Source organism: Oppia nitens, unplaced genomic scaffold (genome assembly GCF_028296485.1).
Source record: "Oppia nitens isolate AA-2021 unplaced genomic scaffold, nextdenovo-longstitch-racon4-pilon3 scaffold4_pilon_pilon_pilon, whole genome shotgun sequence".
Classification (NCBI taxonomy): Eukaryota; Metazoa; Arthropoda; class Arachnida; order Sarcoptiformes; family Oppiidae; genus Oppia; species Oppia nitens.
Genome location: NW_026533232.1, coordinates 176,317 through 248,405, shown reverse-complemented (window position 1 = coordinate 248,405; position 72,089 = coordinate 176,317). Strand labels below are relative to the sequence as shown.

The 72,089-nt window shown below is 21.2% G+C and overlaps 10 protein-coding genes and 1 non-coding gene across 11 annotated transcripts in view; 9 read left to right on the top strand and 2 right to left on the bottom strand.

The window, feature by feature from the left end:
* The first annotated feature begins 22,719 nt into the window (after positions 1 to 22,719).
* On the top strand, positions 22,720 to 25,169 carry LOC128959677 (lymphocyte antigen 75-like). Its single transcript, XM_054305678.1, has 4 exons — positions 22,720 to 22,744; positions 22,840 to 23,606; positions 23,976 to 24,334; positions 24,422 to 25,169. Exons 1-4 carry the CDS (start codon positions 22,720 to 22,722, stop codon positions 25,167 to 25,169), a joined length of 1,899 nt encoding a protein of 632 aa, XP_054161653.1.
* A 601-nt stretch (positions 25,170 to 25,770) lies between these two features.
* Positions 25,771 to 30,426, bottom strand: LOC128959674 (uncharacterized). Its single transcript, XM_054305677.1, has 4 exons — positions 30,081 to 30,426; positions 29,458 to 29,994; positions 26,444 to 26,770; positions 25,771 to 26,380 (listed from the first exon to the last, which is right to left on the bottom strand). Exons 1-4 carry the CDS (start codon positions 30,423 to 30,425, stop codon positions 25,808 to 25,810), a joined length of 1,782 nt encoding a protein of 593 aa, XP_054161652.1. The 5' UTR covers position 30,426; the 3' UTR covers positions 25,771 to 25,807.
* A 2,587-nt stretch (positions 30,427 to 33,013) lies between these two features.
* Positions 33,014 to 33,981, bottom strand: LOC128959527 (CUB and peptidase domain-containing protein 2-like; the record flags this gene model as incomplete). The annotated part of the gene is made up of 2 exons (XM_054305502.1): positions 33,014 to 33,577; positions 33,682 to 33,981. Coding segments are annotated over 2 exons (825 nt in total), but the record flags the coding sequence as incomplete, so codon positions are not given.
* Positions 33,982 to 41,445: 7,464 nt separating this feature from the next.
* Positions 41,446 to 41,841, top strand: LOC128959673 (uncharacterized). Its single transcript, XM_054305676.1, has one exon. It carries the CDS (start codon positions 41,446 to 41,448, stop codon positions 41,839 to 41,841), a length of 396 nt encoding a protein of 131 aa, XP_054161651.1.
* Positions 41,842 to 44,895: 3,054 nt separating this feature from the next.
* LOC128959672 (cationic amino acid transporter 2-like) lies at positions 44,896 to 48,736 on the top strand. Its single transcript, XM_054305675.1, has 11 exons — positions 44,896 to 45,017; positions 45,186 to 45,281; positions 45,470 to 45,493; positions 45,568 to 45,696; positions 45,757 to 45,912; positions 46,488 to 46,721; positions 47,249 to 47,759; positions 47,844 to 48,049; positions 48,147 to 48,313; positions 48,437 to 48,545; positions 48,633 to 48,736. The coding sequence occupies exons 1-11, from the start codon at positions 44,903 to 44,905 to the stop codon at positions 48,734 to 48,736; spliced, it is 1,851 nt and encodes a 616-aa protein (XP_054161650.1). The 5' UTR covers positions 44,896 to 44,902.
* A 765-nt stretch (positions 48,737 to 49,501) lies between these two features.
* LOC128959671 (cationic amino acid transporter 2-like) lies at positions 49,502 to 54,335 on the top strand. Its single transcript, XM_054305674.1, has 13 exons — positions 49,502 to 49,616; positions 49,741 to 49,836; positions 50,083 to 50,106; positions 50,364 to 50,492; positions 50,678 to 50,833; positions 51,279 to 51,512; positions 51,734 to 52,195; positions 52,283 to 52,331; positions 52,399 to 52,622; positions 53,181 to 53,347; positions 53,429 to 53,537; positions 53,684 to 53,739; positions 54,327 to 54,335. Exons 1-13 carry the CDS (start codon positions 49,502 to 49,504, stop codon positions 54,333 to 54,335), a joined length of 1,830 nt encoding a protein of 609 aa, XP_054161649.1.
* Positions 54,336 to 57,777: 3,442 nt separating this feature from the next.
* Positions 57,778 to 61,739, top strand: LOC128960661 (cationic amino acid transporter 2-like). The gene is made up of 7 exons (XM_054306802.1): positions 57,778 to 57,892; positions 58,488 to 58,583; positions 58,800 to 58,823; positions 59,151 to 59,279; positions 59,361 to 59,762; positions 60,992 to 61,453; positions 61,687 to 61,739. Exons 1-7 carry the CDS (start codon positions 57,778 to 57,780, stop codon positions 61,737 to 61,739), a joined length of 1,281 nt encoding a protein of 426 aa, XP_054162777.1.
* Positions 61,740 to 61,971: 232 nt separating this feature from the next.
* On the top strand, positions 61,972 to 62,799 carry LOC128959670 (cationic amino acid transporter 2-like). Its single transcript, XM_054305673.1, has 4 exons — positions 61,972 to 62,114; positions 62,182 to 62,348; positions 62,428 to 62,536; positions 62,633 to 62,799. The coding sequence occupies exons 1-4, from the start codon at positions 61,979 to 61,981 to the stop codon at positions 62,797 to 62,799; spliced, it is 579 nt and encodes a 192-aa protein (XP_054161648.1). The 5' UTR covers positions 61,972 to 61,978.
* Positions 62,800 to 67,487: 4,688 nt separating this feature from the next.
* Positions 67,488 to 67,560, top strand: Trnav-cac (transfer RNA valine (anticodon CAC)). The gene has a single exon. It is a non-coding gene; the product is annotated as a tRNA-Val (tRNA).
* Positions 67,561 to 70,114: 2,554 nt separating this feature from the next.
* LOC128959669 (deoxynucleoside kinase-like) lies at positions 70,115 to 70,771 on the top strand. The gene has a single exon (XM_054305672.1). The coding sequence runs from the start codon at positions 70,115 to 70,117 to the stop codon at positions 70,769 to 70,771; it is 657 nt and encodes a 218-aa protein (XP_054161647.1).
* A 277-nt stretch (positions 70,772 to 71,048) lies between these two features.
* The window catches only part of LOC128959668 (zinc finger protein Xfin-like), a 1,884-nt gene continuing 843 nt past the window's right edge, over positions 71,049 to 72,089 (top strand). The window contains exon 1 of the mRNA XM_054305671.1: positions 71,049 to 72,089. This exon is cut by the window's right edge and continues 843 nt beyond it. Within this exon, the coding sequence (XP_054161646.1) occupies positions 71,049 to 72,089 (1,041 nt within the window).

The window sequence follows — 72,089 nt, the reverse complement described above, 5'->3', positions numbered from 1 at the left end:
TTTACATATTAATAATTATACTAATTAAGTAAATAGTAATTAAAATATTATTAAATTTATATATAAAAATTTACTTTATATTAGCAATTTTACAGCTAAATTAATTCATTAACCTATTTTTTAAAATTTAACTAATGGTCATATTTTGTTTTTTTTAAATGTAATTGACTTTTTTAAACTTATTTTTTTTAACAATATACGAATCCAATTTAGCAAATAAATTTTTATGTATATAAGAAAGACATATATATATATATTATATGATAATTAATATCTTATATAAATTTTTAACTATTAAATTAAATTCCAGTAAAATAATTGGTTAAATAATTTTTTTAATTAATTAGAAATAATTAAATGCATTTAGTTTTTATTTCAAAAAATTTATTTATTAAAATTAAATTTAAATATTTCACTTTTTAAAAATTCATTTATATTAAATTATAAAATTTATTATTTTAATAATTAAAGTTGAGTAATGTTTTTTATTGTTTTACTAATAATATTACAGTAAAATAATTATATATAAAATTAAATCAATAATACTTTATAAAAAAATGAGCTATTGTTAGACGCAATATATTAGTATTTTATATATATATATATATATTTATAATAATAATTAATGATAATAATATTAAACAGCTGTTTTATTTACTAATAAGCATTAATATAAAATTGTTGACAAAAATGAATATAATTTTTAAATAAATATATATTTTCGTGTATTTTATTTCTAATGATTAATTATAGTCTAATATATTGATATTATTTTTATTATAAATATCTTTTCTTATATTAATAATGTTGTAATATTGATAATTTATTTTTAGTTATATAACTCTATTAAGATTTTATAATAGTTTAAAAAAAATTTGTAATTATAAAAACAAATAAATTTTAAATATAATAATATTTACACAATTTTAGAAATATTTTATTATATTATAATCAAAATACGACAAAAAATATTCTTTTAATTAAATTATTTAATTTGATTTTATATGATTTTTTTAAAAACATAATTTTTCATTAAACAAATAATATGAATTAATTTTATAATAAATAACTAAAAATTACTTATTTATTATAAAATAAAATTTAAAAAATATAACTTTAACTAGAAAAATATATATTATAATAAATAAGTTATTTTTATAATAAATTATTAATTAAATCAATAATATCTATTGTTTTTTTCTATTTTTATTATTCACGTTTATATTTAGTTAATTAAAACTTAGATTTTTTTCTCTATATTTTTATTTTATTTTATAATAAACTATATTTAAAATATAACTTAATTTAATTATAATTTAGCGTTTTAAGCACATATATTTATAATTTATAATATACAGTAATTTTTATAATTAAAAGCTAAAATTAATATCTTAATACTTATATATAATAGTATTGATTATTGTATTTATAACTGCACTAAAAATTATATTTTATTATTAAATTATTATCACTAATAATTATATAAAATATTTATATAATATTATTAATCATTTAAGCTGTAAATATGGTTATAATAAAAATTATTTAATTAGACTACAAAAATAATTTTTTTAAACATTTAAAAACAGTTTTAATATATTTATAATATATATAATCTTATCATCATAAATTTATTATGATTAATTAATTTTGACAACAATAATGATCAAGCTAAAATTATTGATTAAATCAATGATACAGTTAGACGTTAGCTATTACCAAACTAGACCTACCATTGAACGGGTAGAGAATATTATCGGCTTATATATGATAACCATATATGACAGCACCGATAGTTATGTAACGGGAAAGTTGGTTACAAAAAGATTAGTAACGATAATCATAATTAATTGCATAGTATTTGTAATATTTATCAAATTTACGATAACATCAATTTTCAATGAGGTATCAAATATTTATTTTTGATAATTATAATTTATTTATATATTAATGTTATTTTTATTTTATTTTATTTTTTAAATATAAAGCTATGGATCCGGGATCTATTAGGCGATCCCTATTATACTATAGTCAATTCGACAATGGCCTCCCTGAGCGCTAGTATACTAACATTTGCTACATTTTATCAATCAATTGTCCTGCACTATCAGGAACTGACAAATCAATTTAAATTTTTTGATATCGCCTACAAAATCAAATACAATCAATTCAAATACCAATTAAACTATTTAACTAAACGATCGTTTATCTATAGAAGTAATTTATTAATAATATTGTTGAGACCAATGATACCCATGGTATCGATGATAACATTCATGACACAATTGTATGCCTACTATTTGGCACTAGTAGACGATTTTGATACATCAAATAACAATTATTGGTACATGGTCAAATTTCTATTGTACAATACACTAGTAGCCATTGCTATAGTTAAGATGATTAGTTTAGCTTATTTAGGTTATATTGTATGGTTTGCTTGTACTAGTTATGCCCGTTTGAAATACACTGAATTATCCGATAAAATATGCGTATCGTTTGCGTATAATCGAAATAAATGGCGCACGTGCTATCCGATTGGTTTGGCACGTGCTATCAACGATCATAATGGTTTTACTAAATGTATCCGGGATTTAAATCGATATTTTTGTCACCTAAATCTGGTTATCTATTATATATTGACGCCCAGTATGCTAATGGCATTGTATGGTACCTATCATCACGACTCAAAACTGATTGCCAAAATTATAATGGGATTTATACTAGTATTTTGTGTATCATTGGGACTATTGGATTGCCTGATGAATACATGGATAACCAAATCGGCACATTTGCCATTGAAATACCTGTACCGGCATTTGGTCCGATATCCGACACTATCGCTACCGATGCGCTTGAAATTGCTTCTGTATGTCGAACGACTATCCGGACCGACCATTGGTTTCTATTGTTTGGATTTGTTTCCGATGAATAGTTTTGAAGTTTTCCAGTATTTCTATATATGCGGTCAAATGATGTTTTTATTGATGAGTTTTTTTTAATTAAAAAAATTATTATTTATAATTTAATTATAATATTGATGTTCTTTAATATAAGTACTATAATAAATAACTATTTTTTGTGGTTAATTTATAAATATTAATAAAACTATTAATTGAATAATAATAATTTTTTAAATTTCTACTAGATGTAAATATATATATATATAAATAATAAATTTTTATCTTATAATTAAAAATAAAATTAGTGAAAAAATATTTTTGATAAATCATAATTTGCTATACAATAACTATTGTATAAATTTAGTAGAAACTTAAAGTATATTTTGTACACATTTTTAAATGTTAAATATTTTTAAATAAATTATAATAACAAAGTTTTAAATTATAAGTATAACTAAATTTAATTATATTTATATATATATATAAATATTAAAATTAAAATTAATATATACCAGACAAATATATTAATTTTTATTATTAAATTTATTTACATTTATTTTGTTGTATAATCTTTAATTAAAAAAATTATCAAAATTTTAAATTATTTCTAATTAAAAGCATTTCTAATTAAATTTATTTTAAAATTTATATTAAAGTTTATTTTTATACAAAAAATTTTAGTTGTAATCATAATAATAAAATATTTAGGAAATTGAATTTTTTTAAATTTAATTAATAGTTCGAGAGTTATTAAATAAATATAGTGTTTATAACATTTAAAACTTTATTAAAATTCTGCGAGTTTTTAAATAAAATTTATAAACATTTATTTTATTTTGAGACAAAATCTTTAGAAAATAAGTTTCATTAAAAAATCTGAATCAATAATATATATATAAATATCATAAACATATAATTTATAATACAATAAACTATAGTTCAACAATTTTTATATTTTATTTTTTTTGACTTAATATGAATTATATATCTTAATAATAAATCATGAATTATAATAATAATGATAATGTAATAGTAAAACAATATAAATATTTTAGTATTATTTAAAATAAACTAATTTATTATTAGTATATTAATAGTTTTTGAATAAACATTATTTATTTTGCTTATAACATTAGGAAATATATTATTATTATTATTTATTATCAAAATTTATAAATTGAAAATGTTGACCAAGCTAAAATCATTGTTGTTTAGATTATTAATACCAATAATTAATGAAACCCATTATAAGCCTCAACCGACTATTGAACGTCTAGAAAATTTGTTAAACAATTACTATATAACACTATACGACAGCACCGATAGCTATATGAGCCGTCAATTGTATTACCGGAGAGTAGTTATGGTATTACTAATTAATTTCATACTATTTATATCTTTCGTAAAATTTACAATAACTTCTATTATCGATGAGGTAATTATATAACTTTTTTTTATTATAAAAAATAATATATATTTAATTTGATTTAAATATATATTTAAAAATAATATCATGCAATTAATATTGACAAAAGAAAAACAGTGAAATTTATTGAAATAATAGAGAAATTTCTAGAAAGTTTCTAAAAAATAATTTATTTATGGGATCACCATGGTTAATTTTGTTCTCTAGATATTTGTTATCTTTAACATTGTTTTATACAAGTAACCAATAAATATTATTATCAGTATTTTAATTATTAATTAAATTAAGAAAAATTAATTAATTTAATTAAACAATGATATAATAAAATAACGATTAAACTTTTAAAAAACTTATTATTAATAAATAATTTATAATTATTTATATAGTTATCCCATTTTATACAGTAATCTACATTATATACAGTATAATATGTATTGTATTATATTATGTCTTATTAATATTTTTATAGTATTACAATAGCTATATATATTTGGTAATCCTATAGTATAACAATAAATAGTTAAATTTATATACAAATTTATTACTGAGAAATTTTCAAAGAAACTTTCTATTTAATCATTTATTATTATCATATTATTAATCTAGTATTTTTTTATTTATTAATTATTTTTTTTAATTAGTAAATCTAAATAAATATCTAAATAAGTAATACTAGAGTGTATAGTTTTGAAATAACTAAAAAACAATAATATTGTGTATAAAATTTATTTAAATTTCATTAATATGTTATTATAATAGATATGGATCCGTGACTTATTAGGCGATCCATTATATACTGTCGCCAATTCAACATTGGGTTCATTATGTGCTAGTTTAGCAATGTTTACGATATTTTATCTATCATTGGTTATCAACTATCAGGAACTGAAACAAACTGTTTATTTGTTAGATTTTGCCCATAAAATCAAATACAATTTATTTGAATATAAACTAAACCGGGAAACAATGAGACGATTGATATTTCGTACAAATATAATAATTAAATTATTGCGACCAATGATTCAGTCATTTATTTGGCTAACGATTTTATTTACCATATATGCCTATACATTGGCCATGATTTACGATGATATTCATACCTAGACTGACCACCCATACAGGTGCCGCCTGTATTATACAGGAATCAAGGGTCTAATACAGGTGACAGGAAAGGGCTAACCTGTATAATAAAATATACAGTTTTAAAATATGTAAAACTAATTGATTAATAAAAGTATAAAATAACTATGAATTAAGTTTTGTTAGTAAAAAATTGCTTGTATTTTTAATATACAGTTTAAATATTTCAAATATTTTTTTAAATATAAAAAATTTATAAATATTTGTAAAATTGTTCATGTTCAATATAAAATAATTTCAACTTTTTATATAATTATAGTATCTAAATTAAATTTATTTTATATTATTATAAATATATACGAATATATAGTTATTTAAGTACAGGTTAACATACAGGAATATAATATTTAATATACAGGAAAATACAGGTGAAAATAATAATTTTATACTATTATACAGGTTTACTAATAAATTGGGTGGTCAGTCTATTCATACCAGTGCTAGTAATTGGTGGCTACTAATAGCTAAACTGATTATCATAAAACTAATACATTTGATAACTATAATCAAAATGGTTTCAAATGGTTTTATTAGTTTTGTTGCCTGGTTTGGTATAGCTAGTTATTTGAAATTGAAATTTAGGGAAATTACACGTAAATTTCAATTATCAATCAAATTGATAGCGAAAACCTGTAGCAAAAATCATTATCGATGGCAGTATCAGTATTATAGGATTAATTGGCTATTAATGAGTGCCATCACTGAACATAATGGTCTGACCAGATTTGTTGGTCAATTGAATATATTATATTCACAGATGATATTTGTTATGTATTACATTTTGACACCGTGTATACTAATGGCTTTATACGGTACGTTTCATCATGATTCGACCCAGGTAGTTAAAATATATCTAACATATTTGCTGGTATTTGGATTATCATTGGTAATGTTTATCTACGTGATGAGCACCTGGATTAGTCAGACAGCTCATCAGCCCCTAAATCATTTGTTAGTATTGTTAGCCCGACATCAATACCAACAACACCGACGACAACAACATGAGCCGATACTATCCCTACCGATGCGCCTAAAATTGCTTGAATATGTCGAACGACTGTCCGGACCGACAATTGGTTTCTATTGTTTGGATTTGTTTCCAATAAATAGTTTAGAATTTTTCCAATATATCTATATTTGCGGTCAATTAATGTTTTCATTAATGGATTTAATTTAAATTTATTGTATTTTATTGTCGAATTTTTTTAAATATAAATATTTTTTTTGAGATTTATTATTAATTTTTTAATTTATAAACTCTATATATATATATACAAAAAATGGTAAATAAAATTTCTATATAAAATACTATAATAGTTGTATTTATATTTGTAAAAATCAAGAATATTTATAATCAATTTATTTCTTATATTTACAGTATTATAATTAATTGAATACTAATTTTTTTAAAAACTTCTATAGAGGTATATAAATTTATAAATTTTTATATTATAATTAAATTATGTTTTAGCAAAAATAAAATTAGTGGAAAAATATTTTGATTAAAAATAACTATTTTATAAAATTTTGTTATTATAGCTTATACTAACTATATATAAATTCTTATTTTTAATATGAATTAATTTTTAAAAAAAATTGTATTATGATTTTATACAATATGTTTGTTTGTCTAATAATAATGAGAAAAAATAATACAGTAATATAACAGTTTATTATACAAGTAATATTTAAAAAATATTTTAGAATCTATTAAGTATTATAATAACTAATAGTCTATTAAATAAAAATTTTTAATGTGTATTTTTTAAATACATTATTACAATAGTAATAAATATGTGGGATCTCAAAGTTAATATAATAATTATTTCTATATATAAAAAATTTAATGTAAATTTTCTATTTGATCTATTTTTACATAAATATAAATCAATAAGTAATTATATCATTATATCATTAACTATATTCAATAGTTTTTTTTATTTGTATTATAATTGTTGTATTATTACTTAAAGTTTAAGATTTATAATTTGTTTATTTAAGGAAAAAATTATTATTTTTTCTCACGATATTAACCTAAATGTTATTAAACTATTATTAATGTTCAGTAAAATATTATACAAATAAAAAAAACTATTGAATATAGTTAATGATATAATGATATAATAAACTAAAGGACTTGTCCTCTAATAAAACAAATAATAATGAGTAATATATGATTATATTTAGGTGAAACTAAAATAATAATTTAAAAAAATATAAATTATTTTTTTTTTAAATAACTATAATTACCTCAAGTATTTTTGAGTTATTTATTCACAAAAAAAAATCTGTGAATACATTTAATTTAAAGTTTATATTAATTTTTCATTTATAGTTGTAATAATAAGATTTTTAGTAAATTTAATAAAATTAATTGTTCAATAGCTATATAAAAAAACTAAAAAATCAAAATAAGTTTTTTTAAGCACTTTAAAATCTATTTAATACTATTATATTGTAGATATTATTATAATTTTTTTATTTATAAACATTTGTTTCATTTTGTGACAATAACTTTTGAATAAAAAATTTTATTATAAAATCTGAATCATATAATTAGCATAAACTTTATTAATTATGTTAAAAATATAATTTATAATACAATTAACTATTGCTTAACAATTTTATTTTTTTAACTTATAATATAATAAACAGTGTATATCTCAATAATAATCTAATAGTAATACTGTATATAATAATTGTAATAATTATATTACTATCTAAAGTAGTATTACTGCTAATAAATCTATTTTTATTATTAGTATATTATTAGTATTGTTGTTAAAAAAACAAAATAAATAAGTTATATATAAATAATTGTATTAATAGTTTAAATAGAAATTTATTTATTTTTGTTTTTAATATTTCAAAAGTTATTATTATTATTATTATTTATTAATTATCAAAATTGATAAATTGACAATGTTGAGCAAGCTAAAATCATTGTTGTTTAAATTATTAATACCAATAATTAATGAAACCCATTATAAGCCGCGACCAACTATTGAACGTCTAGAAAATCTGTTAATCAATTACTATATAACACTATACGACAGCACCGATAGCTATATGAGCCGTCAATTGAATTACCGGAGAGTAGTTATGGTATTACTAATTAATTTCATACTATTTATATCTTTCGTAAAATTTGCAATAACTTCTATTGTCGATGAGGTAATTATATTAATTTTTTTTTAAAAATAAAATAAATAATATTTATCAACAAAAATAGTAGTTTTTTTTAATTTTTTTAATAGAGTATTTTAAGTTATTTATTATATATATTAGTATTACTAAATAATTAAATAAATTTTTAATTAGCAATAAAAAATAGTATCTAAATAATTATACTAGATGAAGTTTTGAAATAATTATTTTTAATAAACAATTATAAATATACTGTATATTTTTTAATATATTATTATTTATTTATTTATTTTTAATAATTAGTAAATAAATATCTAAATAAGTAATACTAGAGTGTATAGTTTTGAAATAACTAAAAAACAAAACAATAATACTGTGTATAAAATTTATTTAATTATTAATTTATTATTTAATAGATATGGATCCGTGACTTATTAGGCGATCCATTATATACTGTAACCAATTCAACATTGGGTTCACTATGTGCTAGTTTGGCAATGTTTACCACATTTTATTTATCATTGGTTATCAACTATCAGGAACTGAAACAAACTGTTTATTTGTTAGATTTTGCCCATAAAATCAAATACAATGTATTTGAATATAAACTAAACCGGGAAACAATGAAACGATTGGTTTTTCATACAAATATAATGATTAAACTATTGCGACCAATGATCTATACATTTATTTGGCTAACATTTATATTTTCCATATATGCCTATTCATTGGCAGTGATTTCCAATGATTTTCATATCAATGCTAATAATTGGTGGCTAATTGTTATCATTAATCTAATACATTTAGTATCGATAACCAAAATAATTAGCAATGGTTTTATTAGTTTTGTTGCCTGGTTTGGTTTAACTAGTTATTTGAAATTAAAATTCCGGGAAATTACTCGGGAAATACAATTATCAAACATATCCGTAGGTAATACCGATAGTAACCATCGATATTATAGGTTAAGTAGTGGCCAATTAATGGCTGCAATCAATGAACACAATGGTCTGACCAGATTTGTTAGCCGATTGAATATATTTTATTCCCAAATGACATTTGCCATGTATTATATAATGACACCGGGTATACTGTTGACCCTATACGGTACGTTTCATCATGATTCGACCCAGGTAGTTAAAATATATCTAATATTTTTGCTGGTATTCGGGTTTTCATTCTCAATGTTTATCTACGTGATGAGCACCTGGATTAGTCAGACAGCTCATCAGCCCCTAAATCAGTTGTTTGTACTGTTAGCCCGACATCAATACCAACAACACCGACACCAACAACACCGACACCATCAACACCGACACCAACAACAACGACTACATCAGCCGACACTATCCCTACCGATGCGCCTAAAATTGCTTGAATATGTCGAACGACTGTCCGGACCGACCATTGGTTTCTATTGTTTGGATTTGTTTCCAATAAATAGTTTAGAATTTTTCCAATATATCTATATTTGCGGTCAATTAATGTTTTCGTTGATGACATTAATATAATAATAATAATATTAATATTATTTTTGTTTTAAATAAATGAAAATTTATTTATAATTTTTTTTGTGTATAAATAATTTTCTTTAATTACGTGTACATTATCTTATAATTATGTCTAAATGAGTTTAATTTAATTTAATGTTTGATTTTTTTGTGATATATAAACTAATTATTGTATAAATTGAAACTTATTTTATTACAAAATTAAAACACATTTATAGTTCATCCATCGTTATAATTATAATAAATAAATTAAATTGATTATTGATTTAATTTCACAATTAGTTATAACTAAAATTATTTTATTAACAAACAAATATATTAGTAATCTATTAGATTCACTATTCAATTATTAATTATATTTTATTTAACTAAACAAATTATTTATTTATTTTTGTGTTTTCAAAATGTTTCAATAAATAAATACAAAAAAATTAATAAATTCTATAAACTAAAATAATATTTAAATTTTTGTAACTTATATATATACTAATTATTTAGCAATCAGTTTATATTAATTAAATTTATAATGTTTGAAATTATTACAACTATTTGATAAATTAAGTTTGATAATTATTTTTTTAATTATGTTTATATACAATAGACTTAAAAAATATAAATTTTTTATAATTCTTGTGCTTAATAATAATATTTTAAATATTTAGTCTATTAATTAATTAATTGATCTAATAATTTAAAAGTTATAAACAAAAATTATTAATAAAAACATTTAAGATATTATATATTGAAAAATAAATATGACAATAAATTTATGATAATAATAATAATATTATTATTAAAATTTATTAAAAAATATAAATCAATATTTAATGTAAGTTATTTTAGACTACATAACAATAATAATAAATAATTAGTTTTTTTATTATATAAATATTATAATTTAATTAGAAATTATCGTTTTAAATTTAAAGTTTAAAATATTATTTTATATTCAAAATAGTCTATTGTTATTAATGTATTTGATATATATATATATATATATATATATATATATATATATATATATATATTATTTTTATATATTATTTATTATTCAACAACAATTTATTTGTCTAATGTAAGTATAAATTTAATAATCATAAAATTACATTTATTAAACTTTAGATTTAATTAATTATATCATTAAAGTATTGTAGTTTAACTAATATTTATATAATTATAGCTTAATTATTAATAATAATATTGTAGTTAAATGAATCACTAATTATTACTTATTAATTAATTGTTTTCTAGTTTAACTAATATATATATATATATATATCTGATTAATACAGTATAACTACTTATAAATATTATTAATTGTTTGTATTTAAGATTTTAATATTATAAAAAATATTAGCTTAATTAGTACTAAAACAAATAATTTAATTAATTTCAATAAAAATTTAACTAAATTAATAAATAATAATAATAATAATATTTATATATTTACTATTAGTATATATTGATACTATTATAATAGTAAAAATCAATAAATTATATATTATTTATTGTATTATTCAACTTATATCTAATGTTAGTTTCCTAAATAATAATAATAATATAGAAAATATTATTTAATTTTTCTAAATATTATAAATTAATTTGATTTTAGCGTTATATTTATGTTGTTATATATATAACGTTTAAGATATTATTTTTATATTAAAAATTGTTTTTCTAATAATATTAATGTGTTATATATATATTCATCGATTTTTATTATTGCATTAAAAATCCTAATATTAATAAAATTGCGAAAATAGTAGACAAAAACTCAATAATAATAATAATAAATCAACAACAAAAATATTAAACTTAAAATATAATTATTATAAAATTTAACTATTAATATATATATATATAATTTTATTTTTAATAATAATAAATTAATTTAGTTTAAATAATATAATATATCATATAAATATATATATATTATTTATGTATGTATGTATTTATTTAACTAACTAATATATTATTTTTTAATTAAATAATATTATTTATTTTTTAAAATTAATTACTATTACAGATATTAATTTATTTATGTATTTATTTAACTAATTAATATATTATTTTTTTAATAAATAATATTATTTATTTTATAAAATTAATTACTATTATAGATATTAATTAATTTTTATTTATTAACTACTAAATTATTATTATTTATTTTTTGATTAGTTAATAAAATGATAATGATGACAATAACTAGCAAGCTGAAATCATTAATTGGCCGTAAAATAACTATTGATAAAAGTTATTACGAGCCCCGGCCTACTATTGAACGTTTAGAGGATATAACTACCAATTTCTATATAACACTATACGGCAGCTCCGATAGCTATATGAACCGACAATTGAATTACCGGAGAGTAGTTATGGTATTACTAATTAATTTCATACTATTTGTATGTTTCGTCAAATTTATGATAACTTCTATAGTCGATGAGGTAATTATATTAATTTTTTTTTAATAAAAATATTTATAATCTAATTTAAATTAATTAATTACTAAATTTTTAAAAATTCTATTCATACAATAGTTTTATTTTATTAATTAATTAATTAAAAAAATTTAATAAGAATTTATTATATATATTATATATTAGTAAATAATTAAATAAATTTTTAATTAACAAAAAAAATTTGTATCTAAATAATTATATTAGATTGAAGTTTTGAAACAATAATATATCAATATATATATACTGTATATATCAATATATATATACTGTATATATCAATATATATATACTGTATATATCAATATATATATACTGTATATATCAATATATATATACTGTATATATCAATATATATATATATATACTGTATATATATCAATATTATATTATATAATAGATATGGATTCATGACTTATTAGGCGATCCATTATATACTGTAACCAACTCGACAATGGGCTCCCTGTGCGCAACTATAGCATCGTTTACAACATTTTATCTATCATTGGTAACCAACTATCAGGAACTGAAACAAACTGTTTATTTGCTAGACTTTGCCAACAAAATCAAATATAAAATATTTCAATTCAAACTTAAACCGAAAACAATGGATCAGCTGATGTTTCGCAGCAATATATTGATTAAATTGTTGCGACCATCCATTCATACATGTGTTTGGCTATCGTTTATGCTATTCATATATGCCTATTATTTGGCATTTACTGAATCAATTGATTTTGGTACGACTACCAGTGCCAGGGCTAACAACAATAGTAGTAGCAAATGGTTGTATGGGTATGGATGGTATGGCTGGTATGGGTGGTGGCTGTTTAGACTGGTTATCATAAATACCATACATTTCGTAACCATAATGAAAATCATAAGCAATGCTTTCCTAAGTTTTGTCATATGGTTCGGTATCAGTAGTTTTATGAAACTAAAATACAGGGAACTTACCGATAAAATGTCGGCAAATTTAACGATAGATAATATGGATAATATGGATAATACCCGTACATTGAATGTCCGATGGTGGCACCGGTACTATCGGGTTAGTAGACTAGCGGATGCCATACGCGAACACAATGGTCTAACCGATTATGTTTGGCAATTGAATGTATTTTATTCCCAAATGACATTTGCAATGTACTATATTATGACACCGGGCCTATTGTTGGCCATATACGGTACGTTTCATCACGATTCTACCTTGGTAATCAAATTATATTTGCTATCGGTTATGTCATTTTGTTTTTCGCTGGCACTGTTTACACACATAATGAGCACATGGATATCGAAAACGGCTCATCAGCCCCTGAGCTGTTTGTACCAGCATTTGGTCCGTTATAGGCATCAGCCGTTACTATCACTACCGATGCGCTTAAAATTGCTTCTGTATGTCGAACGACTGTCCGGACCGACCATTGGTTTCTATTGTTTGGATTTGTTTCCAATGAATAGTTTAGAATTTTTCCAATATATCTATATTTGCGGTCAATTATTGTTTTCATTAATGGATTTAATTTAAATTTATTGTATTTTATTGGCTAATTTTTTTTTTAAATATTTTTTTTAAGATTTATTATTAATTTTTAATTTAAATTCTCTATATAAATAAAATTTCTATATAAAATACTTTAATAGTTGTATTTATATTTGTAAAAATTATAATAACATTTATTATCAATTTATTTTTTATATTTTATTATTTAAGTCCATATATATATTATATGTAGTGTTAATTATATTATAATTTCATTAAAACAATGATAATAAAATTACTAATTTAAAAAATACTATATACATGTATATTCTAGAATAATTATTATTAAAAATATTTTTATTACTTTTCAATTAAATTATTATTATTTTATATAATTGTTTTATTAATTAGCTTTTATTATATAATAATATTTGTATAATTGTTTATTAAGCATTATTGGCATCCGTTAGATGGCCAATAAATACTAATAAATTATTTTTAAAGTAAAACTAATTTTTTAAAAAGATAATATATGAATAATATTTTTTTTAATTGTCTTATATTTTTAATAATAATAATTACTGATCGTTGTAACGAAATATGCTGTTATTGTGTATTTATTTTTTTAGTAATTCATTTTCAATTCAATTTTTGTTTATTTAAAATGTTTATAACTTTTGAAACTTTGAAATATATATATATATATTTAAATTAGAAAATTTAAAGATTGTATTTATTTATTATTTTTTGTGCATTAATCTGTTATCAATTGTGTTAAAATTCAATCATAAATTTTCTCATTTAAAAATATATTTTAGTTTTAAAAAAAATTATAAAAATACAAATTAAAAATCTTTTGAATTACTTAACATAAAATAAACAAATAACTGTAAATTCTCATCAAATATGATATTAATATATATATCTGAGCTTTGAATTTTTGAAATTTATATATAATTTTTTTTATTATAAACTAAACACAAAAAATAAAATTACTATTTAAAAAATTATACAAAAAAATACAAAATTATGAATTTAATTATAAATACAATTACAAATAAAAAAAATTACAAATAAAAAAATTACAAATAAAAAAATTACAAATAAATACAAATTATAAAAAATTATTAAAATTTACAAACAAGTACATTCCAATGTTATTTTCTTTAAAACTTCGTCTTTTACATGAAAAAATGTCGTTATATTTAGAAAATGAACGTTCAACACTAGCACTTGTAAGTCGAGCATAATTAAATATCGAATCTGGCATATCCATAAAATACTTTATATCAGGATTTTTTCCTAATGATTTATCCAATTTATTTAAAATTTGACCTTTGAGAGTAGTTAATAGCTTTTTAATAATATTTGTTTGGTCAGATACTGTTAAAGAATCTGATTGAATTTTAACAATATTTTCGTTAATAAACTTATACTGTTTTAATTCAAAAAGTTGTGACTTGAAGTCTCGATTTTCAACGCTATTTTTCAAATCCATAATTAAATTGTTTGATAATTTTGAATTTTTTACAAATTCTTTAACTTTGACATAATGTTGAATATACTATTCTGAAGAATCTAACCAACTGCCCCATCGAGTAACAATTGTATGTTTTGGTAATGGTATTCCTGGACATATATTGTTAAATTCAGCTCTGCGTTTTGGTGATCGCGCCAAAAGTTGTTTCATATTTGATAAAAAGTTGTCTACAGTTTTATAATCAGATCTTATTTTTTCACACACACGATGAAAACAATGAGCTAAACATGTAACATGTCTTTTGCTATCTTTTGCTAATTTCATAGCAGCAATATTTGCTTGTTCTTGATTTGTGATAACAAGCCTGACTTTACTATATTGTATGCCATTTGGCCACAACTTATTCAATGCATTTTCCATTGATTTGTAAATAGTGATAGCATTTGTAGATTTAATAAATTCTGTTGATAATAACATTGGTTCATGATATTGACCATCTAATAAACCAATAATTACGTTGAATACAATATTTGATTTTAAGTCAGTGGTATCATCAAACATTACATAAATGCAGTTGTTTGCAACAATTGATCTTATTTTTTCTAGTAAACTGTTATAAGCAAGTGGCAATACGATTTGCTCATTGATGACTGATCAAGTATTTTATATCCAGTGTATTTTGTTAAAAAATCTCTAAACTTACTTGATGTTAATTTATAAAATGGAATATTCTATGCAATCATTGTTATACACAAATTAAGGTTAAAATCTTTGTCTGATTTCGAAACAATAGCCAAATTTTCTGTAGATTTCCTTTTGTTTGAATTTGTTGTTATCCGTTTTTGATGATCTCCTTTGATGTGTTTATCATAATCCAATTTTAAACTCATGTTATCATTGATTTTGATGAATTCATCACATATTAGGCATTTAAGTTTGTCATTAATTATGCCAAAATTGGAATAATTAATTGTCAATTCATACATTTTGTAAACCAATTGTGGACTGTATTGTTTATTGGCAAAACTAGTGAAAGCTTTTGTAAACTCTGTATTCATATTGATGTACACTTGTTGATCAAACACGTGTTGTTATCACTATTACAGTCATAATAATTGTTATAATCAATGATTTGTTTAAAAAAGTTAATATAAATAGTTATTTAATATATATTATTATAAAAAATTACTTAAACTTAAAGATTATAATAAATTACACATCATTACTAATACACAGCTTTATTGGTAATACTGTTATATCATAACACTTACACTTACACTACAAGTTGACTATAATTACTAACAATTATTAAATAATTATTTTTTTATTTCAAAATTATTTTACCGAAACTCTAGTTATAATTTTGTTTTTTAATTTTTCAATAAGTATTTATGTCATTCAAATCAATTATTTTTTTAGTAATAGTCTATCAATTATAAGTTATAAAAATTTATGATAAATTTTTTACTAAATTGTTATCAATTTTGTCACAACTTGTTTGCAGTACTTATTTATAAGTGAAAATAAGAAAAAACACGTGTGAACTATAAACACAAATTATATTTAATTTGAATTTTTTTATAATTAAAAAAAGTATTTAAATAATAATCCTATAATTTATGTAAAAATTTTGTTCAATTATTTCAATAGGATATCAATGTAGTAGTTATACAAATAAAAATCAAATAATCATATATTACTAAACAATATTACTGTATATTATATATATTTAAAAACAAAACTAATATAACTTTAAAATAATATAATAATAACAACTTTAATATGTTGTTTATAATAGCACACTAATAGTCATATGATATTTGCATTTAATTTGTACATTAGTTTATCAGTAGTATGCAAGTCATATGAATTTTTTTGTGTGTTATTTTATTTTTAATATTTTAACCAAATATTTTTAACATATAGGTGTGAATTCAAAGCTCAGATATATATATTAAATGTATATTTTTTATTTAAGTATTTTATTTGTAGTCTAATAATAATACTACAAATTCATTGTTTTGTGTTTTTTTTGGCTATATTATAATATAGTAATCTATAATACTGTAGTATAATTTAATTTTTTTTAATAATATATGATATTATTATTATAATATTTTTATTTATTTATTGTCAAAATTTTGTATAATTATCAAAATAATTAATAATACTATATATAATAGTCTAGTTTATGATATTGATTATAAATATATATATTGTATATATATATTATTTAAAATAAACTAACAGTAGTTGTTTTATCACACCAACGCAAATATGACTTATAGATAGTATTACCATTTGTACAGATAGTGCCATCAATTTGTGATTTCCATTGTTCATCAATTAACCACTTGTTTTCACAATTATTACAATCAATTTTGGCCACAATTTTGTTTTGCTTGGATTGTTTCAAAAGTATAGTAAAAATCTTATCATCCAATATAGGATGAGTATATGTTATAACATTTATATGATTTTCATATAATATAGTAACCGATCGTTGAATATTGTCAAAACATTTCACATCAATATTTGGTTGATTGAAATTTTTATTAAAACTAAATTCAATAGTAGTTTCATGATTGGCTGGACCCAGGGCAAATGCACGGGCATATACTTTATTAAAACTACAGGTGCGCATCGATAAAAATTGTAAAGCATCTAACCGTTTGAATGCATTTTCATTGATTGTTTGAATGTCACAATTTTCAAAGTAAACATTTGTAAGTTTTGGTAAATTTCCGAAAACATTTTCCGATAAATTCAATTGTTTGGCGTCATATATGTACAGTGTTTCCAATGATTGCAAATTATTAATAATCGATGATTTAATTTCATCGACTGTTATATCATTCAAAACTAATTTTAATTGTTTTACTGAATCTTGTTGTCCATCAAATACATTTGGATCAATACGATTAGTACTATTATCTGTAAAATTGATTCCAACTAAATTAACTTGCTCAAATTTTAGACCACTAAACAATTTTTCAGGTAATCTTAGTAGTTTAACATTGATTAGTGAAAAACTTGTGAAAAAATGTTTATCACCATCACCAATTTTGCTGTCAATATTAGAAAACATTATTTTCAAATCAGGTATTTCCTCATAATTAAATTTACATGTAATATTTTTACTTAGATTATCACATGAGCATGGTTCAATATCGTAAATATCGGGACAATTTGCAAACATCAAACCGTATTGAAATAATAATGTAATAAAAATTATTATGAATAACATAATGAATTTCTATAAAAACAAAAACAAAAAAAAAATAGAAACAATTCTAATATTATTAAAAATATATTTACGAATAATTTAAAAATAACAATAAATAATACTTACATTACAATTACTGTATTAAGTTTTTTGTATAATATAAAAACAATAAGTTAGTCAAATTAGTAAATTTAGTAAAAATTTAATAAATATCACAATAACGTTATTTTTTAAATTGCTGACTAAATTATATTTGAAAATATTTGTACATTAGTTTATATATAAAATTTATATCAATATATATAATATATATAAATATATATAATTTTGTTAACATTATATATGATTGATAAGTCAGTTAATAAATATATTACATACTGTAGATTATGATTCATTTATTGAATCAACAAAAAAAATACTTTATTTATAATTTTGTTATTAATAATACTTGAGTTAATGATTTATTTTAATTAAATGACATTTTTATATTTAAGGGGTGGTTCACATATTATGTTCGCACTTTTTAAGAAATCTAGACCCCCTCCCTCCCCTATGTTCGCAATTGTTAGCATGTAGTCATTTAATAAAATTACGTTAGCATGTGCCTAACCGCTACCCCCCCCACAATAAATAAAATATCTAAATGCAAACGTTCTTAAAGTCTCTACCCCTCCTCTCCCTCTCGTTCGCAAAAGTTCGCTTTGGCTAAACCCCTCCTCCCCTCAAGAGCTAACGTAATATGTGAACCACACCTAATTTGAAATTGAACATTTAATCTTTTTTAATTTCCTTTAATTTCCTTTTAGAGAGATTAAAAGTATTTCATAAAATATTTATTACAAAAAAAATTTCCTAATTAAGTGTTTTTCTTTTAAATAGATAATTTATTAGTAAAGATATTTATTGAAATTATATTAATGATAAATTTTTATTACTTTATACTTATAATTGATTAATATTTGTCTTTAATATTTAGTGATTAAAATAGTAGAAATTAAATTACATATATATATACAGGTATTAATACAAATATATATTCTATTAAGTTATATATATATATATATATATAGAAATATAATAATATTACTTAATATCTATAAACACTTAATAAATTTTATCAATAAAATATTATTAAATGTATTTCATTAGAATAATTAAATATAGTATTAGATTCTTGAATAAATTCTAATTTTTCTATTCAATTATTTATTTATTTTTGAATTAAATTTTAACAATTAAATAAAAATTATAGATTTATTATTAATTTTTAATGTAAAAATATGGTAAATAAAATTTCTATATAAAATACTATAATAGTTGTATTTATATTTGTAAAAACTATAATAACATTTATTATCAATTTATTTTTTATATTTTATTATTTAAGTCCATATCTGTCAAAATGTCAAAACATTTATCATCAATATTTGGTTGATTGAAATTTATTTATTACATTTTTAAGTTTTTTGTTGTTGGTAAATTTCCGAAAACATTTTCTGATTCAATACATTTGTTTGGCATCATATATATATATATATATATATATATACCGAGTTTCCTGCATTTGATTGCAAATTATATTGATTGTTAATTTAATTTCATCAACTGTTATATAAATTTTTCAAAAATAATATATAACAGTTGATGAAATTAAATCAACAATTAATTTAATTGTTGTCCATCAAATATTTTTTCGGATCAATATTATCAATGAATGTGATTCCAACCCCTAAATTAACTTGCTCAAATTTTTTCACTACAACTAAACTAAATTTCTTCTAGATAATTTAAACATTGATTAGTAAAAAAACTATTAAAAAAACAAAATGTTTATCACCATCCAACAATTTTCAATTGTCAATATTAGCAAACATGGTTTCCAAATCTGGTATTTCATCATTGTTAAGTTTGCATGTAATAATTTTACTATTATTATCAAAATGAGCATTGTTGAATATAGTCAATATTGGGGATAATTTTCGATTAAACATTAAAACCGTATTGAAATAATAATGAAATAAAAAATTATAATCAATAACATCATAACATTTTTATAAAAACAAAAAATTAGACATAATTATAATATTAGTAAAATATTTACGCATAATTTTTTTATTAATAATAATAAATAATACTTACATTACAATTATTGTATTAAGTTTTTTTTATAATAAGTTAGTCAAAAGTCAAATTAGTAAATTTAATAAATATCGTTTAAAAAAAATTTATTGACTAAATTATATTTGTACATTAGTTTATATATAAAATTTATATCAATATATATATATATAATTTTGTTAACATTATATATGATTGATAAATCAGTTATTAAAAATATATTACACACACATTATGATTTATTTATTGGATCATCAAAAAATAAATAAATAATACTTTATCTATAATTTTGTTATTAATGGTTTATTTTAATTAAATGACAATCTTTTCTATTTATTTTAATTTCCATTTCGAGAGATTAAAATGTATTTCATAAAATATTTATTACAAAAATTTTTTTTAACTTAAGTGCTTTTCTTTTAAATAAATAATTTATATAATATAAAATTTATTAGTAAAGATATTTAATTGAAATTATATTAACGATAACTTTTTATAACTTATACTTATAATTGATTAATATTAGATTAAAATAGTAGAAATTACATATATATATATATATATATTAATACAAATATATATTATTAAAAATTAAATTAATAATTAGTTTTAAAATTTGATTATTATGCAGTATTTTTGATATTTAAATTATAAAATAAACATTTTTTTTGTTAAAAAATATAGATATTTTAATGTTAATGTTTGAAAGTCTTGTATTTGTATAAAGTCTAGAATAACTTAAAGTAAAAAAATAAATATTATTTAGTTTAGTAAAACATTAAATAATAAAATTTATAAATGTCTAATTTAATTAGTTAATTGTTAAAATTTTATTAATAAATAAATAAATAATTGAATAGAAAAATTAGAATTTATCAAGAATCTAATACTATATATATTATTATTATTCTAATGAAATACATTTGATAATATTTTATTGATATAATAATATATTAAGTGTTTTTTAGATATTAAGTAATATTATTATATTTCTATATATATATATAACTTAGTAGACTATATATTTGTATTAATACGTATATATACAGTATAAGTAATTTCTACTATTTTAATAACTAATTATTAAAGACAAATATTAATCAATTATATGTATAATTTATAAAAGTTATCAACTAATATAATTTCAATGAATATCTATACTAATAAATTTATATAAAAAAAACACTTTAAATAAATTTTTTTGTAATAAATATTTTATGAAATACTTTTAATCTCTCTAAATGGAAATTAAAATAAATAGAAATGATAGAAATGTTGTGTATTTTATTTTAAGTAATTTAAAAAGTTTAATTTAATTTTAATGTTTATAAAATTTTTTATAAATAAAAAAAACTAAAATATATTTTTAAATGAGAAAAATTATGATTGAATTTTTACACAATTCACAACAAATTAATCAACAAAAAATAATTAATAAATACAATATTTAAATTTTCTATAATAATACTATAATTAAATTAATATTAACATATTATTAAACAAAAAAATGTGTATCATATTGTTCAACAAATATATATTATATTATATAATACTATATATATATATATATATATATATCATAAATTTAACACTAATATTATATTACTAAAAATTATATACTAAAGTAATATAATATTTTTAATTTTTAACATATATTTTGTTAATTATGTTTATTTCTCCAAATAAAATTTACTAATAATTATTTATTATTAAAATTAATAGTTACTAAATAAAAATATTTTTTTTTGAATTGTTATTTAACAATAATAAATATTATGAAACTAATTATTATTTTTGTAAACATTTATTTAGTGTTTATTGGATTTATGTTAATAAACATTATTAAATGCGGTAATCATTATATAATAATTACTATTTAAAAATAATTATAATTAAATGTTAATAAAAATGTTTTTTTATTATTATTACAAATAAACAAAATAAAGATAAATATTATGTGAAAGAGTGTCAAAACAGTTGGTCAAACTATAGGGGCTTGAAATGTGTTAAACTAGTAGCCGATCGTAACTATACCTATACGGAGGCCCGGGATGTATGCCAGTCGCTAAACTCGACCCTACTGTCAATCGATTCGGAAACCCAGAACCTGTACGTTACGTCACTGTTAGGCCAATTGAGCCCAAACACTGACCATCACTACACAAACGGTCTGTACATAGGACTGCACCGACAGCTGAGAAACGGTAGTTCTGTACACGAGTTTGAATGGACAGATGATAAGGATCAGCCACTGGTCTATACTAACTGGGCTAAGGGTGAGCCCAGTGATTGGTTGGAGCCGTTAGAGCCGTGTGTCGAGATGTATTCAGTTAAGGTCAGTGCCGGCAAATGGAATGACATACAGTGCACAGGTAGACGATATGCTATATGTCAACAGTGGTTGTTGTTAAGTAATGACACTACAAGTCAAGCCATAGACAACTACTATACCGGTGCCAGCTTTCAACTGTGCGAACACTTGGATTATGTACGCTATCGTAACAATTGCTATAAAGCCTACGATGATGAGCACCGACAGCCTGGACTGGACTGGACGGCAGCCAATCAACAGTGTAAGGCTGACCATAAAAACGGTAGTCTATTGTGGTTTGAGGATAGCTATGAGTATGCGTTTGTCAAATACTGGACTCAATTGCAGATGAAATCAATCGAGTTTTGGATCGGACTGTCAGCTAATAATAATACCGACAGTGTTAGGAAACTGACTATCCCTTTCCTCATAAAATACATACACACACACACATACACACACATACACACACATACACAAACATACACACACATACACACACATACACACACATACACACACATACACACACATACACACACATACACACACATACATAAACACACATACATACACACACATACATACACATACATACACACACACACACACACACACACACACACACACACATACACACACACATACAAACACATACACACACACACACACACATAAATACACACACATACATAGAAAATCTTAAACCTACCCGTCCTTTAACTAACACTATAAGCAATATTGTATTATCTTTTTGTTGTTGTTGTTTAGGTTCCGTACGAATGGATCAACGATTATCCGCCGTATGTCCGCCGATGGGCACCAAATGAACCCCAATATCAGTCACACGTTCACCGACAGTGTGTACTACAGAACCGGCTAACTGGGCTCTGGCGCAGTGATGCCTACTGTGACGATCGTCGGGCATTTGTATGCAAAGTTAGCGAACCATTAGCCAAACAATCAAACAATACGATATATTCGTTGGCCGTTTGTCCCGAGTTTGTCAACTCTAGCTCAGGTAGTAGTATACCCAGCACTGACACCACCGCAGCAACTAACAGATGGATCAATTTGCACCGTCAGTCGCCCTACTGTTACTGGTTTAGCGATCAGCTAACTATGGACTGGTATTACTAAACTAATCAATAAAAATGTATTTTTTATAAACTAATACTACCTGTGCTTTTGACGCACACACACACACACACCTGTAGGCCGGAAGCATCGAAACATTGCCGTCAACGACGGGGCGGTCGACTAGTATCTGTCCATTCGCGTCACGAATCGGAACTCCTGCGACCATTTGTCCAGCGCTACGATCGGGAACTATGGATCGGTTTGACACTATCGCCATCGAATCTATCGCAATGGGAGGACGGCCGGCTGGTAACCGGGTTCTCGAATTGGGCACCGGGCGAACCTAACAATCCCAAATTGGACAGGTGTGTAGAGCTGAGAGCCCAGGATATGATGTGGAACAATGTCCAGTGCGAGTCCAAACTGTCGGCATTTGTTTGCCAAACAGATAAACAGTTTCCCGACGGGACAGTTGGCGTAGGCGGTCGGTGGCCATCATCCGGTGCCGATCGTTGGATACCGTTTAATGGCTGGCGTAATGATCCAGAGGTTACCGACAACGATACAGATGACGGCCAGACAATCGGACTGTCCGCTAGTCTAATATGGCTATTGGTTATACTGTGCGCCCTATCCATAGCCAGTGCCCTATTTGTTGCCTACAATTTCTGGTCACAATCACTGAAATCGTGGACCGGACAGTACTGTCAGTGTTGGAAATGGTTTAACCGCTATCGCCAACACTCGTACGACACGACGTCAACTGTCGGCACCGGCGGTAGTGGTCAGACCAGTGTCCGTAGTTCTGTACGGAGCGGTTCGGTACGCAATTCAGCCGTTATTACCGATCGTAATGTTTTCGATGTTCGTAACGAAGAGTCATAAATACTATAATAAAAAAAATATTTTTGTTATAAATATTTTTTTTAAATGTAGTTTTAGTTTATATTTTGTGTTTTTTTAATAATTAATTATTTAGTATTATTATAAAAAAATGTTACTATTTATATCTTAACATTTTTTCTATTAAAAAATATAGTATTAATTGTATTAATAATAATTATAGTAGTAATTAAATAAAGTGGAAAATTTTTAAATAATAAATATCAAATCATTAGTTTATTGAAAATAGTTAAAATAATAATATTATTATTAAGTTATTTTTATCATTACTTTGAAATACAATACAATTATTTTAAATGATTCATTCAAATAATGAATTTAAAATAGTCAGAGTATACAACATTTAAAAAAATAAAATAAATATAAATAAATTGATATACAAATTAATAATGCAATTTATTTTATTATTTGTCTATAATTTAAATTATAATTTTTTAATTTTTTAAACCAAATTTAGAATAATAATTAATATATTATTCTAGTAGCTGTTGTAATACTATGCAAAAAAAATTATTAAATTTTTAAAGAATTATTGAAATTTAAAACCAAAAAAAAATAAATATTTCATTTTACAATTAATATATAATATAATAATAATATTGTTATTAAATTTATTAGTATTAGTAGTAGAGTTGTTGTTGTTGTTGTTGTTGTTGTTGTTGTTGTTGTTGTTGTTGATTAATTAGGTAATCTATTCTATCTATTGTATCATCAATCCAGGGAATATAACTGGAAACTCTAACATATCTAGTGGGAATTTCAGTCAATATGCATGCTATTAGTGAGGATGAAGTAATACCGGTAACCACAATAGGACCATGATGATTATCTGCGATTACCGTCGGGCAAATAAGCGGTCCGCCACTATCGCCACCGCAGATACGTTGATTAGGATTACCGGCGCATAACTGATTGTTTCTATTGAACTGTCCTAAATTGTCAATATATTGTTGGCATTGGTCATCATTATAAATCATCTGATTGGCCTGTTGTAATTCTTTAGGATAATTGTTATTGTTGTCTATATATCCCCAACCAATGGCCACACACGAACGTCCATCAATTGGATAATCGTTGTAATTTAACATTATTTTATCAAACTGACCATCCCTTAAATTAATGTGTCCATTTAATCTTATTAATGCTATATCGTTTTGTAGATGTTCGGCATCATAATCAGGATGAACATAATACTATTGTGTGTGTGTTATATAATATATAAATAAAAATGTAAAAAATTAATTAATAATAATTACATTTGTAGTTGTTAATAAATTATCTGTTTGACCAAATAGGTGTCCTCCTAATTTAACGTTAACAATAACTGTACCAGGCGGTGAATTTGTTTTGTCGTAAATACAATGAGCGGCCGTCAAAATCCATTGTTCATTGATTATAATACCGCTACAATAGTAATCTGTAAAATTATGATCAGGTAGTCTAGTGTTTAGATGAACCATAAATCGACTGAAATCATCGTCAGCTTTTTCACCAATTATTCGGGTAAAATCCATACCGTTAGCATAGACTGCAAACAAATTCAGTAGAAATACTACCGATAATTGGGATAAAATACTTGAATAAATCATTATTAGTAATAATTAAGATAAAATATATTTATATATAATATACTTATATTTTATAATTAATATATTTATATATATTATACTTTTTAATATATATAAATATATTGTTAATTTCAATAATAAAAATCTCATCTATTTATACTATTTTTATTTAGCAAAAAAAATATATTATTATAATTAATAATCAAATATATTTAAAAACATTTGTATTAGATATTTAACTTCATTAATCAATTAATAATTTATTACTATTTTAATACACTTGTAAAATTATCATTAAAAAACTTATTTTTATATTTGATGCATAATTTTGACTATTATTTTAAACATTTGTTTAGTGCAGTAAAATTTAATTAATTAATAATTACTATTTTGCACAAGGTTTTCACTTGTTTCTTAAATAATAGCTATACTTTTAATTTAATGTTAAAAATATTAAATTATTAATTTAAATAGTTTTAATTCTAATTTTTTTATTTTATATTGTATATTATAATTTGTAAATTATTTAAATTTATTTTTTTAATTTAATATAAATAACTTTGTTGTTGTTAAATTATGTTATTTTTCCTAATTATTAGTATTAAATAATATTATAAATTTTCAATTATAATATAAATTAAATATTAAATGTCATTTATTAGTATAAAAATTATGTAATAATAAAATATTATATTACTGTCAAAATTACATCCTATTAGTTGAAACCTAATTAATTTTATTGTCATTTTGATGAATGATTTATAAAATTTAAATGTGCGGTAATTTTAGAAATTTTCTATTTTTTAATAAAAATCTGTTTAAATATAATAATTTATTGATTGTCGATATTTTTTTGTAAAATAAAACAATTAAATAATGTTTTAATAACTTATGTTATTTAGTTATAAAATAACATTTATTTCAGTTTTAAAACATTTAATATTCTATGAATATATGAAATAATTATTTTTATTTTAAAAAAATTATAAATTTATTTACTTAAATATTGATGATAATAATTGTTAAACAATTATATAAATGTTATTTAATTTAAATATTTATTTATTTATATTTTTTAACTTTAATATTATAATTAATAAAATTAAAAATTCAAATAAATGATGATATTTTGTTTGTTTAGTTATTAAAATATACAAAATATATAATATAATAATAAAAAATAAAACATTTCCAAAAAAAATTCATTTAATTTTTATTTATTTATATGTAATTTTTTTTTGAACAAACTTTTCTTTATATATAAATATAATAATTAAGTTATAATTAATTAGATTAAAGTCATTGTTAGTTTATATATATATATATATATATATATATATATACAGTATATTGTATAATAAATTATATATAATATTAATTTAAAATAGCAATAAATAAATATATAATTTAGTTAGCTTTATAAAAAAAAACAAATTATATTTACAATAACATTTAATTTACTATAGTTAAATAATGATAAATAAAATTATTATTATTAAATTATAATTTAGAATATAAAATAGTATTTATGAAAAATGTAAATTAATTTTTATCTTATTGTTTAACAAAACGGAGAAACAGTTTACCGACGGTGACAGTTGGCGTCGGTGGCCGGTGACCATCATCCGGTGCCGATCGTTGGATACTGTTTAATGGATGGCCGAATAATCAGCAGCAGCCAGAGATTACCGACAACTAGACAGACGGACAGACAATCGGACTGTCCGCTAGTCTATTATGGCTATTGGTTATACTGTGCGCCCTATCCATAGCCAGTGCCCTATTTGTTGCCTACAATTTCTGGTCACAATCACTGAAATCGTGGACCGGCCAGTACTGTCAGTGTTGGAAATGGTTTAACCGCTATCGCCAACACTCGTACGACACGACGTCAACTGTCGGCACCGGCGGTAGTGGTCAGACCAGTGTCCGTAGTTCTGTACGGAGCGGTTCGGTACGCAATTCAGCCGTTATTATCGATCGTAATGTTTTCGATGTTCATAACGAAGAGTCATAAATACTATATTATTTTGTGTTATAAAAAATTTTAAATAATAGTAAAAATATAGTTTTAGTTTATATTTTGTATTTAGTTTTGTATTTAGATTTGCATTTAGTTTTGTATTTAGTTTTGCATTTAGTTTTGTATTTAGTTTTGTATTTCGTTTTGCATTTAGTTTTGCATTTAGTTTTGTATTTAGTTTTGCATTTAGTTTTGTATTTAGTTTTGTATTTAGTTTTGCATTTAGTTTTGTATTTAGTTTTGTATTTAGTTTTGTATTTAGTTTTGTATTTAGTTTTGCATTTAGTTTTGTATTTAGTTTTGAATTTAGTTTTGTATTTAGTTTTGTATTTAGTTTTGTATTTAGTTGAATATATAGTTTATAATTAATTAAATGATTCATTCCGAATATACAATATTTTTTTTAAAATAAATATATCAATAAATTCATATACAAATTTAATAATGCAATTTATTTTATTATATGTCTATAATTTAAATCAAAATTTTAACAATTTAAAAAAAACAGTAATTTAGAATAAAAATTATTTTCTATTATTATTATTACATCTAAAAAAATTTTATTTTATTAATTTTATAGAATTATTGAAATTTAAACCAAAATATACTATTATCTAAGATATATAGTATAATAATATTGAAATCAGATTTGTTATCAGTAGAGTACTTTTTTTTATTAATTTTCCTTCATTGTACGTTCAATCCAAGGCGTAAAACTGGCAACTTTACTATAGACACTGGGAATTGGTGTCAATTCACATCCATGAATATCATAGTTAACAATACCATAGGAAACAACACCCACAGCCACAAAATCACCTCTAATATTATTTATAGAATCAATTATCAATCTACAAATAAATGGTCCGCCACTATCGCCACCACATACACGTTGGTTAGGATTACCGACACATATCTGAGTAGTTATATTGAATGGTCTAAAAATACTTAATGGACTAGACCAATATTGTTCACATATGTTACTATTATAAATCTTCTGGTTTGTGGCCTGTTGTAATTCATTGGGAAAATTTCCGTATTTGTCTTTATAACCCCAACCAAGGCTTATACACGTGTCAGCATCAAATAGATAATTGGTTTTTACTAAACCTATTTTTTCAAATCGACCATTCTTTAAATTAACTGGATTTTTTAATTTTATTAAAGCTATATCGTTATGTAGATTTAGTGGATTATAATCACGATGAATAAAATACTGTTGTGTTAATTAAATATATATATATATATTATTATATTAATAATATGAAAAAATAATATAATAAAATTAATAATAATAATTACATTTGTTGTTTCTAAAAAAGATTTTGTACCAAATAGATCATCTCCCAATTGATATCTGACAATAACTGTACCAGGTGGTGATTTTGTTTTGTCGTAAATACAATGAGCGGCAGTCAAAACCCATTGGTCACTAATTAGACTACCGCCACAGTAGAAATCTGTAAAATTACGTGCAGGTAGTCTTGTGTTAAGATGAACCATAAATCGACTGAAATCTCTGTCGGCTTTTTCACCAATTATTCGGGTAAAATCAAAACTGTCCGATGATTGGACGTTAGTATAGACTGACAACAAGTTCAGTACAAATACTAACAATAATTTGGATAAAATACTTGAATAAATCATTATTAGTAATAATAATTGAGATAAAATATATTGATATATAATATACTTATATTTTATACTAAATCTTTATATATTTATATATATTATACTTTTTAATATATATATATATATATAAATATATTGTTAATTTTAATAATAAAAATCTCATCTATTTATACTATTTTTATTTAGTAAAAAATATATTATTATAATTAATAATCAAATTTAACATTTGTATTAGAAATTTAAATTCATTAATCAATAAATAATTTATTACTATTTTAATACACTTGTAAAATAATCATTAAAAAACTTATTTTTATATTTGATGCATAATTTTGACTATTATTTTAAACATTTGTTTAGTGCAGTAAAATTTAATTAATTAATAATTTTAAATTACATTTTGCACACGATTTTCACTTAAGTTTCTTAAATAATAGCTATACTTTTAATTTAATATTATTAAAATTGTTAAAAATATTAAATTATTAATTTAAATAGATTTAATTCTAATTTTTTTATTTTATATTGTATATTATAATTTGTAAATTATTTAAACTTATTTTTTTTAATTTAATATAAATAACTTTGTTGTTGTCCTATTTTTCCTATTTATTAGTATTAAATAATATTATAAATTTTCAATTATAATAAAAATTAAATATTAAATGTCATTTACTAGTATAAAAATTATGTAATAATAATATTTTATATTACTGTCAAAATTACATCCTATTAGTTGAAACCTAATTAATTTTATTGTCATTTTGATGAATGATTTTATAAATTTTCTATTTTTTAATAAAAATCTGTTTAAATATTATAATTTATTGATTGTCGAAATTATTATTTTTTGTAAAATAAAACAATTAAATAATGTTTTAATAACTTATGTTATTAGTTATGACTCATGACATTTGTTTTAGTTTTAAAACATTTAATATTCTATGAATATATGAAATAATAATTTTTATTTTAAAAAAATTATAAATTTATTTACTTAATATTGATGATAATAATTGTTAAACAATTATATATCAATAAATGTTATTTAATTTAAATATTTATTTATTTATATTATTTAACTTTAATATTATAATTAATAAAATTGAAAATTCAAATAAATGATATTTTGTTTGTTTTGTTATTAATATATACAAAATATATAATATAATAATAAAAATTAAAAATAAAACATTTACAAAAAAATTCATTTGATTTTTATTTATTTATATGTAATTTTTATTTTGAACAAATTTTTCTTTATATATAAATATAATAATTACTAGTAAGTCATAATTAATTAGATTAAAGTCATTGTTAGTTTATATATATATATACAGTATATTGTATAATAAATTATATATAATATTAATTTAAAATAGCAATAAATAAATATATAATTTAGTTAGCTTTATAAAAAAAACAAATTATATTTACAATAAAATTTAATTTACTATAGTTAAATAATGATAAATAAAATTATTATTATTAAATTATAATTTAGAATATAAAATAGTATTTATGAAAAATGTAAATTAATTTTTATCTTATTGTTTATCCAAACGGAGAAACAGTTTACCGACGGTTATAGTTGGCGTCGGCGGCCGGTGGCCATCATCCGGTGCCGATCGTTGGACAACGTTTAATGGTTGGCCGAATAATCAGAAACAGCAGCGAGAGCTTACCGACAACGATACAGATGACGGTCAGACAATCGGACTGTCCGCTAGTCTAATATGGCTATTGGTTATACTGTGCGCCCTATCCATAGCCAGTGCCCTATTTGTTGCCTACAATTTCTGGTCACAATCACTGAAATCGTGGACCGGCCAGTACTGTCAGTGTTGGAAATGGTTTAACCGCTATCGCCAACACTCGTACGACACGACGTCAACTGTCGGCACCGGCGGTAGTGGTCAGACCAGTGTCCGTAGTTCTGTACGGAGCGGTTCGGTCCGCAATTCAGCCGTTATTACCGATCGTAATGTTTTCGATGTTCATAACGACGAGTCATAAATACTAAAATAAAAAATATATTTTTGTTATAAATATTTTTTAAAAATGTAGTTTTAGTTTATATTTTGTGTTTTTTTAATAAATAATTATTTAGTATTATTATGAAAAAAATGTTACTATTTATATCTTAAAATTTTTTTATTAAAAAATATAGTATTAATTGTATTAATAATAATTATAGTAGTAATTAAATACAATTGAAAAATTTTAATAATAAATAGTTAAAATAATAATAATATTATTATTTTTTTATCATTACATGAAAGTACAATAAAATTATATTAAATAAATCATTCAAATAATGAATTTTCATTCAAAATATAAAATATTTTTTTTAAAAAATAAATATATCAAAAAATTGATATACAAATTAATTATGCAATTTATTTTATTTTTTATCTGTAATTTAAATTAAATTTTTCAAAAATACTAATTTAGAATAAAAATTAATTTAAATTATTATTATATCTAAATTTTTACTAACTGTTAATATTATTCAAAAAAAAAATAATAATTTCTATAAATTAATTGTAAACTATTTGACAAAATTAATAAAAGAAATAAAATATACCATTAAGATATATAATAGTAATAGTAGTAATATTGTTATTAATTAGTAGTATAATTTAATTTTCTTGCATTGTACGTTCAATCCAGTTAATATAATTGGGCACTCTAGTATAGACACTAGGTCCCATAGTCGTATTGCATCCAAGTGCAGCATACGAAGCAACACCCATAACCATATAAGGACCTTTATTATTCGTAGATCCGGTAAACGGTCTGCAAATAAGTGGTCCGCCACTATCGCCTCCACAGACACGTCTATGATCAAAAGAACCGGCACATAACTGTTTGCTTCCATCGTATGGTGTTAAAGGATTGTTTGGACCAGTCCAAAAATGATTACATATTTGATCAGTACAAATATTTTGATTAGTGGCCTGTTGTAATTCGCTGGGAAATGTTTGGTATTTGTCTTTAATTCCCCAACCAATGGATACACACGATTGTCCATCAATGTAATAATTTCTGTGTACTAAATCTATTGTTCTAAGATTGCCATCTTCTAAATTAACTGGATCGTCTAATTTTATTAAAGCTATATCGTTATGGAAATTTGTTGGATTATAATCAGGATTAGTAAAATGCTGTTTTGTGAATTTAAATATAGAAATAGATAATAATCAATTGTATTAGTCAATTAATAATAATATAAACAAAAATTGTAAACAAAATAAATAAAAATACTTACATTATAACTCTTTAAATAATCTTTATGATCGAATAGGTGTCCTCCCAATTTAACTCTAACAATTTGTTTAACAGGTGTACTGTCGTTAATACAATGAGCGGCAGTCAAAATCCATCGGTCACTGATTAGACTACCGCTACAAAAGTAATTTTGAAAATTATGACTAGGAAATAATGTGTTTAGATGAACCGTAAATTTACGGAAATCATTGTCGGCTTTTTCACCAATTAGTCGCGTAGATTGTTCGTCAGTATAGACTGACAACAAATTCAGTACAAATACTAATAATAATTTGTATAAAATACTTGAATTAATCATTATTAGTAAGAATTTAGATAAAATATATTGATATATAATATACTTAATAAATTAATACTTATACTTTATATATTTATATAAATTTATACTTTTTAATATATATATAAATATATTTTTAATTTCAATAATAAAAATATCATCTATTTATACTATTTTTATTTAGTAAAAAAATATATTGTTATAATTAATAATCAAATATATTTAAAAACATTTGTTTTAGAAATTTAAATTAATTAATCAATTAATAATTTATTACTATTTTAATACACTTGTAGTATTATAATAATAATTATTTTTTATTATTTTAATATTTGATGTATTATTTTGACTTATTTTGATTTAAACATTTGTTTAGTGCATTAAAATTTAATTAATTAATAATTTTAAATTATTATTTTGCACACGATTTTCACTTAAATATCTTAAATTATAGTTATACAAATAATTTAATGTTAAAAATATAAAATTATTAATTAATTATAATTTTATTTATTTTATATTATTTTAAAAAAGTGTTATAATATACTGTAATAATATAAATATTAATATAAATAAATATTATATAAACTTAATTAAAAAAAAATTATAATTTACAAAATATAAATTAATATATAAATTATATAAATTTATTTTTGTTGTTATTAAATTATATAATATTTCCTAATTTTTGTTAAAAAAAATATTAAAAATTTTCAATTATAAAAAAAAATTAAATATTAAATGTCATTTATTATTAAAAATAATTATGTAATAATAAAATTTTATATATATATCTGTAAAAATTACATCCTATTAGTTGAAACCTAATTAATTTTCATTGACATTTTGATAAAATTTTATAAAATTTAAATGCGTGGTTATTTTAGTAATTTTCTATTTTTTAATAAAAATCTGTTTAAATATTATAATTTATTGATTGTCTAAATTATTATTTTTTGTAAAATAAAAAAATTAAATAATGTTTTAATAACTTATGTTATTAGTCATGACTCATGACATTTGTTTTAGTTTTAAAACATTTAATATTTAATGAATATATGAAATAATTATTTTTATTAGAAAAATAATTATAAATTTATTTACTATACTATTGTTAATAATAATTGTTAAACAATTATATAAATGATTTTTAATTTAAATATTTATTTATTAATTATATTTTAATTTCAATAAATGAAAAGATATTTAAAAATAATATTTTTAAAATATTCTAATTTTTAATCCCTTTCCCTCTCTCTCCCCTCTTACACATACACATACACATACACATACACATACACATACACATACACATACACATACACATACACATACACATACACATACACATACACATACACATACACATACACATACACATACACATACACATACACATACACATACACATACACATACACATACACATACACATACACATACACATACACATACACATACACATACACATACACATACACATACACATACACATACACATACACATACACATACACATACACATACACATACACATACACATACACATACACATACACATACACATACACATACACATACACATACACATACACATACACATACACATACACATACACATACACATACACATACACATACACATACACATACACATACACATACACAAAAATTCATTTGATTAAACTTTTACTTAGTTTTTTAAACTGTAATTTTTTATACAATTTTTTTAGTGATATATAAATATGATAATTAAATTATTATAAACTAGACTAGAGTCATTACAGGTTTTTAATATATTTTGTATAATAAATTATTTATAATATTTATTAATTGAAAATTAAATATATATCTATTATATATATCAAAATAATTAAATTAGTTAAAATTTATATAATAATTTTTGTAAATTAGAAAGCAACTAATATTTTTTTATAATAAATAAAATAAATAATGATATTTCTAAATTTTAGTTAAAAATTCAAATCTAGCTATGTCATTTACTATTAGTAATAGACTATTGTTTAAATTAATAAATATAAAAATTATATTATATATATCTGTAAATAATAAAATTAATTTAACTAAATATTTAAAATATATTATATAAATATATGATTAATTGTTGGAATAAATAAAATATTATCTAGTAAATATTGTTTTTTATAAATATTTAAATAAAATGTTAATCTAGAAAAATTACAAAATATTATTAATTTTAAAACTCAATAAAAATTTTGTAATTATAACTATAAAAAATTTAATTATCATGATTTCAAATTAATGTTTATTTAATAAAAAAAATATTTCTTAAACAAATAAACTATTGATAAATCATTTGATTAAATAAACTATATATAAGTGGTTACACAAAATGTATAGTTAGTTAATATATATATATATATATTTTATATTATAGTTGGTATAAACTATTCAACAACAAAAAAAAGTTAAATTTTTTAAATTAAATAATTATTTAATTAAATTTAATTAATTAGATAATTTTAAACGAAATATTTGTTTTATTTATAAAAATATTATAATAATTATAAAAATTAACTTTTTTAATCAATATTTGGTAAGTATCAAATCAAAAATTATATATTAAAATTTAAAAAAATTATTTTTTTTAAATGTAATCAAGTTAATTGATTATCTTTTTTTAAAATAAAAATATTTATTTTAAATTATAGCATGTTGATTAATAATAATAATAATAATTATTATTATTATAAAATAGTAGAATCATATGGTTATTACGATTTTGATAATAAAAATAAAATGGGATATTTAATAAACTCATTAAACTACGTAAGTACAGTATATATATAATATTGTTAAAAATTTTTAAAAAATATTTATTTTTACTTATTTTATGTTGTTGTTGTTGTATATTTAGTTTTGTTTAATTTTGACTTTTTTACAAAATTTTTTTATTATAAATTATTTTAATAAATTAAAAAAATACAATTATCTCTACAACAAACAGTTGAATCTAATTGAGTAATATTAATGTTTAAGTAATAAATATTTATAGATAAGATTTTTATTTAAAAATTATTAAAAATAAGTATAATTTGAATTTTTATAATTATTTTAAATATGTTAATTTATTTTTAAAAATTTAATTACTAAACGTTTTTTTTCTTTATAGGCATTGGCAAACAATATATCATATTATGATTATGATTAAAATAATATTTTTAATATGACTTTTAGTTTTATTGCCTAGGTAAGTGTTTCAATATTTTTAAAAAAAAATAAATAGAGTATATTATAATTTTTTTTAAAAATACTAGATTTTTTGAGAAAACTATTAAAATTATTATAAAAATTATTTCATTTTATTTAAATAATTATATACTAATTATAGATTCAATTAAATCACCCGACTAGTTTCATCTTTGACTATTTATTTTTATATCAAATTGAGACCCTAGTAATCATACGATTCTACTTAAACATAATTTTGACTAAAATGTAGATTCATATGATTATTTTGATCACAATTTTGATAATATTAAAAAAATAATTTAATAAATACATTATTTATGATTGTATTTAAGTTTTTAAACTATTATATCATATAACCTAATCAACTAATCAATTATTTTATATATTTGTTTATTATTATTATTATTATTATTATATAACTAATTAATTAATTTTTGTTTAATCATAATTTTTATTATTTGTTAATTCTATATAAAAAAGATTTTAATTTTTTTAATGTAAACTAATACTAATTAAAAAAAACTGTTAATAATTTTTTTTATAAAAAATTATTAGTATTTATTGTTTAAATTAAATTACTGCATTTAGACTAGAAATCAAGTGCGTTTAAAATTTTGTATTATTATTAAACTAGATTAGATTAATTAATTTATTATAAAATGTATTTTTTAAATATAACAATAGATTATTAATAAAAAATAATTAAATAATAATTACAATTATATTTATTCTAATTTAATAAATTAAGTCAATTTTTTTACATTTAATTAATTAATTATAATCTTATACTATAAATGTTTTGCTGTTAATACTTATAATTTTGTTTTAAATATTTTTATATTTTAAAAAATAATAAACTGTACATTAAATTTAGCTAAAAAATATTAACAGTTTATATAAATCATTGATAATAATTATATTTAGACAATGGATACATTATTTAAATTTATTATATTTTATATGAATTATTAATGATTAAAACACTTGTAATTATAAAATTAATAAAATAATATTAATTTTTAGATAAAAATTTTAAATTATTATTTATTAAAAAAAATTACACTTTGCAAAAGCAAACTTTTTTACTTTTTAGAAATAATAATAATATAATTTCCATTATTTATGAATATATATATATATATAATTAATTTTTTTAAATGTCATTAAGTTAATTGATTATCTTTTATTTAAAGATATTATTTATTTAAAATTATAGCCAATGTATATTTCCAAGTAAATATAAATAATTATAATAATCATAAAATAGTAGAATCATATGGTTATTACGATATTAATAATAATTATAAAAAAATGGACGAAACAACTACAAAGTAATATTGGTTAGAAATTTTTAAGAACTTTATTTTTACTTATTTTTTTTTTGTTTTAACCTTTTTTTATTTTCAGAAATTTTTCAAATATATTACTAAATATTTTTTAATTTATTTATATTGTAGACATTGGCTAACTATATACTACGATTATGAATCAAATAATACATTTTTAATATTATATTATAATATTTTAGTTTATTGTCTAGGTAAGTAAGTTAGATAAATGATAATTCAAAAATAATAAATAAATATTATTATAGTATAAATTTTAACAAATACTAGATTCATTTTTTTTTTAAATAAACTATTAAACTTAAAATTTTAATTATTTTTTTTTTGAAAATTTTATTTAAATTATAAATAAAGTTTTAGATTGAATTAAAAATCAGCCTGGGTAGTCATATCATTTATTGTTTATTTTTAATATCAATTGAGAACGATATAATCGTACGATTCTACTTAAATATACTAATAATTGTAGAATCATATGATTATTTTGATCACAATTTTTTGATTAAAATTATTAAAAAATAAATAAATAATTATTTTAGACTGTCTGAAGATTTAATCTAATTATATAATTTACCTAATCGTATGGCAATTCAACTTAATTATAAATCTATTATTAATTAATTAAGTTAATTCAGTTAATTAAATAAATAAATTATCTAATCAAGTTATTTTTAATCATAATTTATATTATTTGCTAATACTATAAAAACGATTTTTATTTTTACTGTTTACTATTTAAAACTGTTAATAAATTGTATTTTTTTTTAATTATTAGTATTTAATGTTTAAAATAAATTACTTTTATGAATTAATAAATTTAGCCTGAATATTAAATTTGTTTAAAATTTTGTATTTTTTATTAAACAAGATTAATTAATTTATTATAAACATTAACTGGAAAAATATATAATAAAAGATTAATAATAATAATTAAACAATAATTGCAATTTTTTTGAATAAATAAAATTATGTTTATTATAATTTAATATATTAAGTGATTTTTTGCATTTAATTAATTAATTATAATCTCATACTAAATGTTTTGCTGTTAATACTTATAATTTTGTTTTGAATATTTCTATATTTAAAAAAATAATAAACTGTACACTAAATTTAGCTAAAAAATATTAACAGCTTATATAAATCATTGAAAATAATTGTATTTAGCATTGGATACCTTATCTATTATTTAAATTTATTATATTTTAGATGAATTATTAATAATTAAAATACTGGTAATTATAAAATTAATAAAATAATATTGATCTTTAGATAAAAATTTTCAATTATTATTTATTTAAAAAAAATTACATTTTGCAAAAACAAATTTTTTGTTTTTTAAAAATAATAATAATATGATTTATTTTATTTTATATAATAATAATAATATCAAACTGTAAATAAATTATAGTCATAGAAATTAAATCTTTTATATATTACTATTATTTAAGTCAGATATTGATATATAAATACAAATAAATTACTAAATGTTGTTTTTACTTGTCTAGAAATTATTGTTTCAATTAAATTATATTGTTTTTCAAAATTGTATATTTATTTTATTAAGTACATTATCAATTTTTTTCATATTAAAAAATTAATATTAAAATTTTTATTTATTTTTGTTTAGTTATTTCAATGATTATTTATTTATTGATTGTGTAAATAATTAATATTAATTTTGACAATTAAAATTATAATAGTGAAAATATTGGATTATTAAATTAATTTTTTGTTTTAAATCTATTGAATTTATTTAATTATAATTAAACTATACTTAAATAATACTAATAAAAACTGTAAACAAATTATAGACATAAATATTTATATGTATTTAATGTTTTAATAATTTACTATATTTTTGAGAATATTATTTCTATTCACTATTTTATTAAATCAATTAATTTTTTAAATATATAATATATTATTTTATTTTTTAAAAAACTGTATATAATTTATAGTCATAAACATTAATGCCTTATAATTTTAGTTTATTAAACAATATTTTATTCATATTTTATTATTACTTTTATAGATATAATTTTTATATATTAATTTATATTTAGTTTATTTCTGTAAGTTTTTGTAAATTATATACAATTTTTTTAATTATATTTAAACACATGAATTATGTTTAAATTTATTTTCTAATAATATATTTTTATAAAAAAATAATTTAATTTAATAATTACATCAATGATAATAATATATTGTATTTTAGCTTTAACATTTTTCAATTGTATTTTGTTAAGTAAATAATTTAATAGTTTTTAACAACAATAACAAAACAAATTAATTAAATGAAACTTTTGCAATATTTTTTCTAATTAATTCAGGAATAATAGGATTATTTAATAATTTTATATATAATAATTATTATATAATAATAATTAAATATATTTTTCTAAAAAAAGTACAAAATAGACTAAATATCAGCTAGATAAACTATTTAATTATCATTATTTTTTGATTATGTTTACATTAATTGGTAAATTTATTTTTATATAAATTATTTATCAATATATGTATATAAATATAATGATCTATTTTTTCCACAAAAATAATTGTTAAAAAAATATATAAAACGAAAATCATATTTAATAGTCTAGAATAAATCATATAGTTTTTTATTTAAAATTAACTATAGTTTTTTTTGGTTAGCTAACTGTCCCCGGCCCTAACCAAAAAATATATAAACTAACAAATTATGAACTTAAAATTATTAACCATATTATTTATTATTACAACAATGTTTTTACTAACATTGGGTATGTATACTAAAAAAAATATCATATACTGTATAACTATATTAACTATACAACTAATAATTTAGATATTAATTACATTATATATTAATAATTATTTTCTAATTTTTTTGAAACTTTATATGAAATACCTGTTTGCGCAAAAGGTTTGCGCCAATCATCATCATGAGCACCAAGGTACTGCTGCCAGTGCCGGTGCCAGTGCTAGTGGTGGTGGTAGACATCATGAAGGTAGTGGTGGAACTGGTAGTGGTGGTAGTCATCATACTAGTGGTAAACATCATGTAGGTAGTGGTGGAACTGGTGGTGATGGTAGTCATAGTGGTGGTCATCAGCATCATGAAGGTGCTGGTGGTGGCAGACACAAACATGGTAAAGGTAATGGTGATCAACATAATCAACAGGGTCACCAAGGTCAACATGGTAATGGTGGTAGGGGTAGGCATGCTGGTGGTGGTGGCCAAAAGGGTGGTCAGCATCATGAAACAGGTACGGCAGCCACAGCTGAGGGACGTTAAAAAATGTTTATTTTATTATTATTTTTGTGTGCATTTAATTAAACGAGTATATCATACAAATTTTGATAAATATTTTTGTTTTGTTTTGTGTATATATTATTATAATTATATTTTTTTTAAATGTAATAATTATCTAATTTAACTATTTTTTTATTAATTATATTTGTGTACAAAAAAAACAAATAATAATTATTATATTTTGTAACATGTTATTTTTTGTTGAAAAAATTATTTTTTAATTTTTTAAATGTTTGGTTTAAATTTTGTTTTTTGTTGTTGTTTTTTTAATTTTAAATAATAATTGATGTATCTCATTTAGTATTATATACAGTATTATTGAAATAAATTATAAGTATTTAACATAAATTAATTTAGCTAACAAGTTTATTTTTATAGTTAATCAATAGTAATAATAATAATTAATTGTTATTTTACAAAAAAAAAGTTTTTAATATAATAATAATAATCAGTTTCATATAAATTGTTTATTATATAAAAAATACATTTTCTAAATATTTAAGCTAATAATACAAATTAATTAATAATAATAATGCAATAAAATTTTAATTAATAATTGACATGTATATTATTTACATTATACAGTATTATATTTATTGACTAATAAACTATTAATTATTTTTGTTACTATAATATGTTTTTTTTTAATTATTAGATCAGTTGTTTTAAAAAAAATTGAGTAAATAATATTTATTTTTGCAATTATAATTATTTTTAAAAATAGATTTTTAAACAATTAAACAAGCAAAAAAACAAATGCAAATTATACATTGTTTAATCATTGTTTGAAATTTTTTTTTCAAAATAAATATATTTCAATTAAACATTATTGCAAAATAAACTTAAACTACAATATATTATGTTATGTTATAAATTGTTATTATAAAAATAATTAAGTATTGATAACTTATTTTCTAAATTTTTATTAAACTTTTATATTAAATAAATTTTTATAAACATGAAAACATTAACAATTAATTTTCTATGTCTACTATTATTAACTGGCTACATTATATTGAATATGGGTAAGTTATATTTAACTAATTATATTTAATTAATTAATTATATTTAAATTATTATATTTTATTATTAAAATTATTCATTTTTGAAAAAGCCGTTTTTGAAACAGTAATTACCACAACAACACCATCAAAATCGGGCTCCGGTAGTATCACTACTACCACTGATAAGACACCGAAAAAACATTTACAGGAACGACACGGAAAGGCCAGACACCATAAGCTGGCAAATGGTACTGAAGTTGATGACTAAAACCCCACTAATAATAATAATAATAATATTTTTAATAAAATAATATTTAAAAAAATTACAATAATTATTATTATTATAAATATAAATAAAATGCACTTTTTTTATTTAAAAAGTTAAATTTTGTTTATCAATTTTATTAATATTAAAACTATTTTCAATAGTCTCAAAATTATAACTAATAAAAAGTACTAAAATTATTTTTTTTAATTATTTTTAAAATGTATTAATATTCAAATGAAATAAACTGAAAAATAATTTCAAACATAACATATTGTCACATAAAAAATAATTTTATTAAATGTCAAATTATTTTTAGAAAACTAAAACAAATTATTACTCTAAAACCTAAACACTAGTTATACAATAAACTTATAAAAACAATAATATTTTATTTAATTAGTACAATACTATAGATAACAAACAATTATCAGTCATTTAAAATAATAATCTACTAAAAATATTTTTATTAATTATTATTATTATCATTACTACAAACATTAAGCAATAGACTGTTAAATAGTAAAAATAGATATTAATTATTAAATATATAGCAAATATATTTATACAAACAAACAAACAAACAAAAAGTTATTTGAATAATATAGTAATAATTTGTTTTTTTAAATGCATAATTTAAAATGTACTGTAAGAATACCAGTTGCATAACTGAATACAGTGCTGTCAAAATAAAATTGAATTGAATTGAAAAAAAATTGAATTGAAAATAAATTATAAAAAGTTAATATTGTAATACATAATATTTAATTTCATAATGTTTTTTTGTATCAGTTATTAATAATAATCAGAAAATATTTTTTTTCAGATATAAAAGCTATTTAAACACTAGATTTGTCACACAATTGAAATACTGAAATATTGATAACAAACTTATATATATATATATATTAGAAATACGGTATTATATAACAAACAAACATAAAAATAATACTATAATATTTGATAATTTAATTGAAACAAAAGTACAGTACATGATATATACAATGGACTTATTATTATAATATATATTTTATATCATATTGTTATATAGTTTAAAGTACTAAGTTTAGTATATTAATATATATATATATATATTGATATAAATGACAAGTAATATATAAAATATCAATTTTTTTATTGAAATTAATGCTAAATAATTTATATACTATTGAATTATTATAATCATAATTTGATATCTAGAAAAAAAATTGCAATACAGTTAGGTATATAATAATAATGATTCAAAAAAAAATTTAATTTAGTTTTTTATTTTTTGAATTATAGTTAAATGCTTGTTTAAATACAAATATACTGTAAATATTTTACAATTTTTTTAAATACTAATTATTAAAGTAATTTTGTGCGTGTGTGTGTGTGTGAATAATAACAACATTTTATTAATAAAATAATTTACTTTTTTTAATTAAATATTTTTTTTACAAAAATAATTTTCATTAGAAAACATATTGGAAAACATTTTTTTCCAGCAATTATTCATTATATTTAGTAAATAGTTATCAATTTATTTGATTAATTAATTAGTTATATATAAATAAATAAATAAAAATATTTATTTTTTATATTAAATTAATATTAATTAATAATTTTTGTCTTAATCATGACGTTTCAAATTTTGTTTAAGTTGTTTGTAATGAAAAACTTATTTCTATAAATTGTTTTTTAAAAAAATATTTATTTATTATTATTTTTTTGCTATTAAATACAACAATAATAATTATATTGATATATACAGTAATAATAATAATAATTCACCATGATACTTAAATCAATATTACGCGCGCTTATTAGGCGCAAACAAATTGCTACCGACAAAATGGAGGTCACTGAACTGGCCCGGGTACTATCAATGTTTGATTTAATTTGTCTAGGTAAATTAACAAAATTATTTTTTAAATAATAATAATTAATATTATTTTTTTTATATTATTATTGTTGGTTACTATTATTTGTTTGAATTTATTATATTTAAATAATTTAAATAATTTATATATCAAATATAATGTAATAATTATTTTATTTATTTTTTTGCTGTTTAGGAGTGGGCTCAACACTGGGCACCGGTGTCTATGTGCTGGCCGGTGATGTGGCCAGTTCAAAATCGGGACCGGCAGTTATTATTGCATTTGTGATTGGTTAGTTTTAAAATTATTTAAAACTTTTTAAAATTTTTAAATTATTGTTAAATATATATTTTTCATCTCAACTAAATTAAATACCTAATTGTATGACTAATAATATGTAATTTAATATTTAATTTGAAAAAAGTATAAAAATTTGATATTATATCTTGATATCTAATATTTTTTAATTATTTTTTTAGCTGCAATATCATCAATGTTTGCTGGTATGTTATAATTGAAAAATTAATTAATTATAGAAAATATAAGATAATTAAATAATTTAATTTTTTAATAAAAGGCTTATGTTATGCTGAGTTTGGCTCACGTGTGCCACGTGCCGGCTCAGCCTACCTATACTCCTATGTAACGGTAGGCGAGTTTATGGCATTTGTCATAGGCTGGAATCTGATATTGGAAAATGTGATAGGTAATTTTTATAATATTATTTAAAAAAAATTTTTTTTAATTAATTAATTGTTTTTTTTAGGTACAGCATCTGTAGCACGTGCCTACTCTGTATATTTAGATGCCCTGTTTGATGGCAAAATGTCTAGCTATATGCTAGAAAAAGTGCCCATGCACGTATCGGAATTGGGCCAGTATCCAGATCCATTATCGTTTATATTAACCCTGATACTAACTGGTTAGTTGGAAATATTTTTTTAAAAAAATTATATTAAATAGTTTTTTAAATGTAAAATTATAAATTTTAATATTATTTAGTTTATTGTGTGTGTGTGTGTGTGTGTTATTATTTATAAAAAAAATTAATTATTTATTAGAAAATAGATTATAATTATTTGTTTTTAATTTTTAATGCAAAGTTTATATTGTTATTATACTATTGTTGTTTTATTTGTCTATAGTAGTTATGAAAATAATTTTCATATAAAATAAATAGAAATATTATTATCATTATTTATTTTATTATTTACTAATTTTGTAAGATTTTAAAAGCAAATTATTATTAGAAAAAATAAATAAATAAATTATTATTTTTTAAAAAACTGTAATAATTTAATTATTAACTAATAGTTTTATATAATTATAATTTGTTAGTATATGTTACTAGTTAACTAATCTAACCTAACCTTATATACAATATATTAATTTATAAATAATAATTATATATTTTTTTATAATTAATACTTAATAATAATTATATATTTTTTTATAATTAATAATAATAATTATTATAATATCTAATGATTTCAATAGTATTGTTGGCCATCGGTGTTAAAGAGTCGATACGTTTTCATACATACATGACTTGCGTTAACCTATTGGTTGTGGTGTTTATGGTGGTGTGCGGTATCATTAAAGCCGATACACATAACTGGGCCATAGATAAGAGTGAAATACCCGATAAATATGCCGATTATCGGGGAAACGGCGGGTTCTTTCCGTTCGGGTTTCGCGGTGTTATGGAGGGCGCAGCCACCTGTTTCTATGGTAATATCACTGCTCTCTCTCTCTCTCTCTCTCTCTCTCTCTCTCTCTCTCTCTCTCTCTCTCTCTCTCTCTCTCTCTCTCTCTCTCTCTCTCTCTCTCTCTCTCTCTCTCTCTCTCTCTCTCTCTCTCTCTCTCTCTCTCTCTCTCTCTCTCTCTCTCTCTCTAGTTATTTATTTATCTTGAATTTATAAATATAGTATAAATTAATTTTTTGTGAATTTTTAAATATAATTTAATAGTAAAATCGTCACATATTTTTGTGTAGTGAATCTCTCTCTCTCTCTCTCTCTCTCTCTCTCTCTCTAAATAAGAAAACTATTTATAATATAATATCTACAGTATATTAACTATAATAAACATTTTATAGCTATTTATTGTATTGTATTTATACTTTTATTTTATTATTATTATTATTATTGCATTATATCTACTCTCTCTCAGCTCTTTCAGTCACTTATTAAACATAGAAATTATTTTTAAAATAATATAAATTTTTATATATATAATACTGTATTAACTTATTATAGCATTTATCGGTTTCGATGCCATTGCCACTACCGGTGAGGAGGCCCGTAATGCCAAACGGGCCATACCTATCAGCATAGTTACATCGCTGGCACTGGTATTTGTGGCCTATTTTAGTGTTAGCGCCGTCCAGACACTGATGTTTCCCTACTATATGCAAAGCAAACAGTTTACCAAAGGAGCTACCTTTCCCTATATATTTCAACAGTTGAACTGGCAATGGGCCAAATGGTTGGTATCTATAGGTGCCCTGAGTGGCCTATCAACTAGTTTGCTGGGTGCTATGTATCCGCTGCCCCGTGTACTCTACTCGATGGCCAGCGATGGCGTATTGTTCCGTTTTCTGGCCACTGTTCACCGTAGGTTTCAGACACCGTTGTACGCTACACTAATTGCTGGGCTATTGACCGCTATAATGGCCGCCTTGTTTGATATCGACCAGTTGGTCGACATGAACTCTATCGGTACACTCATGGCCTATACACTGGTAGCCGAATCTATACTGATTATTAGGTTAGTTGTGTTATTTTTTTAGGTCATTCCTCTACTATATCTATCTATATATTGTTATTGACTATTAACCGACTGTACCGATAGATATGCCGATGATCTGGACTTTATCAACGATGCGGACAATATTAACGATATAATTGATGACCATTTTGCCAATATTGATGGCCAGCAAGTGGTGACCACTACCGCTACCGCCAGTCGTATCGCTAGACAGTTGATTAATTTGGACGGCATTACCCGTCCGACTTGTTTTACATCCCGAGTGTCAAACACATTGATTGCCACAATTAGTTAGTAAACTGATTTTTAAAATGAAAAAAATATATAATTATTTTTAATTTTTGTTTTTTTTAATTAATTTTTTCAATCAATCAATCTATTGAATAGCTTTACTGATAATCGTATTGGACATTGAATTGTATGAAATGTTGGACTATCTATACGATGGTAATGTCGGTGCCATTGTAGGCGTGTGCCTGACCATGCTATTGATATTAGTAGTTGGCTACTGTCTAACTAGACAGCCAACAATTGCTAAATCAAAAAATTTTGAAGTATTATTATTATAATTATTATTTATACAATATAAACTAAAATTAGTCTTTTATTTGAAACATTTTTAGCTAGATTATTTATTATGTGTTTTTATTTAAATAATATTTTTTTTAAAAAAATAGGTACCCTGGATACCATTGGTACCGTTTTTGAGTGTATTTGTTAACGTTTATCTAATGTTAAACCTATCGAAAGCAACCTGGATCAGGTTTGCCGTTTGGATGTTTATCGGTTAGTTTGATAATAATAATAATAATAATAATTAAAATTAATTAATTTATATTATTATCTGTATTTTGTTGTTGTTTTTGTTGATAGGTTTACTAATATACACATTATATGGCATTAGACACAGTAGTCTCAGAAATACTAATAATAATAATAATAAAATTGTTGAAAAAATTTCGGCAAAAGATTCATAAATAAAATTATTTTATATTTTTTATAATTAATAATATTTTTTTCATTATTGTAAATCATTTTGTTTGTTATATTAGTTTATATTAATTTACTAGTTATGTTAATTTATATTTTTAAAAATTTGATTATTATATTTTAGTTTATTTTTGTATTATATATATAATTTGTAAAAATATATTAGTCACACACCAAAAAAAAAACATTTACAAAATTATTAAATACATGTAAATATATTTGTATTTTTTTGAGTTTATCATTCAATAACAATGATATTACTTAATACAATAGTTAATAAAAAAAAATACTATACAGTAGTATAAAACGTATATAAAAATTTGTTAAATCATTATAATATATTATACAATACAATATACTGTATTGTAGTAAAATTTTAATGATTAAATATTAATAAAATATTTATTGTTTATCGTTTATTATAATGTATTAATAATAAAAAAAATATCAAAATAAACTAATAAACTAATTAATATTATATGAACTCAAGTATTAATATCTTTGGATTTAATTAAAATATATTATATAAAATAAAAATTAATAAAAAATATATTTTTATTTAATGTCACAATTAAATTAATAATAATAATAATGTTATCACTATTTCGCAGAAATAATAATATTGATAATAATTGTTAGTTAACTATTATTATTATTTATTTTTAAACTGGTGTTTATTTAATAAAATAAAAATACTTTAATATAATTGTTGTATTAAAATTAAATAAATAAATTATTTAAAAAAATATATCATGGTAAATTGTTTACTATTTCAGTGGTTAGTGCGTCGCAAACACATTGATCTAACACGTGTCGAGTCTAGTCAATTGGCGCGCGTGCTGACACTGTTTGATTTAATATGTTTAGGTATAAAATTATTATTATTGTTAGTATTATTATTAGTAGTATTAGTAGTATTATTATTAGTATTATATTTTAATAAATTACCAAAAAAATTATTTAAAAAAATTAAATTATTTTATTTATTTAGGTATTGGTTCAACACTGGGCACCGGCCTCTACGTACTGGCCGGTGATGTGGCCAGTGAAAAAACGGGACCCGCCGTAGTTATTGCATTTCTAATTGGTTAGTTTATAATAATAATAATAATAATAATAAATACATATTATTAACAATTATAATTATTATTATTAGAGAAAAAAATATAAATATTGCAATTATAATATTTGTGTTCAATGAATTTGATTAATTTTATAATATAATTTACATAAACATTGATAAATTTTTAAAAAATAATAATAATAATTAAATATAATTATTTTATGATAAATCAAAATTAATAAATTATAATTTTTGTTTGTTTGTTTATAGCTGCAATAACATCATTGTTTGCAGGTAAATAAAACTTTAGAAATTATCATTTACCTTAAATATAAAATTATATATATTTATATATATATATTGCTAATAAAATGTCATATTTATTTATTATAAATAATAATTTTAAAAAAATTAAAAAATTCAAATTATAAAAATTATTTTTTTACATCAATTATTTTTACTGTTGTTCAATACTTAACAATAAAAATAATTAAATTAATTAATTTGTTAAATTTAAATTTATTATTAATTATTATTATTATTTTTAATAGGCTTATGTTACGCTGAATTGGCTGCACGTGTGCCACGTGCCGGCTCGGCCTATATCTATACGTATGTATCGGTGGGCGAGTTTATGGCATTTATAATTGGCTGGAATCTTATATTGGAATATGTGATAGGTACATTTTTTTAGAAAAAAAATTAATATTTAATTACTTATATATATATACTGTATAAATTATTTTTAAAAAAATAGTATTAATAATATAAATTAATTTAATATAATTTTAAATTTTGTTATTATATATGTTTCGATAGTATAGCTAACATTTTTTTAACTAACTATAATTTATTATTATAAAAGGTACGGCATCGGTAGCCCGTGCCTACTCAGTCTATTTGGACGCCCTATGCTCGGGTACTATATCCAGACACCTGCGCCAATGGGTACCCATGAATTTGTCCGGTTTGGGTCCATATCCCGATCCATTGGCCTGTGGGCTGACACTTATCCTAACAGGTTAGTGGGGGTGGAGTGGGATGGGTGGGGGTGAGTTAGACCACCTAAAACAACAAATAAATAATATTGTAGTTACCAAACAAATAAAATAAACATTTAAAATATACATTACATTTATATAAATTATATATTGATATAGTTATATAAGTCTATAAATAATTAATTATTATTATAATAGTTTTTAATTTAAAAAAAACTATTTAAATAATTATTTAATATTTATTAATGAATTTTAAATACATTAAAATATTTAAATAATAATATATGTTATTAATAGAAATTAATAATAAACAGAATTAATTAATTATTTATTTATTGAATGTTTCATAATATTTATAAAAATCCACTAATAATTAGCATTTTTTTAAGTTTATAATTATTTTTTTTAAATATTAACAAAAAATAATAAATTTTTTATTAACTAAACAAATATTAAAAATCACAGTATTGTTGGCCATCGGTGTTAAAGAGTCGATACGTTTGCATACATACATGACTTGTGCTAACCTATTGGTCGTAGCGTTTATTATAGTTACCGGTAGTATTAAAGCCGATAGACATAATTGGGCCATAAGTAAGAGTGAAATACCAGATAAATATGCAAAATATGGCGGCGACGGCGGGTTTTTACCGCACGGTTTTACCGGTTTGATGGCCGGAGCGGCCACTTGTTTCTATGGTATGACTATTTATTTTATTTTTTAAAAAATACTAGTGTTGTATTTTGTTTCAAAATATAATAAGTTTAATTTGTATATAATTTATTAGTTCAGTATTAACATAATATAACTTTATTTTGTTAATTAATATAACTTTATATATATATGGTTTCAATGATTATCTTTTTATTGATTTAATATATAATTAATAATCAAAATATTATTATTATAATAAAAATAGCTTTTGTCGGTTTCGATGCCATTGCCACTACCGGTGAGGAGGCGCTTAACCCTAAGCGGTCGATACCATTAAGTATTATAATATCATTGTTTTTTGCATTTGCGGCCTATTTCGGTGTCAGTACCGTCCAGACACTGATGTTGCCCTACTATATGCAAAACAAACAGTACACTAACGGCGCACCGTTACCCTATATCTACGACCTGTTGGGCTGGCATTGGGCCAAATGGATAGTATCGGTGGGTGCACTGTGCGGCCTATCAACTAGTTTGCTTGGCTGTATGTATCCCTTGCCGCGTATACTCTACTCGATGGCCAACGATGGCCTAGTGTTCCGATTTCTAACTTCGGTCAATCACCGAACCCGGACACCGTTGATGGCCACTCTATTGGGTGGCTTGTTGTGTGCACTGATGGCCACTTTGTTTGATATTACCGAATTGGTCGATATGATGTCCATTGGTTAGTATTGGTAGTACTACCAGGTGCTACCAGTCTATCTTTTATGCTAACCTCTCCCCTCTGTCTCTCCCTATGGGGGAAAAACAGGTACACTATTAGCCTATACACTGGTAGCCGAATCTATAGTCATAATCAGGTATTGTTTTAGGTTTTATATCAACTATTTTTTTTGTTTAATGGACTGACCTATTGTGTGGTGATAGGTATGCCAACGACTTGGACTTTATCAACGAAACGGTTAATAATAATGATTGTATTGACTACTGTTCAACTAATACTAATAATAATACCAGTGCTAACTGTGATCAGTCAACCACAACCACAACAACAGTGCCGGCCGTTTGTCGACAGCTATTAAACTGCAATCGCCTGATACGTCCGACACGTGTTTCATCTATAGTGGCCAACACGTTGACAGCTATAATCAGTTTAGTTATTATTTGATTAACAAAATAAATATTTTTAAAAATTTAAAAATAAAATAAATAGTTTATTTTATTATATATAAAATTTTGCTTGACCCTCTCATTACCCCTCCCCTCTTACTTAACCCTGATATATATATATTTATTATTTAAATATACTGTACTAAATAAAAAATAATATCATTAATTTTTTTTTAAATATATAAATTAAAATTAAATATTTATATATTTTTGTTTTAGTTATTTATAATTATAATTAAGAGATTTTCTATTTTTAAGAAATATATTTTATTATTATTATTTCTCTTAATTATATAATAAACTATAATTATTAAATGTATCGATAGTTTTATAAGTTATAATATATTTAAAACATTTAATATTATTAGTGCGAAAAAATGAGTCAATTTATAACAGTATATAAATATTTTTTATATAAATAATTAATACATTATTAGTAAATGTTTTTTTTATTAATTAGTTTTGTGATAATATTATGTAATATTATTATTATCATAGTTACTGTAGTATTAATAATTTATATATTTATTTTTGAATAGCACTACTAATCATAGTACTGGACATTGAGTTAGTAAAACTATACGATCAGCTCCTGGTTGGACATACCGGTGCCATCATCGGTGTTGTCCTAACATTAGTTTTGGTCATTTTAGTTATGATTTGTTTGACACGACAGCCAACTATAGCTAAATCTAAACACTTTGAGGTTTTTATACCTAAAATAATTATTTATTAATTTAATATATTTTAAAATTTATTGATTTTATAAAAATTGATTGAAATACAGGTGCCGTGGATACCGCTAATACCGTTTTTAAGTGTTTTTGTCAACTTTTATCTAATGTTAAACTTGTCGACCGCCACATGGATTAGGTTTGCCGTTTGGATGGCTATCGGTATGTGTTATATATATATATATATATTCAATATATTAAATGTTATAAAAAAATTTATTAATTTTAATAGATTTTTGTTTTATTTTGTTTGTTTTCAATTTATTAACTAACAACTAATTAATTTTTATTTTCATTTATTTTGTTAGGTTTTTTAATTTATTTTGGTTATGGTATTAGAAATAGTAATCTAAATATTATTAAAGTTAATAATACTGGTAGTCATAATAATAATTGTGATAAATAATAATTAATTATAATTTAAGTGATAAATTATATTATTTTTGATCATGTATATAATTATATTTTTAAATGTTAATTAAATATGTATATATATATATAAATATTGTTTATTTTTATAATTATTATTTAACAACTATGATATTACTCAATTTAGAAAATAATAATTCTAATACTATACAATTGTAAAATTTTTAAATATATGTATGTTATGTTATTTTAATATACAATAACTGTATACTGTATTCTAGGAAAAAATTATGATTGAATACTAATTTTTTTTAATTAAAATATAAATATAATTAATTTTATTTATTAATAATTTATAAAAATTATTGGTTAAATAATAATTATATATATATATACATATAAATTTATATTCAATAATTACAAATAATTATAAACTGTAAACCTTAAACATAAAAATAGTTTTAATGCATATATTATTGTTAATGTTTATATTTACTAGATAAATTGTAAAAATTTTATTTTTAAATTTTAAAATTAAAACAATTTATTTTTTTAGATAATGAAATTAATTATTCTATATAGGTTTTTTAACTTATGTTAAAAACTACAACTTTTTCAATATAAAACAAATTATTTGTTATAATATTTTATTTAATTTAATTATATTACAATATAATTATATATTTTTTTGTTTATTCAAACACTATTTTCTAAAATTAAATAATATTTTTTTTATTAATATAAGTTGACTTAAAAAATTGTAAATTCTAAATATTTTTAAAAAAAAGTTTTTATATTGAATTTATTAATTTAGTTATTATTTAATACTTATTTATTATTAGTTTTAATTTATAACTATTATTAATATATAAAATAAGATTAATTTATAATTACCTGGAATATGTGATTGGTACATTTTTCATAAATTAATTAAAAAACCCTGGTTAGGGTATTAATTTAAAACTAAAGTAATATAGTTTAGTTTAAAAAATTAAATAAAAATTTATAAAAAATATATATAATGTACTATTTATATATAATTTATTAATAAAATAATTGTTTTATTTTTAAATTGAAATCTGTAATAAATTATTTAATATTTATTATTGATATTTATTTTAATTTAATAGAAAGTTTTCTTTAGAAAAACTATTTTATAGATTTTTTTAGTATAAAAATTTGTATTTTATAATAATAAATTTATTGGATTTTTTAGGATTAAAAGTAATAACAAACTGTAAAGTTTAATATATATATATATATATAGTTTTTTATTGTATAAATCATAGCTAATATTAGCTATAAATGAATTATTTTTTTTTAAATATAATAATTAAGTATAACAATAGTTTAATTTCTTATTAAAAATTAATGTTAAAATAATAATTGTTAACTTTATTACAAGTTATCTTGTTTATTAATTGTTTTTTTTATTGAAAAAATTGTAATAAATTTTTTTAAAAAATATTATTATTGATATTAATATTAAATACATTACTTTAATACAGTAGTAATGTTTTTAATAGGAAATTAACTGATAAAACCAATTATTACTGTATTTTTTTAGTACATTAGTAATTAAATATTATATAAGTATTATTATTATTAATGGATTAATGGTTATTAAAAACTAAATAGTTTTTATTGTATAAATCATAGCTAATGTTATAAATAGAAAATATAACTTAACTTTCTTAAATAAATTATAATTATTTTAGTAGTTTTTTACTTAATTTTATTATTAAATACTGAAACTATTTTTAATAAGTAATTAATGTTAACTAATATAAAATAATAAACTTAATTATTTGTTTCAATTATTTTATTTTGAAATATATCGATGAAAAACTATATTTTAGTCCAATAGTGATAATAAATATATTTATAAACTTTAAGTTTTAATTAATAATAAATAATATTTACTATTATTAGTACTTAATTATTGTATAGTAAATAATTAGTACTATAAGTTTTTAATTTTAAGATTTAATACAATTTATATATTCAATAGTCTAGATAATACTTAAGTTTTTTTTAAAAAATTATAAGATTTAAAAATTAACTAATAGTTTAGTATTTTATAATAAATATAATTTTATTAATTTATTGATTTTTTCGACAACATAATTTTTAATCAATATTGAATATTAATTTTTTTAGTATTAAAAAAATAACTATATATTGATGTATGCTTAATATTTTATTTTAAAAAAAACTATGGATACTATCAAATAAACATTGTTTGAAACCATTGCGATTATATAACTATATTTTTAATTGTAACTAATAGATAGCTAAAAAAATATTTTAAAAAGTTATACTATAATTTATAATATAGTTTAAATACTTATAACAGTTTTATTATTATAAGTTAAATAATTTTTTTTTTGAAATATTAATAAATTTTATAAAGTTTATAAACCTCAAACAACTCATAAAAAAATTATATTGTGTCTGAAAATTAATTATTAAAATACTATTTTATTAAAAAAACTATGTCAATAATATTTAATAATTTAATCATAAAATCTAAACTTATTTATAATGTATAATCTTATAATATATATATTGCAATATATTTAATAAAAAAAATTATTAAATTATTTTATTAGATCAGTGATAAATATTTGATAATAAACTGCAATATATATTTTTTATTAGTATATAATGTACTATAAATATAATTTGATTTGACTATCATTGAATATATATATATATATATTTATTATATAGATTAGATATATATATATATAATATAATTATGTGTTATAATTAAAGTAATCATAATATTATTATTATTATTAAATTATTTATAATTTAAAACAATATATTGTAATAATAAATATTATTTTTTATATATATATATATATATATATATATATATATAGATCAATGTCATATTATATCTTTTATTTATTTATTATTTAAATTATTATAAATTGATATTATTATTATTTTTTAGTACAATTAATAATGTTTAATAATTAATAATTAACTAAAACACTAAAAAATAAAAAATTTGTTTTTAATTATAAATTATAATTAACTTATTATTATTATTATTATATAGAGACTCACGACATGACGTATGAAAAAAAACTGATAATAATTATTATAAATTAAATATTATTTAATAGACATTAATATCACATTTATTATTATTATTATCATTAATTAAAGATTAAATTTTTGTTTAATATCAAAATATATAAAAAATACAATAGATATATAATATACATACGTTTTTTTTGAAAAAATTAATGTATATTTTATACTTTATATGATATAATTATTTTTTTCAGATAAAATATTTTTTATTTTACCGTTAACTGTATTTTTTATCATATATTTATATCATATACACTGTATATTGTTATGACACTAGAGATTGACATTAAAAAAAATATTATTTTTAAAAAATAATTGAAGGTTTAATATCACAAATATTATTAGTAATATAAGATTATTGTGAATACAGTATATATGCATATAATACTGTATAATACTAATGTATATAAAATTTAGAAAATTCAAAAAAAATTTATAATTATTAAGTATTTTGTATTAAATATATACAATAGATATTTAAAAGTTTCATATTTTATATGACATTATTATACACAGTATATAATAATAGTAATAATAATTTAATCGACAGTCAAATAATTATAAGTTTATTCATCATTTATCTATCTATTAATAAATTATTATTAATTTCAAATTAATAATTTTTATAAGTGTTTTAAATATATAGTATTTGATAATTATTGCTAACAATAAGTTGAAATTACAGTATATTTGATTGTATTAAATATTTTTATTTTATGTTTGCTTAAACAAAATGTGTGTATTTTTTATGTGTAAATAATATAATGTATATGTATTTATAATAATAATAAGCAATATATTTTTGTACTAAAAATATATATCTGTGATAATTATAATTATTTATTTTTGTTTTTTTAATAAATAAATATATAAAAAAGTATTTTTAAAAAGTTGGTTTATTTGCAAAAAAATAAATAAAATAATCATGGTTAATAATAAAATATTCAATGCACTGGTTAGACGCAAACAAATCGATGTTGGACAGGTAGATAAAAGTCAACTGGCCCGTGTACTATCATTATTTGATTTGACATGTCTGGGTATGTACTCAAAAAAAACTGTATAAATTTTTAATTAATTAATTTTTAGATATTTAACTATTAATTTTAAGTTGTATTTTAATATAATTTTTACTATAAGTTTTGTATTTAAATTTTAGTTATATTTTTTTGTGTAAATAAAAAACAACATGTGTTTATTTAATAAGTTTATTATTGTATTAATGATAAATATTGCAATATTTTGTTTTTCAAAAATAAAAAACAGTCAACACATGTAATTTTTTTAAAATATCACATAAATTAACTTTTTATTATTTTTTTTACTATTATTAGCAATTTATTTGTTTGTTTTAAAAAAATGTTATTCAATTAAATTAGTGGGAGTTTTTATTTTTACTTATTTTTATAGTATAAACAAAAAAAAATCAATAATATTTATTGTATTAATAATTGTTACTATTAACTGTTTAAATATTATTTATATATTTATTTTTTTTCCATATAATAATAATTAAATTATTTATTTTCTAATTATATATACAAATTAATTTAATTATTTTTATTTTAAAAAAATACTATTAATATAGTAATCAATTGTAATTACAAACAAACAAAAATAATTTTTATATACTAGGAATTGGCTCAACCCTTGGTCTGGGAGTATATGTATTGGCCGGTGATGTGGCCAGTCGTAACTCGGGTCCATCGGTTTGCATATCATTTTTAATAGGTATATCCCATTTAGGACACACACACACATAACAAATTGTTTTTTTATATACTTTAATATCAATTACAATTAATAATTAAAAAAAATTAATTAATTATTACTAAATTATTATTAACTAAAATAATTTAAATCATTATTTCTATAATATATTTATTTATTTATAACAACAACAACGACAACAACAAAATCAATTGTTATCTTATCATTGCATTATAGCTGCTATCGCATCGGTATTTGCCGGTAATTAATTATTTTTTTATTAATTAATTAATTAAATAATAGTACTTTTACTGTATATATATTTAGAGAGAGAGAGAGAGAGAGAGAGAGAGAGAGMGAGAGAGAGAGAGAGAGAGAGAGAGAGAGAGAGAGAGAGAGAGAGAGAGAGAGAGAGAGAGAGAGAGAGAGAGTATAATCTTATTTTGTTTGATTATAACTACATAACAACCCTTTTTTTTTTGTTTATAATATGATATTTATTTGTATTAGTAATACATATTAATCATAACCCCATTTCCCTTTACATTACTTTAACTTTACTTTTTTTACAAAAAAAACAAACAATAGGTTTATGTTATGCCGAGTTTGGTTCACGTGTGCCACGTGCCGGGTCGGCCTATATCTACTCCTATGTAACCGTTGGCGAGTTTATGGCATTTGTTATCGGCTGGAATCTCATACTTGAATATGTTATAGGTTTGTATACATAGTTAGTGGGAACAGGTAGTTAAATAAGGAACAGTACTATATTAAAAAAAATTCCCCAACAATTAATAGGTACAGCATCGGTAGCACGCGGCTACTCCGGCTATATTGATGCCCTATTCAACGGTACAATTGCCGAACACTTTGAACGTTGGTTACCCATCAATATGTCGGGTATGTCCGCCTATCCGGACGTCCTATCGTTTTGTTTGACTATACTGTTGGCCGGTCTGTTGGCTTTCGGTGTCAAAGAGTCGGTCCGTTTGGGGACCGTAATGACTTGTGTTAATCTATTGGTCGTTGTGTTTGTCATCATAGCCGGCTGTTTTCATATTGATTTTCATAACTGGAATATATCGGAAAAAGAGATCCATGAGCTGACTGTTCCCAACTATAAGGCACACGCAGGTAGTGGCGGTTTTTTACCGTTTGGCTTCTCCGGTATGATGTCGGGAGCGGCCACTTGTTTTTACGGTAACTATTTTTTTTATTAATTTAATTATTATTATTATTGATATTGATTTTTTGATACTAAAAAAACTGTAAATAAATAATTAAAATAGTTTTCTATGTATTATATAAATCGTTTTAATTATTACTAAATAGCAGATCTCATTTAAAATTATTTTTTTAAAAATAATAATAATATTTTACTAAATTTAAAAATTATCATTAAATAGTTATATATATAGTTTAATATTTTGTTGTTTATATTTGAAAAGATTTTTAAATGATAATTTTTGGATAATTTTATTATAAAATATATATATGAAAGTTATTATTAAATTAGCAATATATATAATATATATATAATTTTCTCTATTAAAAAACTGTAAGGTTTCAATATAGCAATAGCTTTATTATGTATTTTATAATTTTATTATTAGCGATCATTAATTTAATTTTTTAATTTTTTCATATATAAATAATATCTAATTTAAAAAATATGAATACTATAGAAAGTCTTATTAGTTTTTATAGTTTAATAGTTTTTTTTGTTGTTGAAAAATTTCTATATTAATAATTAAATTATATAATATATTTTTATTACAATTCATTATTTTATACACAAATAATAATATTATTATTGTTTATAATATTATTTATTTTTTAATTATATTATTATTTTTAATTATTAATTTTGTTTATTAAAAAAACTGTAAACATTATTTAAAGCATTAGTTTAATAGTTTATATAAAAAAATATTAATTAATTATTATTGATATTAGAAATGCTACCACTTTATACTTAAATTTATTATAAATTTAAATGTAATTTTTAATTTAGTTATATTTATTATTATTTATTATCTAAATTAACCTATAAATTTTCTAAAATTAAAAATAGTTTAATGTTTTTTTAAAATTTACTAAACTTTTAGTACAGTTTGATTTAATTTAGATTACTAAAATTTTTACTAATTAAAAAACAGTTTTTAAATAATATACTAAATTTTATAAGATTTATAAAATAACATTAGCTTTAGAAATATTATTAAATTAATAAATAAAGTAAAAAAAACAGTGATAATTATTGTTGAAGACAATTTTTGTGCTATTAAATAAAATAACTACTAATTTATTTATTTTTTAATTAATTTTTCTGTTTTAATAATTAAAAAAAAAACCTTAAAATAAATACAAAAAACAAATATTTTAATTTTATTTATTAATTTTATTTTTTACTTTTTTTAATTGAAAAGCATTTGTCGGTTTCGACGCCATTGCCACCACCGGCGAGGAGGCGAAAAACCCTAAGCGGGCCATACCGTTGAGTATTGTCATCTCATTAACCCTAATATTTCTATCGTATTTCGGTGTCTCAGCCGTCCAGACACTGATGTTGCCCTACTATATGCAAAGCAATGAGGATACTAAAGGTGCTCCACTGCCCTATATTTTCGACCATATTGGCTGGCAATGGGCCCGTTGGACAGTATCTATAGGTGCCCTAAGCGGACTGTCCACCAGCTTGTTGGGTGCAATGTTTCCTCTGCCGCGTATAATGTATGCCATGGCCAGCGATGGCCTGATTTTCCGATTTCTGGCCACTGTTCACCAAAGGTCGCAAACACCGCTCTATGCGACCATAATTGCCGGCCTGTTTGCCGGCGTAATGGCCGCACTGTTCAACATTACCGAGTTGGCCGATATGATGTCCATCGGTAAGCAAGCAATTAATAAAAAATGTTAATTAATTTTTTAAAAATAATTTAAAAATAGTTTTTTATTGATAAATAAAAAATTATATATTTCTATATATATTGTATAAATATTTTTAATATATTTTATTATTGTTTATATTATTTTATTTAAAAAATTAACATAAAATTAAACATAAACATAAAAATTAAATAATAATTATTTATTTTTAATTAATATTTTTTTTCAAAATTAGGCACTCTATTAGCTTATACATTGGTTGCTGAATCTATTTTAATTATTAGGTAAAAATAAATAATTTTTTTGATATATTTATATTTTTAAAAAATATTATAAAATAATTTTTTTATTAATAATAAATAATTTAATTTATTTTTTTAAAAATATATAGATTTTCTGATGATGTTCAATCTATAAATGAAATTAAAATCAATACTAATAATACTAATAATAATATTGATAATAATAATAAATTAGATAATAATAGTATTGATAATGTTGGTACTATTGATACAAATATCAATCTAATGTTAGACAATATGCTGGATAATTATGATAAGCGTACAGTTGGCGATCTATGGAGACAACTGTTCAATTTGGATCATCTGACACAACCGACACCGTTTACATCCCGGTTCTCCAACTATCTGATTGTTACAATAAGTTGGTTGACATTATTATTAATAATAAGTAGTACTAAAAATAAAATTATTATTATCTAACTAATTAGGTATACTAATCATCATATTGGATGCACTGTTAGTTTTTCTCGAGGACTATATATTTGTGGCCAATATCGGTGCCCTAATCGGTGTCATTGTTACCCTACTGTTGACTATAGTTGTAATGTTTTGCCTATCATTGCAGCCAAAGATACCGGAGTCGCAAAATTTTGAAGTAATTTATTTTTTTATTTTTTAAAATTAATAATAATCAATATTTATTATTTTGTTTCGCCCCCCCCCCTAAAAAACAGGTACCCTGGATACCTACCGTACCGTTTCTCAGTGTGTTTGTCAATGTCTATCTAATGTTTAAGCTAACATCCCAGACATGGATCCGATTTGGCGTATGGATGGCTATAGGTATGGCTGGTGTGACCGACAAACATATATATTGTGTTAAAAATATAATTTTTTAAATAATTAAATAATTAATTATTATTATTATTTGACAAACAGGTCTATCTATATATATATTTTACGGCATCCGTAATAGTAATGAACGAAAAAAATCATTGATTAAATCACTGGACAGTCGTCTATCAGTTAGCAGTGGTAGTGGTGTTAGTAATGGTTATACTAATAATAATAATAATAATGTTGTGACGACAGTAGTTCCCACATAAATACATGTTTTTGATTATTGATAATTTTTTTAAAAAAATTATTTTTATGTAATTTTAGTTTATTATAAAATCTAATTATGACATCAATTTTTTTATTTATTTATTTTAAATAAATCAAATAATTTATAAATTATTTAAATATTTTATATAAAATGTATAGATTTTTTTGTTGTTGTTTTTGTTGATAAAATTAAATTAAATATTTTATTCTAATATCATATATTAATTAATTTGTTTTTTTTTTGAAAATAATAATTTATTAATTTTTGTAATCATAAAATTATATAAACTTATTATAAATTTATATTAATGTAAAATAATAATAATATTATTATTATTAATAATTAAGCAAATTAACAAAATAGTTGCTATTAGTTATTATTTACTTAAAAAAACTGTAAATTATAAATAAAGCAATAGTTTTAATATATAAATTTAATAATAATTATTATTATTAACAGATAAAAACTATTTTACCCATTTTTTTAATATAAAAATATAATATAATTATTTTGTTTTTCAAAAACTGATTAAAATAGCAAATTAAAGATTTTTAAATATATTTATAATTTTAAAAATAATAATTTTACTGATTTTCTTCTAATTTCTAAATTCTAATTTTTTTATTCAAAATATAGTTATTTAAAATAAATATATAGATATAAACAGTATTTTTATTATATTATATTTAATATTATATAAATTTATTTATAAAAACTGTAAATTAGTAATCTAGTATTAGTTTTATTTTTTTATATTAAAATTTATATTTATATATTACAGATGTCCAAACATTTGTATAGATTTATTTGTTATTTTTTTTTAGTTAAATATTTATTATTTTTTTAAAGTATAAATTAATGTTAAATAGATTTTTATAATTTATATTAATATTTTTTTTGTTCAATGCAATTATTATATATAATCAGTAAAAATCAACTAATATTTTAACTTATTTTTATAGAAATGTCTATTAGATGAAAAAAATATTATGTATGCCATAGTATTTTATTTATTTTAAAAAAATAAATATTTTTAATCTATTTTTTTGTTAAGCATTAATAGTAGAAAAAATTTATAATAGCTATAATAGCTAGTATATAATAGCTATGATAGCTATGATTTTAAAACCGAAAAAAAACATTTAGTTTTTATTAGTAAATATTACAGTATTTATTTATATTTATAATTAATAATTAAAAAAAAATAATTAATAAATTTTTATTATAATAAATACATTTACTAGTATTTCATTTTATAGTTTTAAATTAATTAAAAAAAATATCATGATTAATCATTACTAGCCAAATTATTATAATTTATTTTACCTGTACTCTAATAAATTTATGATATTTATTAATTGATAATAATTATTATTATATATAATAAATAAAAAAATTAGTGTTCAATAAATATATATCATTAATGTAGTAATATAATGCTATAGTATTTTTACATTAATTTTTATTAGACTTATTAATCGGAAAAATAGTAATTAAAATTATTAATTTATTTTTAGGTCTATTTTTTTAGATAATCAATATTTTCATATATAGTATATATATATATATATACTGTATATTTATTATTAAAAAACTGAAATAACATTTTCAATAGTTTTATTATTTACTTTATTTAGTATATAATACTAAACAAAATAATAATGTTTTTATATCACGAAATATTATAATTAAAATTAGTGATGAGTTTTTTTTGAAATTATATTATATATTATATTATTTTTAATTTTTTCTTAATAAAAATGCAATAATAATAATGTCATCAATTATATATTTGACATTTAAATATTGACATTGATATTAAACTTCTAATATTGTTTGTATGCAAAAATATATTCAAAAAAAAAATATTATAATTATATTATTTCTATGTTTTTTGAAATAAATAAATATTTTTATATATATTATTTAGTTATAATGTAATATTATATATAGTTATCAATTATTATTATTATTATTATTTAATTTCTAATATCTATTAAATAATAACAATATTTTTCTAAAGTTGTTGTAAACAATGCCTAAGTTTAGAAAATTAAAAAATTTGAAACATTTGTCAACAGTTGGCTATCTATGCTATCAATTGCTATCGAGTCCATTGGTTACCGGTTTTATACGGCATATGTATGATAAACGTAAGGGTAATCTCACAAAAGTTAACAAAAATGTTGTCATACCTGAGCCAACTAAAGTCAACAACAATAACACTGACAACACTACTACTACTACTACTAAAGATAAGTCAAAAATTAAAGTTAAAAAATCTGCTAAAAAAGTTTAAAAAGTAATTAATTATTATAATTAGTATTATTAGTAAAACATAACTGTATTTAATAATCTTATAATAATAATAATAATAATGTTATCGGAAATTACTGGAAACATTCTAAACATTATCATCCGATCAAAATCATTAGTATTGAAATTGATCTGGGCTATTGTATTATTTTTAGTTAGAAACAGTTGCTATGGTAAATTATTAGTAAAATTATTGAAATATATTTTCAGGAAATATACGCAAAAATTACAGTTTGTTAATCAACATTATCGTCAACTAATACAAATTGAACAATTTAGTTCACGATATTATGTGATATTGCATAGAAATTTCCGGGATTATTCCCAAAGAAAATTACCCAAAAAACGTCTAGTAATTTATTTGCTAATCAATTCAATTAGTTTGTTATGTGTGTATCGTTTTATATCCCTATCCCTCTATACTGATAGTAGTAGTAGTAGTTCCCAGTATATTGAAGATATAGATGATGACCTGACTGTCCATAAACGACTGGTAGCACTGGTACTCGGGTTAGGCCTACTTATAATACTTTTATTTTCATCGATATCCGGTTTATTTGAATACCTTAACCGACACTATATTATCCAATATTTATATGATATACAAACTAACATTAATAATAATAATAACAATAATAGTTTGTCAAAAAAATATGATAAAAAATTCATCTCCCGGTGCCATTGGATGGCCCGGTATGTACTCAGACTACAGTTTCTGGCAATAACGGTAACATTGATACTACTTATGCGTATTATCTATGATCCTGATTATCATCAAAATTCAAATAGTTATTATGATTATTACTACAACAGTTGGTCGGGTTGGCTATTTTGGACAGTATGTATAACTGTAACAATAGTCAACTGTGCAGCCAAATCGGCTGCCAGTAGTTGTCTATACTATTTGGTATTGGTTCACCTGATCTACCGGTTCAAACAACTAGACGAATCCATTGGCCAGTCATCGACGGCTACTACCTGTCCTACTAATACTACTACTACTACTACTAACATACTGTCTATAATAGTCAAACATAATTGTACAGCACTGGTAGTCAACCGGTGCAACCAAGTTATCAAATATATAATTGCCGTATTCTACTATTGGTCACCCATACCAATGGTCATATCCGTCTACGTAATACAACTGTCCCCTTGGCTACTCAGGCTTAGTTTGCTTACAGTTTTGACAATATTTCTAACCCTAATAGTCCTAATCAACTATTTTTGTGCCGATGTCCATAAAATGGCTCATAAAAGCTATCGAAAATTGTTTGGCTTATTACTATTAGTAAATAGCGATAATAATAATAACAATAAATTGGTGCTCAGTGTCAGGTTAAAGGTCATGATGTTTGCCGAAAGACTAGCGGCCAGTAATGGACGCGAAATCGGGTTCTATTGCTTTGATTTTTTTCCAATGAATAATATGGAGTTTTATCAATATATTAGTACATGTCTTACAAATTATTTTCTATTGTTAAGTGTTATCCAATTGATACCCAATTTAATGATTGATTGATTAATTAGTTTTGTTTCAAAATTTGTTTGTTTGAATTAATTGTATATTTTATTTATCATTTAATTTTTTTAGAAGTTATTTATTTATTGTGTAATATTTTTAAATATTGTATACTATAAAACAAATTGTATATTTTATATCATTATTATTATGTACTAATAAAAGTTAATTATTTATAATTATAATAATTATTAAATATTTAAGCATAATTATCTAGCACAATTGCTATTTATAAATATTAATTATACAACAACTACATAAAAATATATAATTTTAATTAATGTTTTCAAACTTTATTTATAATTAAAATTTATTCTAAATATTATATATATTTTTTTATTGTTAATTGACATTAAATTGTGTATCAATTTAATGATAGATTAATTATCTTATTATTTTTTTTAGATATATAACATATATATAATTTTTTATTAATACAGTAATAAATAAATGTTATAACTCTATTAAATTTATTATAAATTTTAATTATTTTTTTTAAAAAAATTATTGAACTAAACACACTTGTAATACTTTAAATAACTTATATTATACTTTATTTTTATTGTATAAATTATTTAATATAGTTGATTTTAAAAATAAAGTGATATTAATATTAAATTTAAAAAAAAATATTATTAAATATTAATAATTATAAAAAACATTAATCTAACAAAAATTAAAAACTACTATCATATTTGTATATAAAAATTAAATATTTAATATTATTATATTTCAAGGTTAGACTAATTTAGGGTTTGAAAAAATATTTAACTATAGTAGTAGTAGTAATATTGATAAGTACTAGTATATTGCATGCCATAGTCAGTAAGCAATATATAATCAATCAAGTTTCCGTAGTGTAGTGGTTATCACGTGCGCCTCACACGCGCAAGGTCCCCGGTTCGATCCCGGGCGGAAACATTTTTGATTTTTTAGAGTCTAAAATTTAGACTAATAGAGTTAAGAGTAATAGTTTTATTACTTTATAAAGTTTAATAAACATAATAGTATAATAAACAAAATAATATTTTTTTTAATATTAGATTTTTATTTTGTAACATTTTATATACATGTATAATAATTTCAATAATAAAAACAATTAATTATAAAATAATTATTAGTAAATGTTAATTTTTTTTTAATAATAATAAATATATTTATACTGTTTATAAAATATACTGTATAAAAGTACATTTAGTTTATTTATTTATTTTTTAGTAAAACTATATCATTAATTGTATTATTAAACATAATTAGTATGATATTATTGTACATGTATTTTGTTATATATTGTAATAAAATTATTGCACCTTGTACAGATTATTATTTTTTAAAATTGTGCAATTAAATTATTTGTTATAAAAAGTTATATAATCAAAAAAAAAATCTAATAAATAAGATACATAAAATAATTTTTTTATAAATAAACATTGCAAAATTATTTTTTTTATTAATTTTAATGTTTATTAAATTAACATAAAAATTTAATTGCAAAATAAAAATAAATATTATAAATAGCGTTAATTGTTTTTTAGTTTTATTGTATAATATTGATAATATTAAAGTAGTTCAAAAATAGTTTCTATTTTGAAATAAACTATTTTTACAAAAATAACTTCAGTATACACGCAATAAACATAACATTACGCAAACAGCATACCATTCCTTGAATGGTATGAATGTATGAAACCCCACCCGTACTGGTCGTCCAACAAAACTGTTTGACTCAGAAGTTCCCGATCGAGTCGGTTGTTAACAGTGTATGAGTGAACATCAGAAGTGTTTTTATATCAGAATAAATGAATTTTAAATCCAAAACTATGTGTTTTTATTAGTAATTTAGTTCAAAATTTAATAAAATTTAATAATTACTGAAGAAGCGGTTCTAACCGAAGAGATATCAACAGTTGAAGACACGATAACTATCACTGAATTGATCCCAACAGGACTGATGTCGACATAATCAGTAAGAAAAAGATTATTAAACCAAAAGAGAAAATCAATTACAACTGAAGAAGCGATTCCAACTGAAGAGATACCAACAGTTGAAGACACGACAACTATCACTGAATTGATCCCAACGGGACTGCAGTCGACATAATTAAGATAACAACAGTTGAAGATACTACAGCTGTCACCGAATCAGTTTCACAACAAACTGCGGAAACTACTCAATCGATTTGAAGACCAGCTATCGTGTCAATACAAAGTCGGTCAATAATTACCGTCGGTAAAAGTGAGTTGACTATTTAATAGTAGTATACACTGAACTATGTATTGATAAATAATTTCTATCTAAGTAGTATACACTGAACTATGTATTGATAAATAATTTCTATCTAAGTAGTATACACTGAACTATGTATTGATAAATAATTTCTATCTAAGTAGTATACACTGAACTATGTATTGATAAATAATTTCTATCTAAGTAGTATACACTGAACTATGTATTGATAAATAATTTCTATCTAAGTAGTATACACTGAACTATGTATTGATAAATAATTTCTATCTAAGTAGTATACACTGAACTATGTATTGATAAATAATTTCTATCTAAGTAGTATACACTGAACTATGTATTGATAAATAATTTCTATCTAAGTAGTATACACTGAACTATGTATTGATAAATAATTTCTATCTAAGTAGTATACACTGAACTATGTATTGATAAATAATTTCTATCTAAGTAGTATACACTGAACTATGTATTGATAAATAATTTCTATCTAAGTAGTATACACTGAACTATGTATTGATAAATAATTTCTATCTAAGTAGTATACTCTGAACTATGTATTGATAAATAATTTCTATCTAAGTAGTATGCACTGAACTATGTAGTGCTAAATAATTTTATCTAATAAGTAGTTGTAACGGGTTGTAACACCCAATGAATACTACTAGTATTACTAGACCGTTACATAGATACTATTTTCAGAAGTAGGGGATGATAAATTCCCAAAAGCCCCACATTTTAATTATTGGTTTTAATTAATTTATAATTTGAAATTTATTATTATTTATTTGACTTAAATGTATTTTGCTTTTATGTTTTATTATTTGCTTCCCTTGACTAACCCGGGCAGTTGTGCCCTGGGCCGGGTGAGTAGCCCTGGCAGTCGAGGTGTATCCGAAACAAAAAACCTATCCTTTTATTTTATGTTTTTATTTTCTTTAAATTTATATAACGATTTAATTTAATAATTTATAAATAAGTATATGTAATTGTGAATTACAATCGGCCGTAGTAGTTCACTTTTGATTTACTTGTTAAACATTAAGCTAAAAACACTTGAGTATAGTTGCTCAATCGAAACAAACCATTCCACGATTTAATTTTATTATCTTATCAATTAAGTTATCTAACCGGTTCACTTCAATTATTTTATTATTCTAATTTTAGTAATTAATAAGGCCTAGTGGTATACCGTCGTTGATATTGGGCTATAATTTTATAAGTATCATAATGTATAAAACTATATTATTGGAAGGGAATATAGGGTCAGGAAAGACAACCTTTAGTCATTATTTAAGTCAATCTCAAATAGCAAACAGACTTTCTATACATAATGAACCTATAGATAAGTGGAGAGACCTAAACGGCCTTAACTTATTAAAAGCCTACTATAGGAAACCTAATAAGAGAGCCTTTTTATTTGAAAGTTATGTTGCACTTACAATGATTGACCATCACCGAGCGTTGCCACGTGATGGTAGTGACATTAAGGTTATGGAAAGATCGTATTTCTCCGCGATTCGCGTCTTTAAACCCACACTTGTTGATCAACACCTCATGTCTAATTATGAGAGCGAGGTGTTTGATGCTATAGTTAATGAACAGTTAGCTCAATATGCGGACGCCTTGAAATACGATCTAGTAGTTTATGTTGAGACACCCATAGATAAACTCACTAACAATATATATTGTCGAGCGCGGGCCGAGGAAAGTGGCTACATCCGTGTCCCTTACCTCCTTGAGCTTAATCATTATTATAATCAATGGTTAGAAAATCTACCAGAAAACATACCGGTTATTAAGGTTATGAATAATTCAACCAGAAAACAATTAGAGTTTATGACTCCTACATACGCCGAGTCCATTGTTAAAGCACTTGACATTTAAAAAATGTTGTGAGTAGGCGGCCCGTGTGACGGCACTGCTGGGCGTCCGCTTCACAACTTATAAATGTTAGGTGCAATTTGTGTGTAGTATTGTGTATTCTATTGTGTGTGTATGTAGTATCTGTAATATGCTTAACACTAAGGTATACTTAGGTGTTTTCGGTGAAAACAAGGCCGGTCACCCGATGTTATACCTAACATTTTATGCTTTACTTATTTTATATATTAACATTTACATATACAGCAACTAACACGATTTTAATATTCAACAGTATACAATGTCGAGCCTATATGACGATAGTAGCTACAGTAGGGATTCATTGTCCAGAGTTGAAGAACTAATACGTGACAAATCAGAAAAGACAAACGTGATAACCTATATATTTACACCTAATGACCGACGTTGTCTAGAAGCCATCGTATGCGTGAGATGTAGAGGGAAATTTATTGAACCGGGTTTATATTACAAACATTTGGTTTACAAACATGATTTTAGCGCTTTCCAAGCACACAAATTCATTGGAGAAATGCTACATCACGGGTTTGAACCACCAATAATTTGTAACAACTGCAGCGAAGAATTCTATGATTACACAAAACTACATAATCATCAAGTTGAAAGTAGGCACTGCAATGATGAGCTAAATGTTATGAAGTTACCGGACAAGAAGAGAATAAATAGTCCATTCTATAAAAACAAAGTCCCAATTGTATGTCACCAGTCTAATAATACTCACGGTAACACTTTGCTTCAAACATTTACGACTACTAAGTATAGTGGCGACAATAATTGGCCAAAATTAATACAAACTTCTTTTGCGTGCAATGACGAAAACTGCAGCAAAGTATTTCATACTATAAAAGAACTAAATCAACACGGAAAACTAGAACATGGCACGTGTCATAAATGTGATGAGACATTTATAAATCAAGAAAAACTTGATCACCATTTAGTTTATAAACACAACAGAAATCCTAAGTATCATTGCATTACAGGCTCATGTGAGCAAAGGTTTTGCTGGCAAAACGCATCGTTTAGACATCTCGACACTTACTCGGCTGACTGTATTCGTCAGCTCAACAACGGCAGGCCCAAATTACCATCTGATCCTTTAGTTGAACGGACTAAACGTTTGACAGAAAGTATAATGAAAACACCCAAACTTGACAAACAAGCAAAACCATTTTATTGTTTATTATGCGAAAGGAAATTCTCAAGTGGCTACGATTTATACAATCACAAGAAAGCTATGCACAACCGAAAACTCAAGTGGGCAAGAAAGTGTGACCTATGCCCCGAATTTTTCATTGAAAAGGGA

What these genes read in the sequence shown, in the direction of transcription:
- LOC128959677 (XM_054305678.1), top strand. Translation starts at nt 22,720, where the DNA reads ATGTTAATAAACATTATTAAATGCG. An exon ending in AATAAACATTATTAAATGCG is followed by an intron (nt 22,745 to 22,839) that starts GTAATCATTATA and finishes AACAAAATAAAG; the next exon opens with ATAAATATTATGTGAAAGAG. An exon ending in GATCAGCTAACTATGGACTG is followed by an intron (nt 24,335 to 24,421) that starts GTATTACTAAAC and finishes ACACACCTGTAG; the next exon opens with GCCGGAAGCATCGAAACATT.
- LOC128959671 (XM_054305674.1), top strand. Translation starts at nt 49,502, where the DNA reads ATGGTAAATTGTTTACTATTTCAGTGGTTAGTGCGTCGCAAACACATT. An exon ending in AATAACATCATTGTTTGCAG is followed by an intron (nt 50,107 to 50,363) that starts GTAAATAAAACT and finishes TATTTTTAATAG; the next exon opens with GCTTATGTTACGCTGAATTG. An exon ending in GGTCGATATGATGTCCATTG is followed by an intron (nt 52,196 to 52,282) that starts GTTAGTATTGGT and finishes GGGGAAAAACAG; the next exon opens with GTACACTATTAGCCTATACA.
- LOC128959670 (XM_054305673.1), top strand. Translation starts at nt 61,979, where the DNA reads ATGTTAGACAATATGCTGGATAATTATGATAAGCGTACAGTTGGCGAT. An exon ending in CGGAGTCGCAAAATTTTGAA is followed by an intron (nt 62,349 to 62,427) that starts GTAATTTATTTT and finishes CCTAAAAAACAG; the next exon opens with GTACCCTGGATACCTACCGT. An exon ending in TGGCGTATGGATGGCTATAG is followed by an intron (nt 62,537 to 62,632) that starts GTATGGCTGGTG and finishes TTTGACAAACAG; the next exon opens with GTCTATCTATATATATATTT.
- LOC128959672 (XM_054305675.1), top strand. Translation starts at nt 44,903, where the DNA reads ATGATACTTAAATCAATATTACGCGCGCTTATTAGGCGCAAACAAATT. An exon ending in CGCAGCCACCTGTTTCTATG is followed by an intron (nt 46,722 to 47,248) that starts GTAATATCACTG and finishes AACTTATTATAG; the next exon opens with CATTTATCGGTTTCGATGCC. An exon ending in TGCCGTTTGGATGTTTATCG is followed by an intron (nt 48,546 to 48,632) that starts GTTAGTTTGATA and finishes TTTTGTTGATAG; the next exon opens with GTTTACTAATATACACATTA.
- LOC128959674 (XM_054305677.1), bottom strand. Translation starts at nt 30,425, where the DNA reads ATGATTTATTCAAGTATTTTATCCAAATTATTGTTAGTATTTGTACTG. An exon ending in AACGTACAATGAAGGAAAAT is followed by an intron (nt 26,771 to 29,457) that starts TAATAAAAAAAA and finishes CTAATAATGATT; the next exon opens with TATTCAAGTATTTTATCCCA. An exon ending in ATTTATTAACAACTACAAAT is followed by an intron (nt 26,381 to 26,443) that starts GTAATTATTATT and finishes CACACACAATAG; the next exon opens with TATTATGTTCATCCTGATTA.
- LOC128959669 (XM_054305672.1), top strand. Translation starts at nt 70,115, where the DNA reads ATGTATAAAACTATATTATTGGAAGGGAATATAGGGTCAGGAAAGACA.
- LOC128960661 (XM_054306802.1), top strand. Translation starts at nt 57,778, where the DNA reads ATGGTTAATAATAAAATATTCAATGCACTGGTTAGACGCAAACAAATC. An exon ending in TTGCATATCATTTTTAATAG is followed by an intron (nt 58,584 to 58,799) that starts GTATATCCCATT and finishes ATTGCATTATAG; the next exon opens with CTGCTATCGCATCGGTATTT. An exon ending in AGCGGCCACTTGTTTTTACG is followed by an intron (nt 59,763 to 60,991) that starts GTAACTATTTTT and finishes TTAATTGAAAAG; the next exon opens with CATTTGTCGGTTTCGACGCC.
- LOC128959673 (XM_054305676.1), top strand. Translation starts at nt 41,446, where the DNA reads ATGAAATACCTGTTTGCGCAAAAGGTTTGCGCCAATCATCATCATGAG.